The sequence below is a fragment of the Apodemus sylvaticus genome, chromosome 5, assembly GCF_947179515.1.
Source record: "Apodemus sylvaticus chromosome 5, mApoSyl1.1, whole genome shotgun sequence".
Taxonomy (NCBI): Eukaryota; Metazoa; Chordata; class Mammalia; order Rodentia; family Muridae; genus Apodemus; species Apodemus sylvaticus.
Window position 1 is genome coordinate 68282661 of NC_067476.1, and position 72089 is coordinate 68354749.

Here is a 72089-nt window from a genome sequence, read left to right on the forward strand (position 1 = left end):
CAGGTCAGTGTTCACTAATTCTGTTAGTGGATGGAGTTCATAACTACTTATTGCTGTAGTTTAAGTTCTTTTCCTGGGCTGAGAGTTTATCCAATCTACCCTGACATCATCTAAATTCCCAAATGAGAAAAGAAAGTGTGTTGTCATTCAACTATTAAATCAGACTGCAGATTTTGGTTGGGAGGGTGTATTTACAAAGTGGGCGGTTCAGTGGAAAGGTATAAATAGAGTGGCTGGAGACACACTCAGGGTTTTGGCGCCTAGAGCCACTTGGAGTCACCGCTTACCTCTGCTGGAATCTAGAGATTTTTAAACGTGTTCAGATCAGGTAAAATTTCCTTACTGGGGCACTCTATCTCACTCAGCAGAATCTAGCTTTAAATTCACCTCAATGTGTCATTTGTATATATTTTTAGTTAACTGATTATTTTCTTTTTGAGATAAGGACATAATTAACAGAGCTTCTGCTGCCTCAGCAACCCGAGGGACAGCTAACCATCAGACCAGTGTGTGTTGCTTATAACAAGTCTTTTTTTTTTTTTTTAAGATTAATTTATTTTATGTATGTGAGTACATTGTTCTTAGACACAACAAAGGAGAGTGCCAGATCCTATCAGGGATAATTGTGAGCTACCTAGTGTTTGCTAGTAATTGAACTCAGGAATTCTGGAAAACGGGCTCTTAACTGATGAACTATCTCTCCAGCCCACAAGGCATTTTTTGAATCTGTAGTTTCTCTGTGTATTTTTGAGACAGTCTCACTCTGAATATCAGGGTAACACTGAACTCCAGGAAATTCTGTGGGGCATTCCAGATATGAGTATTCAAATGTCTTGACTGTGCTGATCTTTTCTGGGGGTGCTAGGGGAATGCTTGTTTTTGTTTTTGTTTTTTGGTTTCTTTGAGACAGGGTTTCTCTGTGTAGCCCTGCTGTCCTGGAACTCACTCTGTAGACCGGGTTGGCCTCAAACTCAGAAATCTGCCTGCCTCTGCCTCCCAAGTGCTGAGATTACAGGCATGGAACCACCATGCCCGGCTCTTACACATAGTTTCAAATTCTTTTCTTTTTTGGTCTTCCATTCATTTTTGGAGAGGTTAGGCAGGGCAGTCTTGAAGTCTAGAAGTAACCTGCCATGACATAGAGCTACTAAGTTTCCTGACTTTAACATGGAAATTATAAACTCCATCTCAGTCCTGTCTTTGCAAATGTTTTACATACAGCTACAGACCTTGGCAATGGCTATTAAAGGTTTGCAGACTCAGTTTAGTGTTTTACCATCCTGTTCTGCTATGTAGCTTGAAGAGGACAAATTTGCAGCCCACTTAACCTCCTCTGTTGAAATGCCAGTGCATGTAATAACCAATCATTGAAGTCAATAATTAATGATGCCTATTACACAGATTCCCTCATTACAGACTGAGTCAGCTGGGAGGATACAGACTGTGGGAAGTTTGGGGAACTGGGTATATGCATCTCCAGTTGTCTCTCCAGGGCCTGGGGTGTTGAACAGTCTATCAAGATGTGTGTGGGCTTTCTCGTTGACCCCTTCTCTGTAGGGTGTATTTCTCTGAGCTATGGTTGGAGTTGGATGGGTGTATTTGGGAAAGAGCCCACTTTGAAGAGGTTTCTCACACCAGAGAGAAGTATGGCTTTAAAACTAATATCCAGTGATCAAAATGCTTAACCTGCAACCTCTACCATCACAGCAGTGATATTGGGAGGAGAAGTCTTTGTGTGGAAGATAGGCTTTCAAAGTTTTCTGAATGATGTCTTTGCTTTTATGCTTCCCAGGATCATCTTTCCTGAAAATCAGTCACAATGAGTGTTGACTCTGTGTCCACACTCTTTCAGTGGGCAAGACACACTCTACTAAAGGAAGAAGCTTTAGCCATTTCTTCTCTGGAGGAACTGCCCAGTCACCTACTTCCAGAGATGTTCAAGGGGGCCTTCACCAGCAGGCGTACAAAGGTCCTAAAGGCAATGGTGTCTGCCTGGCCCTTCCCATGTCTTCCTGTAGGAGCTCTGATAGATGACCCTCACCTGGAGACTTTGAAAGCACTGCTTGATGGGTTGGATGTCCTAGTAACCCAGAAGGTTTATTCCCGGTAAGCAAAACCCAGCTAGGGTAGAGGAAGGCTCTGTGTGTGTAGAGAAGGAACATCTGGGAACAGGGAGTATTTGGCCAAAGATGGACCAGAGGCTTCTGATAGCATCAGCCTAGAGGGTTGTAGAATCTTGGGCTTGGCCTCAGCCATCAGAGCAAATGATAGGATATATGGAGGACACAGCTCCTGAGGAATAACCTGTCCCTGTTTATCACACAAGTATAAGTGGAATGAGACTGGGATAAAATGGAATGGAATGAAGGGAGACAGATAGGGCTGTAGCTGATTCCTTTTTAACTGAACATGTGGCACAAGGATACTAGGCATAGGGAAAAAGGCATTTGGAAGAGATAGTTGAAGTGTGAGATGTGGACCAGGAATGGACCATGAGGTATGTCTGATCTTCTGAAAATTCTACCCATCTACAGTAGGTGCAAACTCAGAGTGCTTGATTTGAGAAGGAATGTGCACCACGACTTCTGGAACATATGGACTGGATCCCATGAAGATCACTACTCACCACAGATCTTGGCACAGAAAAAGCCAGTAGAGACCTGTCCTAACCTCAGAAGGAAAATACATTTTAAGGTGGTAACTGATTTTGAAGTCATGAAGGCCAGTTTTGATGAGTGGACCATATACTTGTTGCAGTGGGTCCAGCAGAGAAAAGCTTCCATTCATCTATGCTGCAGGAAACTGCACATTTGTGCCTCACCAGTCTCTACTGTCATAAATTTCTTTAAATTGGTTGATTTAAACTGTATCCTGGAGTTGAGGCTGAGTCAGTGGTGTCTCCTAGAAGACCGTCTTGAATTCCTGGAAGACCTTGTTCCTTACCTGGAGCAGATGAGTAATCTTCGCACCCTCATGTTAGAGGGAATTAAGAAGTCCTTCAGTTTTGTTGCTTGTGAAGACCGGGACGACAAGTGGCAAAGCATGTTGCTTTCTCTGCTCTCCAACTTCAACTGTCTCAAGAATCTCTATTTGAATGATATCTACCTTCTAGAAGACTCCCTTGACAAGTGGCTCAGGTAAGGGAGGATGAAGAGCATTCTGCAGACATAGAAATCACAACTCTTTTCCTTAGAAGTTAGTAAGTAAGACCTTGATGGTCTGACCACTGTAAACCTAGCAGTGTTAGAGATATACATAGCATATCTGAACAGATAAGTTCTGTACTCAGATATGTGTGACCATGTACCTGCATGCTTCTAATTGCTTACATGTGAAAGGTTAGTTTGAGTCAGTAAGGGGTTGAGTAGATGATGGAAAATATGTGACACTGGATTTGAAGATGAAAATGGACACAGTTGTGGTAGGGAACAGATCTAAGTTCTCTTAGGTACATCCATTCCCTAGAATGAATGAAACTGAAACCATTATAGATAGACTAGATTTGGAACAAGTGTTACCTGAGGTCCTTTCAAGCCCACCAATGCTCTTGAATACCATTTTGCAAAAATAATCTCTTGCTTTCTCCCTAGCTGCCTGACGAAGCCTTTGGAGACCTTGTCAATTGTGGACTGCCCTCGGCTCTTACAGTCAGACTTTGAGTACCTGCCCAATTGTCTGAATATTTGTAAGCTCAAGCATCTGAACCTGAATGCTCTCTTTCTATCTGATGTAGGCTATGAGCTTCCCGGGCTCATCCTTGAGAACATTACAAGTACCCTGCAAATTCTGGAACTGGAGCGGTGTGGAATGAATGACTCTCATTTCAAAGCCCTCTTGCCTGCCCTGAGCAAATGCTCCAAGCTCTTCAAAGTCAGCTTCTCTCATAATTACATCTCTCTGTTTGTCCTGAAGAGCCTTCTTTGTCACACAGCCAAGCTGAGCCAGTTGACCCAGGAGCTGTACCCTGCCCCTCTGGAATGCTATGATGGTTTCAAGATACTTAAAGACAGATTTAAGCAACTTTGTCCAGAGCTGATGGACATAATTAGGGCCCAAAGGCAGCCCAAGAAAGTCTCCTTTGCTACTCGTACCTGCTTGGAGTGTTTACATTCCTGTCATTATCATTATAACATAGAGTACACAGAATGCCTTTGTCAGTGTCTTTGTTAGTAAGTAGAATAAGGTCCTTCTGGTACGAATAATGGAGCACCATGTATGTGTATGTCATTGCTTGCAAATAATAAAGATGCTGAGCTTTTGGGATGCTAGCGCATCTCTATCAGCCCACAGCCCATTTGATTCCACGTTTTTAATCTGTTTCTTTCTCCATCTCCCTAATCACGTCACTCTTAAAATTGTGCAGGTCATGGCATCCTATAGGCAGGTATGTCATCAAGGAGACCCAGAGGACATGGCTTTACTTTGGAAAGAAATTGGTTTGCAGTGGGTTCAGATCCCAGGGACTGAGATTGATATGGAAAATAATGCAATGAGGTTGAAGGAGACTGGGGGAGTCAGAAAGACAATTATACATTTTTCAATGATTATTTAGTATCGGACAATTATAAGCTTGTAAATATTGTTCCCTGAAGTTTTAGTTAGTGAGAGTTTTCCTAGAATTGTAGCTGTAAAGGTACAGTTGGACCCTGGAACCTGGAGGAGTACTGAGAACCTGGAGTAGGGCCCAAAGGTCATGGTATTCTGAGAAGCTCTAAGAGAACCTGGAGTGCTAATCATGCAGGGTTGTTTCCTCAAAGTAGAAAAAAAAATTGCCACATTTCATCCAGAAAGCTGAGGGCTTTTTTTTGTTTGTTTGTTTTGTTTAGTTTTTTAAGGAACTGGTGACCTTTTTGCTATCTATGGAGACTGACCTCACCCACCTTGTTATCTGTTGAGATAGAATTCTTTGATCTTTTGCAATAAAGGCAGGCCTCACCCAAAATCCCCAGGAGGGTTATTCCAGACTCTTCCCCCACTTAGACCATTATCTATCCTTATGGGAAGTGTCTTGTGTACTTTATGGCCTGCGGACTTCTTAGCTTTCAGATCACACCTTTTAGCTCTAGAAGTTACAAGTGTGGTCACATGTACTTTGAAAAGTAGTTTTTATATAGCCACACCTTAAGCTTTATTATACTCCTGGAATTGTACTGATTGTTGCCTGGAAACCTTTTCCCAAGAATGATTAATTTAAGTATGCAAGTTAATGGTCAGTCACCTTAAAAATAATCATTCTTTTGTTTTGTGCTAAGTACAAATTTAATTCATTTACAAGGCTGAGCTTTTGCTTTCTTAAGTATGTTCAAGGTTAACCCTAAAGCAAGTAACTAAAAACAAGTAAAGTTTGTTAAAAATTACTTCTGAGATTTGCTAAATATGGCATTTAAAATGTTTAAAAGGCTTCTTTTGCTGCTTGGATTATACTTCCTGCCCCAATTTTACTGTGACTTCATCAACTGGACAATGGCATTAGCAAAATCAGAATTTTATCATTTATTTTATTACTAGAACTCCATTTTTCTTTTTTGTTTTTTCTTTTTTTTTTCTTTTTCTTTTTTTTTTTTTTTGTTGTTTTTTTGTTTTTTGGTGTTTGAGACAGTTTCTCTGTGTAGCCCTGGCTGTCCTGGAACTCACTCTGTAGACCAGGCTGGCCTTGAACTCAAATATCCACCTGCCTCTGTCTCCCAAGTGCTGGGATTAAAGGCATGCACCACCACAGCCTGGCTAGAACTACATTTTTTAAAACATTTTTTATATTTTTGTATGGTATAATGAAAAACTCTAAAAATTACTTGAACAGGCTTAAGGTGGAGTTACAAAGAAAACTGAGACTAAATTGAAAATTTCTTACAAGGTATTTCTGGATAATATGGCCAAAAACCGCCAACATGATCATATGCTTTTCTTTTCTTTTTTTTTTTTTTTTCTCCCAGGTTCCACTGTGTAGTCCGGACTATCATGACGCACTCTGTAGTCCTAGCTTGCTTTAGAGATCAGCCAGCCTGAGTACTGGCATTATGTGTGAACACTGCCCAGAGTGCTTTTAAATTCTTTTAATTATCTCTCTGGTAAAGGAAGGTTTTTTATTTCACCATGTTCTAAGTTAACTGTCTATCAGTCTGCTGTCTGTCTGTCTGTCTATGTGATGTATCTTGGTTTTTCAAGACAAGAGTTTTTCTGTGTAGTCATGGTTGGCCTGGAGCTCTGTACTCTAGTGGGCTGATCTCACAGAGATCCTTCTCTACCTCTGGAGGGCTGGGACTAAAGGATCAAAACGTGAATTTTGCTTGCATGAATGCCCCACATATATGCCTGGTATCTGTGGAAGGTAGAAGACATCAGACCTGGAGGTTTGTGCACTGCCTTGTGGGATTTGAGTATGGAACACAGGTCCAGTGAGAGCATTGTGTGTAGTCTTAACCACTGAGCCATCTCTCCAAGCCACACCCTTGCCCTTTTGACAAACTTTTTCAAGATCAAATTCTACATTAAATCTTTTGTGACCTTGAAGGCTCCTGGAAGTCTCATGAGACAGATAAAAGTTTAGGTGATGCAAACTTGGTCAGAGAAGAAGTGATTCTCATGGGGTGTGGCAGTTCTTTTCTTTATTCCCAGAACTTGGGTGGCTGGCCAATCTCTGTGAGCTCCACCCTGAGATCCTACTGAGCTGGTAAAGGGGAAACAGGATTTGAAAGTAAGCTTTAAATGGCTTTTCATTCCAATGCTCTGGACATAATGTTTTCAGTGTGCTTCTAATTTTAAATTCTCTACTCTAGGGGAAGCTCTACTGAAGCTGTTTACCTATTCACATTCCAGATAAGTGCAAACACCCTTTTAAATTATCTTGTATTTAGAGCCCAATCCAAAAAGTATGCATGAGAATGGACTATCTTCTGGTTGGCTGAAGCTGCAGAATCTAGATTGTGCAGGCTGACTTTATAGCACTGGGATCCCTTTCTATTTTTTTATTCATCTTTTTTTGTGACCAACCCTCATTGTGTTGCCTTGGGCATTAGCTGTGGATTTTTATCAAAAGAGTAAATTCCAAATGCAGCATTAGAGCCTCATCTGAGCTGCTGCCTGTGACCCCTCCCAGAGGTGCTTAATTCTGCCCCAGCTGTTCCTACTCTGCTCTCAGGAGCTGCTAGAGAAGGTGGATGGAGGAATGGTGGCTGAATGGAGGACACTGTCTTTTCACAACAGGGACATCTCCAGTGTACTGTGAGACTGTCTTTTGAGCAAACCCAATAAATAGTAATCCACCCAGCTCTATGTGGGTGGAAATGTAGTGCCAGGGCACTGTTGGTGTAAACCCCCCTCCCAAATAAAACACAAACCAGATAAGAGCTGATCTAATAATCTAATAATCTGATTCACAGCAGTGTCTTTATTCGAGCTATCATGGGATCCCCAGTTAAAAGCTGCCAAACAGGATGGTTTTGGTGGTGGGAGAGCCCGGAATATCTATGGGGCAAGGCTTTATAGCAATGGGGGGTGGGGGGGAGGATAAGTTTGCAAGCATCTATTTGGGAAGCTACTGTGGCTTTTAACATAATTGGCTGGTGTTGGGAGTAATATCATAAACTTAATTTCTGCTCCGGTTTGCATTGGTTATTGGACAGGGGTTGGGCTTGTAACCTGGGTGTGCAGGTTCGATGTGGGAATAACCTGGAGACGTTGGTCTTGTTGAGGGTGCAACCTGGAGACACTGGTCTTGTTGGAGATTAGCCTATAAACTGGACCTAGGCTCATGTTTTCTTGGTGCAGCATGGAAACTAATGCTAGGTACCAGCCTGTTAGTTTACCAGAGTTGGAACTTGGGTCACATTCTCTAAAATGGAGTCCTTCTCCTTCTCTTGTTACTAGAAAGACCAGTCATGGGACATCATGAAGCTTCATGAAAACAGTAATGGGGTTGTGGGGTTAGGTAGGGGTCCATTAGCTGGAGACAGAAGGGAGTCTTGGGTCCGAATTCTCCTCCTGCTGGCCAGGGTCTCCTTCAACTGTAAACAGATGTGTGGTGGATTCATGCTGTAACTCTGTAGCACAGGGACCCTTTCAGTGAGTCTCTAGTGACCCATGGCAGTATCTCTTGACTAGGACCCAATTTCCAGGCTAAAACTGGAGCTCCAGAGGTGGATCTGTTGTATAGAAAGCACGGAAGTTTAAGACAAACCTGTTTGTGTACCCTAGGACACATTTGAGATTGTGTATACAACTTCTGTCAGTAGGTGGACCAAACCTAACTTTAAAAGGTTGGGCAGTGGTAGGGCACACCTTTAATCCCAGCTCTTGGGAGGCAGAGGCAGGTGGATTTCTGAGTTCGAGTCCACCCTGGTCTACAGAGAGAGTTCCAGGACAGCCAGGGCTACACAGAGAAACCCTGTCTAAAAATAAAATAAAATAAAAAAAATTAAGAATAAAAAAAAAGGGTTAGTACTATCTGGTATGGAGAATTCTGTATTCTAGAAAGGATGTAGAGAAAAAGAATTATCTAGTCACTGTGGAAGAGTCATTGTCAGTCTCTAAGGTCTTTGGGGTTCTGTTTTATCTTTTCTACATATCCTGAACTGTGGGGTCTATAAGCACAATGAAGTTTCCAATCAATCCTCTGAATATTAGCTAATCTCTAACTTATCTGGGACACAAATATAGGTCCATTGTCTGACTCTAGAAAATTAGAAAAAGCATACCTTGGAAGAATTTCTTGCAATAATTTCTGTGTTGCCATCTGAAGTCTCATGCTTATTTGGGAAAGTCTCAATCCATCCTAAAAATTTATCTATAAATATTAGCAAATATGTGTATCTGAATTTTCTTTGGTTTGAGCTCCATGAAGTTCATTTCCTGATAGACTCCTGGTTTGTTGTTTCTGTATTGAGTACCGGGGTTCTTCTCATTGATACCCACATTAGTTATTTGGCAGGCCTTACAGTTTTTAACTATTTCAGCTGTTCTCGTATTGGCATCTCTAATTCTGATGTGGAACTGGTGGACTATGTCCTGCATTTTCTGCACTCCCAGGTGTGAAGAACGATGGATCTTTTTTAGTATGTGTAGACTCATTTACTCTGGTACAATTGATTTGTCGTCAGCTGTGCTCCATTACCTCTTATGACACTGAGACATGGTCAGGATTTTGTCCCAGATCACAACTTCTGTCTTGTCAGAGTGGATGGGGTCTCCTGGGTCTAGGACAATGAAGGACATTAGGGGTTCAGTTTCCAAGGCCACCCACCAGCCTATCTTGTTGCCCTCTGGGATGGAGTTTAGGGCTTCCTTCTGCCTTCAGAAGGCCCCTCTACCTATAAATAGCCCCACAGTTGTATGTGGTAGTAAAGGCACACAGCCATCAGTGTCTCTTGTCTGATTTTCAGCTCAGTAACTCCTTGGTCAGAGCTGTCAGTTTAGCTTTCTGGGCTCACATTGTTGTTAGAAAAGGCTCTGACCTTATGATCTTGGTGTTTGTGATGAGCACTGACCCAGCATACCTTTGTTCATCCTGAATGAGATTGTTGCCATTGAACCACATTACCTTTGCATCTATCAAGCAGTTATTTAGGTCCCATAGATGTGGGCCAAAATGTCCCAGCAGTCCTGCAGATGACTATCAATGAAGGTTAGGTCGTGCAACAGAGCAGCTGAAAAGTTATCCTGAAGGCATTCAAGAGGAGAGGCAGGTAATGAATGCTGCCATCTCCTGTAACCAGGAGGTCCTTGCTGCACTGATATAAACAGGACAGGAATCAGCTTCTTGTGATTGGTGACAGACGGGCCATTGCCTGATACCAGGGCTCAGCATCTGAGTATGCATTCCCTGGTTCTAGGGAGGTCACCTGTAGTTGGCAGAGTAAGGCCTTCTTAGTGGAGATTTAAGAGGTCCTGGGTTTTTCTTTTATTTCTGTTGCCACCTGGAAGTCATTTAAAAACTGATGAAGAGACTATCGACTGGTGGGTTCACCATGGGGCCAGGAACCAGCTTTCTGGCTTCTTGTGGTGAAAGGAACCTGTAGAATGTGGTAGACATAACCTGTTTCATGTTAAGATGTCTGTCAAAATCACTGTGTCAAAGTAACCTGATCAAAGTCATCTTGTAACAAGAAACACAAATACAAAATACAAAAACACAAATATAACCTTTCCTTTCTATCTGGAAGAAACAAGAAACAACCAAAAAGTGGTACTCATGCAAAAGACCTCTCCATGACACCCAGAACACAAGTCCACCCTTTTCTATGAGGCAAAAATGAGAAACAATCAGAAAGTGGTACACACATGCAAGAAAAGACCCAGATTGTTGTGTATCTCTCATCATCCCTGAGCACATACCAACCCCAGACAGAGACTCAGGATGTCTTCTGGCCGTATCATAACCATCATTCCCAGATATATCTATGCTTACCTGCAACACAGGGAAGCCCTATGAACTGAAGAGAAGCTGTGTTAGGATGATGGGGCCCATAGAGCTCAAGGTTTGCAAAGCAAGGGCTAGTTCTAAGTGTTTCCTAGTTGGTCGTTCTGTGCTCTCTTGTTCACATCATCTATCCAATGATAAGGTTTTGTGTTGTTTGCCAGATCAGAGAGAACTGTAGAGCTGAGGGCAGAAACAATCACGTTGATGGTGTGTTCTTTCTGCATAATGTGACAAGACTTGAGTTGCTAACTCCTCAGTAAGGAGCCTTCTGGTTTTGACATGATGTGTTCAGAATGATGTTAGGCCTAACAAGCATCTAAAACCTGTAGGTAAAAACCTTCTGTCATCTAGAACTTTCCTGAGATGAACTTTGCCCATCACAACCCGATGCTTAGAGAATCCCTTAGAATTCCTGGTAATCACTTTGTTGAACACTGTCAGAGTCAGACATGAGTTATCTGTCTCAGCATCGAAATGTCCATCAGGTCAAACACCTGGAACTGAATAGCATCATCTGACTTGCATCTGCTGATAAGTCATATGAAACACATATGAAAGAGAGCAGCACTTGATCTTCAATTCTGATATATTTTCATGAAAAATCATTTGCTACTAGAACCAGTAAAACTGAATGAGCTTAGGAAAGTTTAGAACTGAAACTGTGACTGAAAAAAAAATGAGAAAATCTTCAATATACTATAACCTTATGTCTATAACCAGAGTTTTGCAGAAAGAATCTTTAGAGCTTTAGCAACAAGAAGTCTTATCCAACAATTTGTGTAAAAGTTATACCAAAGACATATTCAAAGTCAAGATACTCATCACTTAGTAACATAATTATTAACAATTATGTTAGATTTGTATCCACAACATTTTTTGTACTTTCTTCAAGCCCTAAAGTATATATTCATGAACATAAAATATTCCATGCTTTTTCCATTTAGTCATTGCCAAGACAGGTACTTGTGTTAATCAAGCATAATGGATTTTACAAACATGTGTACCCACAGAAGAAAACTACTATCAGAGTCATGACACAGACTATTTCCTCTTCTCTGAAAGCATCTTTTTTTCCTTCTGTAGAGACAGAGTATCTACCTCTTAAAAAGTGGTATCTTAAAACTGGATTAGAGAGTTGGCTCTGGTGCTGAGTCAATAGATTTATGCACATAGTCTCTAAAATCTATTAATTATGAGAATATTCATTAATTATACAAGTATGTATATACACATACATACAAACACACACACATGTATGTATCAATGTCAGTTAACTACATAGGTTTCTTTGAAAAATCCAAATCTCCCAAAATCAATGAATAATACACTACATCATATTAAATTTTACATTGAATGAATGTCAATACACACAATCTGGCCACAATGGAAATTGTTAGTTAAATTTCTATAAAGAGAGAATATAATATGACATTTGTTAAAAGCTAGACATAGAAGCAATATGTTACTAATATTAGATGATAGGCTTTTTGATATATAGTTATTAATTAGTACATTATACAATGTTTTGTGATGGAGAATGAATTAAAAGAAAACATGTATAGTTATATCTGAAATTGATATAAAGTCACCTTTTCTTCTTCAACTTTTCAAGAGCCTCATTCACACCCTTGTTCTTCAGGCTGTAAATCAGAGGATTCAACCTTGGATTCACCAGGGTGTAGAATAAGGATGTCATTTTATCTTGATCCAGAGAGTAGGAAGAACTTGGATGGAAATACAAAAAGAGCTGAGTTCCCTGAAAAATTGCAACTGCAGTCAGGTGGGAGGCACATGTGGAGAAAGCTTTGGACCTTCCATCAGCAGAGCGGATCTTCAAGACTGATGAGATGATATAACAGTAAGAGACAAGAAGTCCAGAAATTGTGCTTAGTTCAATAAACCCAACAATTGTGAATGTAACTAACTCATTTGCCTCCGTATCTGAGCAAGATATTAATAGAAGAGGAGGAACATCACAAAAAAAGTGGTTGATCTCATTGGACCCACAGAAACACAAACTGAAGGCCAAGGTAGTATGTATCAAAGCATCTGCTGTTCCCACCAGGTAAACCCCAGCCATCAGGAGGAAGCACAGCTGGCTGGACATGTTCACTGTGTAGAGCAATGGGTTACTGATGGCGTGGTATATATCATAGGCCATCACTGCAAGCAGTAGACACTCGGAATCTACAAAGGCACAGAGGGTAAAGAACTGCAGTGCACATCCAACTGTGGAAATTGATTTATCCTCAGCTAAAAGATCCACCAGCATCTTGGGTCCAATTGCTGTGGAATAGCAGAGGTCACAGAAAGAGAGGTGGCTGAGGAAGAAGTACATGGGTGTGTGCAGCTGAGTGTCCACTCTGATTAAGATGATCGTCCCAAGATTGGCAAGAAGAATAATGAGATAAACAAGTAGGAATGTGGTAAAGAGGACCACTTTCATTTCAGGGTTATCAGTAATTCCTAACAAAATGAATTCATCCAGAGAGGAGCAATTTCCCCTGTACGTGTTTCTTAGATAAACTTTAAAAATTAACAGTCATATATTCAAAATACCTTTATTGTACGGAAAATTATTTTAGTTTTAATTTATTTTATCCTCAAAGACATATATAATTATATTTCAATCTTCAAATAAGATTGAATCATTTAATTTTAATAATCTCTCTCACATAACAATTAATAAACTCTGGTATCTAAAAACATTTTTCCAAATATCATCTATTCATTAGTCTTCCTGAATTTCCTTTCCTTAACAGGAATAATATTCACCATTATATCATCTTGTAATCTTAAGAATCATACATATTTACATCCTAAATTAGTGAGAATAAATGACAACATATTGAAGTTTCAAATACACTATAATTAATATTCAGATATATATAAAATTATTCCCCAAGCATCAAGATTCTATGAAAACTCAGAGTTTAAAAGTGAGACCTCTATTCCTAACCAAAAGAAAAGCTAATATTTTTCCACTGTTTCTCAAAAAAATTTCTGTTAATTAGTTTATGATAAGCGACAAATAATTCCTAAATACTTTTGTTTCAAGATATGTTTGTTGGCCATAATACTTGTATAATATTTGGAGGGGGTCATTTGAAACCAAAAGAAAAATCTTATAGTCATTCAATGGAAAAGGCTAAAAAATTATGTAATTAATATGAAGTCACACACATATATACATAGCTGAATATATTGTGTATTTCATATTAGAAACACTGAAAAAATATGAGGCTAAATGAAGTGTAATGAGATATATGTCCTTATGGTTATGTGCAATTATGTGAAGTTTTATGATTTTCCAAGTGTTTGCAATTTAGAAAACATGAAAATTAGAACATAGGCATGTGTCTTTATGGGAGAATTTGCCTATATAGAAAGAGTTGAAATTTAAAATTTATTATTTTAATAGAATATTTCCATAATCTTTATCTTAAGAAAGTTTTAGAAAAAGATAATCAAAAATGCTGATATAGAATACAAAGTCCTTGAAATCACACATATATGTACATACAAATTGAAATGATCTCAGCACTTGGGAGGCAGAGGCAGGCAGATTTCTGAGTTCAAGGCCAGCCTGGTCTACAGAATGAGTTCCAGGACAACCAGGGCTACAAACAGAAACCCTGCCTTGAAATAAACCAAAAAAAAAAAAAAAGAAATATCTTTTAATAATCCATTAAAATTATTAAAATATGGTTTAATATATACTAATAATAGATACTAATAAGATAGTCAATCTTCATTATTGAAGATAAAATAGTATTTTAATTAGATTTTAGACATACTGATCCAAGTAGGATACAAACGTTCATTAATCTTAAAACTATATAAATCTTTTCAGAAAACGTAAGTTTTAATCTTATATTTTGGATTAGGAATCTTAGGAGTTTACCTGAGAAGATTGATTTTCCTTAGCAGAAAGGGGAAGGCAGCATTTTACTACATCATGTCCCACTTGGGATTTATATCCCTGCAGCCCTTCCCCTTAGGATTTGTTGTTATAAAAACATGTTATTACTTTATTACTTTTTTTTCATGGCTTTTTGCTCTCCTGTGACTACATGACATTCCTCCTTAAAGATGGAACTATATTTTCTTACTATTATCATTAACTTGGTATGTCAAAATAAAAATTTGAAATTAAATTTATTTTGGAAAATATGTAAAACATGTTGTTGAAAGGCAAGCGCTAGCCTGAAACACACTGAGGTAGTCCTGTAGTGTTTATTTTTTAAGGTTTATTTATTTATTTTATTTTTATGTATATCAATACCCTGTAGCTGACATTAGACACACCAGAAGAGGGCATCAGATAAATCCTATTACAGATGATTGTGAGCCATCATGTGATTCCTGGGAATTGAACTCAGGACCTCTGGAGTGTCAGTCAGTGTTCTTAACCTCTGAGCCATCCCTTTAGCCATTCATGTAGTGTTTGTAAGGCTAGGAAGACTTTGGCTTTGTGAGAATACAAAACATAAACCTGGTTTGTGTTTGTGTGTATGTGTGTGTGTTTGTGTGTATGTATGTGTGTGTGTGTGTGTGTAATGAATATGCCACAACATAAATCAAATCACTGTAGCAGACAGTTCATTAACTAAGAAATTTTCCAGTTGAGACTGCTATCTTCAATGTCCATGTCTATGAGAAACTGAACTGAGTAATATGAGATTGATAGGTACCATTCCTGGAATGGGTCTGGGATGGATTGATAAGCTAGCTGATCATGAGACTGAGTGAGTCAGTAAGTAGCATGCTTCTGTGGTTGCTGCTACACTTTTTATTTGGGTTCCAGTTCTGAATTCCATTGATTATGGACCATGACCTTGAAGTACAAGGTGACAAAATCCCTTCACTCCTATCCATTGCTTCCTTCAGATAGAGTGCTTAAACACAACAACATAGAAAAAACTCAGACATAAGTTGGGAACTTCCTTATACTTAACTCAAAAGAAGTAGCTCTAAAAAGATATGTTAAGGATTCAGTAGGAAGTTGAAAGAGCTACTTAAGTCTTTTGTCATCAAGAGAAATGTGTGATAAATCCCATACACTCGACATGTAGCTGCAAGCATTGGTGTTTGGCCTATTGGATTTTGGCCTTGCTATGTTTGTTCATTTTTTCTTTCTTTTGTTTTTTAAATTTAATTTTTTATTATAAGTAAGTACACTGTAGCTGTCTTCAGACACTCCAGAAGAGGGAGTCAGGTCTCATTAGAGATGGTTGTGAGCCACCATGTGGTTGCTGGGATTTGAACTCTGGACCTTCTGAAGAGCAGTCAGTGCTCTTAACAGCTGAGCCATTTCTCCAGCCATTTTCTTTGTTTTCTTTCCTCTTTTCTTTTCCCTTCTCTTCTCTTCTCTTCTTCTCTTCTCTTCTCTTTTCTTTTTTCTTCTTATCCTTCCTTCCTTTTAGTCTTCTTTCTTTCCTTCTTTCTTTCATCCTCTCCTTCCTTTCTTCCTTCCCTCTCTCCCTACTTCTTTCTTTCTTTCTTTCTTCTTCTTTCTTTCTTTCTTTCTTTCTTTCTTTCTTTCTTTCTTTCTTTCTTTCTTTCTTTCTTTCTTCCTTCCTTTCTTCCTTTCTTCCTTTTTTGAATCATTCTTTGATATAGCTCCAATTGTTCTATTTTGGGCTAGAAATATTTCATCTTTGGCAATGTGTTGAAAATATGCAACTTGATTTTGCTGTGGATGATTATTTTCTACATAAGAATTCATAGTTAAGAATTTTAAACTCATAAAGTGGGCTGGAGAGATGGCTTAGTGGTCAAAAGCACTGACTCTGTTTCTGAAGGTCCTGAATTCAAATTCCAGCAACCACATGGTGGCTCACAAACATCCATAATGAGATCTGACGTCTTCTTCTGGTCTGTCTGAAGACAGTTACAATGTACTTATCGATAGAGTGAGCAGATGTCCTGAGTTAATTCCCCAACAACCACATGATGGCTCACAACCATGTGTGCAATCTACAGTGTACTCATATGCATACAATAAATAAATAAATATTTAAAGAAATCCCATAAAGTGCTGAACAATTAGTAAATATTGAGCTTTTTGATGTTTGCATGAATGAATTTTATATTGTGAGATTGTTACAAGACTATAGAAACAAATGATGTAAAGCTATCTTAATATTGATAGGTTGGCAAGGGTTTAGGGTTATTGTTCACAACTTGAATCGGAAAACAACCATATAGGATATAACCTCTTGGACATAATATACCATAGGAACAGTGAAACAAAAATAAAATTATAGATTTTTTTCTTTTTTTTTGGTTTTTCAAGACAGTTTCTCTGCCTGGCAACAGAATTAAAGATTACTGTCTCCCATTAACATAGGTTCTAACAATTTTTAATTAAATATTCGGAAATTTTAGTAAATTGTTCATTAAAGCTATCTTCATCTTGATCTAGGTGAACTTATTTATGTAAGACAAAAGTAGTTAAACAAATGGATGCCAAAAATGAGTTACATTAACAATTACAGAAGTGCCGGGAAGAGGTGGCACAGGCCTTTTATCCCAGCATTTTGGGGGTAGAGACAGGTGGATTTCTGAGTTCGAAGCCAGCCTGGTCTACAGAATGAGTTCCAGGGCAGCCATGGCTACACAGAGAAACCCTGACTCAAAAAACCAAAACCAAACAACCAAACGAAACTATAACAACAAAAACCAATTACAGAAGTTAGAAATAAAGTGTTTGTGTCTAGGAGTAACTCCAAATTCCATACCAACATTGACCTCAGTCAGACTGTGATAGTTTATTCAAGAAACACCTCAAGACTGATCAGTCAGAGCTCACAGATTGTGGAGTTGAAAACTATGACCCTGAACAGTGTTCAGGGCCAGTTTATATAGGGAAAATAAGATAATGAGGTCATAAACAGATACAGAGTGGACTGCCTAAGCAGATACAGCTTGGGCTGAGAATGTGGTCGGCCTTTCACCAAGTTTGGTTTTAGTACTTTAGACTTAATAGTTTAAATTAACCTCTATTTACCCTGGCTGAGTAAAGACCACAGTTGGATGAATTACAACACCACCACCAATAATAATAATAACAACAATAATAATGAGTCTCAGAACATAACAGGATATATAAGCAGACTCACCTCGCTCTGAGTCAAACTATTTTTCTGATTCTAGAGTCAAGCTGCCTTTTATGTTGGCAATATGGGATGATTGTCAGGCCTCAAGCAGAATGTATAATTTTATGCCACGTAAGTAATGCCAGGGAAGCAGGTCATAGAAGCAGTCTTCAACATAAATATCATCTCAATAAATACAAAGAAGTAAATCTACCGATGAACCAGACTGATTCCATCTTAAGATCAGAAGCCATTTTGTTACTTCAAAATGAGTTTTAGTTTACTGTGAAAGAAAAGTGTATATTTTCTAGAATTCAACTTGTGCCACATACTGACCTTCATCCTTTTCCCTAAAACATAACACCAAACATTCTACCAAGTAGTCTTAAACTTCTATCTGCTTATGCATTTCTTTTCCTTTCTTTTTTATTCTTTTAAATATATAGGACCTCTATCTATCTATCTATCTATCTATCTATCTATCTATCTATCTATTTATTATATATAAGTACACTGTAGCTGTCTTCAGACACTCCAGAAGATGGCATCAGATCTCATTACAGATGGTTGTGAGCTACCCTGTGGTTGCTAGGATTTGAACTCAGAACCTTTGGAAGAACAGTCAGTGCTCTTAAACACTGAGCCATCTCACCAGCTTTTTTTTTCTTCTGAATTTCTTCCTTTTTTTGATTTTTGTTTGTTTGTTTGTTTGTTTTTTCTTTTTTTTGTTTTTCGAGACAGGGTTTCTCTGTGTATCCCTGGCTATCCTGGAACTCATTCTGTAGAACAGGCTGGCCTCGAACTCTGAAATCTGCCTGCCTCTGCCTCCCAAGTGAGGGGATTAAAGGCGTGTCCTACCACCACCCTGCTGCTTCTGAATCTCAATTGCCATGTTTCTATGTCTCCAAAGTCACCCTTTAAAGGCCCATTATCAGCATATAGGGTTAAATTAATATCATCTTAATAGATGCAAATAAAACTAATAAAATTTGATGGTCATTTAGATAAATATTTTTGAAAGATTAATTATTGAAGGAATGATCATCAGCACAACAAAGATCATACTTTCAATGGGAACACTGGCTATAATCAGAACCCAGCAAAAAGCTGTGTGGTTTCCATGACAGTTCAGGGTCAGCACAGCAATGTTCTCTCCCCTTGAAACTATTTAAAAACAAACTCTTAAAATTTTAGTTACTGTATTAATTATAAATGATGAAGTGAAAATATGTTTGATTATTAAAAAGTGTGATGAAAAATGTTCTGCAATTAGATAGTGGGAGGAGATATAGATGAGCTTATGGATATTCTGAAAAACACATAAATACTGAAGTGTCATTGTTAAAGGATAGATACTATAGGGCAGGGTAGATAATGTTTGTATATCTTGCAAAAGGTAACTGACTGGCTATGGGTCCTGCGGCTCACAGGACAGTTGACAACCGCTTGTAACTTTGAATGTAAGAGATCCAATGCTCTCTTCTGCCCTCTGTTGGCATTAAATACTTCTGTAGGATATGTAAACTTATTCAGGGCGAAAAAAACACTCACATGCAGGAAATGAAAATAAAGAAATCTATTTTTTTTTTAAAGTAAAGTGTTTCTTCAAAGTCAGATAATAAAGCAAATAATTCAATGCTAATGAAGAAATGTACAAGAAAAGAGAGTTGGGATTGATTAAGTATGGCTGTTTAAAGTTTGAGTTTCTAGAGTTTGACTTTGGAGAGCAAAGTTTAGTCATCTAATATATCATAATGTGAGTGTAAGTATCTGTGTGTATGTTGTCATACACATATTAAAATTGAATAATTAACGAAAATAATAAACACTTCATACTACATCTTTGCTAAAGATAATGGTGGATTTACAGAGACCAATAAAGAAGAAAGTAACCACTCATGACAAATCCTGGGGGAAATGGTTTCAAAACCTTTAGTCCCAAATGACAATTGGAACAGTAAAACATCACCTTCACGGTGTTCAGGCAGCTAAGAACTACTCTCATAAGGTGAGTTCCTATATTTCTGTATCTTTAGAAACAGAGTAAAGCAAAACAATTTCAATTTATCTTTTTATAAACAGGTGTTTTCATGATGATGTTCTGCCTGCTCAACTTAAAATATTACTAGGCATAAAAATTATTAGGAGTAATGAATGAAAATAATTTTTAAGCAGATTCATGAGTCTCAAATATCTTTAGAGTAACAGAAACAACATTTGAACTATTTTAATTTAGTCTTCTTAGATAGGAAATCCCTACTTCTTCTTATTTTATACACATACATATATATTTAAGAGAATTAAATATGAAATAAAAATGGTTGGATTAAAGCGTCACAGATAATGCATGCCATGTCAGTGAATTATGAAATACATTCCATAGTATTTACATAGTCTAAAAAGGCAAAAGATCTAACATTTCCTTTCTACTGTCCATCTAAACACATGTATAAATAAGTATATGGATATGTTTCACATATGTATAAAATAAACATACTTGCAAGGTCAAAGCAGATGCATTTTCAAACATTTATTATACTTCCTTGAAATTGCTGGTTTTCATTGTGATGAAAACTTGACTACTGAAATCAAACTGCATGTGATAAATTCTTTAGATACTGCTTGTTTTTAGACATCTAACTCATCAATCACATTATCCATTGGTACCAAACCACTGCTACTGTTGGGTAAGGAGTCCTACTGTAAAATATAATAGATTCTAGAATCAAAGATCAAATAAGTTTTATTTTATGTCTCAGCTAATGGTAGAGCCAAGAAATGTACTAAGAAAATTGGCTACTTTTGAAACTATATAGATACATACAACAAAAACAGTCAAACGATTCTATATTTATTTGTGCATATACTGATGCATAATATATACATGCTATATAATGAAATTTTGCTCTCAATTTCTTAGTAAGGGTGTAAAAGTAGGTTGATGTAAGGTAACAGGTCTAGCTAGAGTAAGAAAAGAGAGGGAGAGAAGTGGTATAAGTTTATTTCAATTAAAGATATTTTAAAATATAATAAGACAAAATGAAAATGATTAACCACCTTATTTGCTAGCAATAAATGCTTGTGTTCTACATTTTATAATCAAATTAAATTTTTTTTTTTGGTTTTTTCAAGACAGGATTTCTCTGTGTAGCCCTGGCTGTCCTGGAACACACTCTGTAGACAAGGCTGGTCTCAAAGTCAGAAATCCACCTGCCTCTGCCTCTCAAGTGCTAGGATTAAAGGCATGTGCCAACACCACCTGGCAAATTTAGTTAATATAGTTATCACTCACTATTTATAAACTAATAAAATTATTTTAAGATCATGTGGTCTTTCAAGAATGAAATAAGTAAACTGATTTGAATAATTAATATCTTAAAGAATAAAAATAATACTTTCTAAAAGAACAACCTGAGTCTATTTATTTCTATTTATTTCATATTGTACAAAGGTCAAGTGAGAATGAGTATATCTAAATCTATCTAAATGTAGTAACTAACTTAAACCGTTATGTACATTAGAGACTATGTATAAAGTCCTAGACCCTAATGGTGGATAGTTTCAGTTTCTTGACTGTCTATCCCAGATATTGGTCAGTTTGATATTGAAAAATACGTTAAGAAAATCTTGCAGGAAAGAAACAGGACTCAGAAATTTTTATAGTATATATTAGATGAGAAATGAATTAATTAAATTCTTCCTCATAACTACACTGTTGATATCTAGCATTAAAATGAATTTTTTACTAATAATTTTTATTAATATTTTTATGTATAGAGTGGAAGAAAGCATGGATATAGGAAACTGTTCCTTGAATGAATTCATTTTTGTGGGAGTTACCAATAACCCAGAGATGAAAAGGACACTGTTTACCGTCTTTCTCCTCATCTATGTCATCAATTTTCTGGGGAATCTTGGTATGATCATTTTGATCATAGTAGATCCCCAGCTGCACACACCCATGTACTTTTTCCTGAGCCACCTATCTTTCTGTGATCTCTGCTATTCCACAGCAATTGGTCCCAAGATGCTGGTAGATATGTTTGGCAAGAACAAGTCAATTCCCTTCTGGGGCTGTGCTCTGCAGTTCTTCATTTCCTGTACTTTTGCAGATTCTGAGTGTGTGCTGATGGCCTTTGATAGATACCAGGCCATTAGCAACCCCTTGCTCTACACAGCAAACATGCCCAGCAGGAAATGTTCTATGCTCATGGCTGGAGTTTACCTGGTGGGAACATCAGATGCTTTGATACATTCAACTTTGGCATTCCGCTTGTGTTTCTGTGGGTCTAATGAGATCAACCACTTCTTCTGTGATCTACCTCCACTTTATCTTCTCTCCTGCTCAGATACTCAAGTAAATGAGTTAGCATTATTTACTATTTATGGTTTCCTTGAACTGAGCACCATCTCAGGAGTCCTTGTTTCTTACTGTTACATCATCTCATCAGTCTTAAAAATCCATTCAACTGAAGGGAGGTTCAAAGCTTTCTCTACCTGTACCTCTCACTTGACCACGGTGGCTATTTTTCAAGGAACTCTTCTCTTCACATATTTTCGACCAAGTTCTTATTCCCTTGACCAAGACAAAATGACATCTCTATTTTATACCCTTGTGATCCCTATGCTGAACCCTCTGATTTATAGCTTAAGGAACAAGGATGTGAAAGAGGCCTTGGAGAAAATTAGAAGAAAAAGATGGTTTTAAGTATTCATTCAGAATGCATACCACATTTCTTTATTCACATAAAAGTTTTAACTGTTCACTATGTTTTCCAGGCTGGATTTCAAATGGTGATGTCTTGCCTCAGTCTTCTGTACTTATTTATCTTTAATTGAATAAATTAAATATAATAGATTTATACAATTACTGATTTGTTTTCTCTTCTCATTTCAACAGCTTTTTCAAATGTCTCAGTAAGACATTATTTTCATCATCCAAACTAATGAACCCATATCAGTAAGCATAGCATAATAGAGCAAATTGGAGTTTAGCAAAGTGAAGGTAGGCTACAAAATTATGTTCTGGATTAAAATTATGAATATTTTATAGGTACCTTACTGTATTTTGTATTTTTCTTTCATAGTGAACCATCTTTCTTTTTTCTTTCTTTCTTTCTTTCTTTCTTTCTTTCTTTCTTTCTTTCTTTCTTTCTTTCTTTCTTTCTTTCTTTCTTTCTTTCTTTCTTGTTTTTTGTTTTGTTTGGTTCTTTTGTTGTTGTTTTTGAGACAGGGATTCTCTGTGTAGCCCTGGCTGTCCTGGAGCTTACTCTGTAGATCAGGCTAGCCTCGAACTCAGAAATCTACCTGCCTCTGCCTCCCAAGTGCTGAGATTAAAGGTGTATGACACCGGCTGTTTTATTTTTTTCAAGACAAGGTTTCTCTGTGTAGTCCTGGCAGTCCTGGAACTCATTCTGTAGACCAGGCTGGCCTTGAACTCAGAAATCTGCCTGCCTCTGCCTCCCGAGTGCTGGGATTACAGGCATGTGCCACCACGTCCCAGCTGTGAATCATCTTTCATCTTAGTCATAAGGGCAATCATCTAATGTAAATCATGGATAAAAACTATATGAGCAAGCAAATAGCTCTTAATCAGCTTCTAAACTGTCAGAGAACAAAATCTGTATGTAAATATGTTTCTTGAGTTAATATATAAGTCTGGCTTTCAAAAAACCAGCAATGTTGACAAGGATACCCTGTTGCATATCTAAATATATCCTCACCTGTACAGAACCGTGGAACTGGTTTGGCCTAGCTACCTTGGAAGGAATCAACTTTTCAAGTTAGAGTCCTTGACTTCTGAGGAACCATGTACCTTCCACTTCCTGAGAGATTGACATACTTCCTCAGGCAGTGGAACATTCAGGGTGTTTTATGTTTCTCTGTACATTACCTTGGAAGTCAAAGAAGCATAGAAGTTGGACAGGACAATCAGTTTTAGATGTTAATCTTGAGTACTATGTATAGCTTGCAAATATCACTGAATCCTGGCAATTATAACTGTAGTGATCCTGCAAATTTCCATTATATTATTTCTGATAAAGGTATAAAAAATGTCTAATTGCTCTCAATAACTTTGCCACAGTTTATATTATACTGTGAAGCCTCCAACTGTCCTGTTTTCATTTCTGTCCCTCATATCAAATGACCTAGACCAGACAAGTTAGTGCAGACACTAACATTAGAAGAAATGAACAATTTAAGGCAGAGTATCTGGAAACTGTCAAAGTCTTATGGGCTACTTACCTATTTCACTTTTAGATTTGCAGATGTTCGATGTAGCTTAAGAACCAAGAAAAGAGTCCTCATAAAGGGCATGGTGACATGGACTGTAATGGATGTCAAGTCTCTCAGTAGCTTCTCTTTCCTTCCCTGTTTACTTTGTCTGAGTTACAATATCCACTTGTTAAGTCATAAACAATCATCTTGCAAATGCTTTGTAACACAAATTTGTGTCAGATATTTTTTCAATGTGATTATGTAAATGTCCTTTGCTTAAGGACTGATTGTGCAGTTCACATTATAAACAACTGAAATGTGGAAAGAGAGAAAATATCAATTATATGCTAAAGTAATGAGTATGTCTATCTAAGTATACAAACAAATGATTCACACTTATAATACCTGCAGCAGTAAAATTAAAAGTGCTTGTTCATTCATAACTCCTGAACTGCTTAAAGATTCTTTTGAAATCAAACTATGTGAGACCTATAGAAGAAATTAATAATGACTTTCCCCACCAGGCAGTCGTGGCACAGGCCTTTAATCCCAGAACTTGGGAAGCAGAGGCAGGCACATTGTAAGATAAGAAAACCAAATGCAGTAACGTGACTAGCAATTCTGACTGAGTCAACTCAAAGCATGGAACACACACAGATCAGGGCAAAGCTCAATGCCTCCACAGTTACCCAATTTATCCTTCTGAGATTTTATGAAATTCCCAATCTCCAGGGATTCCTGTTTGGAATGTTCCTCATAATTTACTTGATTATCCTAATTGGAAATAGCTTCATTACTGTGATAACTAGAATTGATCCTGCACTACAGAAGCCCATGTATTTTTTCCTAGCAAATTTTTCTACTCTGGAAGTCTGTTATGTATCAGTCACTCTTCCTAGGATTCTTTTCAACATTGCTACTCAAGGCAGACACATTTCTGTCCTCAGCTGTGGCATGCCAACATACTTCTATCTTATGCTGGGAGTCACTGAGTGCTTTCTGCTGGCCGTGATGTCCTATGACCGCTATGTGGCCATCTGCAACCCTCTGCCCTATCCTCTGGTCATGAACCCAACAAAGTGGACTCAGCTGGCAGCAGGCTCCTGGCTTGGAGGCATTCCGGTCCAGATAGTACAAACCTGTCAGATATTCTCTCTACATTTTTGCAATTCTAACCAAATAGAGCACTTCTTCTGTGACTTACTGCCCATTCTCAAGCTGGCCTGTGGAGATACTTCAATGCATGAGCTAGCGGTCTATTTAGTGGCCATTCTGTTTGCTGTAGTCCCTTTTATAATGAGAAATGCCTCTTACAGCAAAATTATTGCCACCATTCTGAGGTTGCCAACAGCTACAGGACAGACGAAAGCATTCTCAACATGTTCTTCCCATTTGCTTGTGGTGTTTCTGTTTTTTGGATCAGCTTCTGTTACCTACTCAAGGCTAAAATCTACCCATTTTCCAGGAACTGACAAAGACTTCTCTCTATTCTACACCATTGTGACTCCTATGTTCAACTCCCTGATATACAGCTTCAGAAACAACGATGTGATTGGTGCCCTGAGAAAACTGTTATGTAGAAAACAATGGCAGCATGTGTGCTCTAAAGTCTAAAGTTCTCTATAAACTTCTAGTGACACAGGGGCTCTTCTCTTGCCTGTTATGGAATGCTACTTCTTATCTACTTGTAAGTGGTCATCTGTAGACCTATTTGCTAATCTCTGTTAACTACCATCTAGTGTATGCTTCCAGGTAGTGGTGTTCTCTGACTTCAGTAGATTTATCATTTAACTAGGGTGGAATTGAAAATGTTTTCTTTTTCCATTTTTCTTTTTATGATTCCTATCTAATCAGGCACTTCTCCTGTGAAATCCCACCTAATGCTAATCTTTGTTGTGTGAACATTTTTGTGAATATTTGGATAATATTTTTGGTTCTGTTTATTTGCCTTGGTTCCTTTTATGCTAATAATCTTTTCCTAGTGTATAATTGTCTCATAATCTTGAAATTTCCATCAGTCATATTAGGCTAAAGCAGCTTTCTGCTCATTGTGTTTTCTAGTTGTAATGTTATATGTTTTATGCTTTTATATACTTCTGTAATTTTCATAGCTATTTCCAAGTAAGAAGCATATCATATGACAATGAACATTTAGCTGTATTGATATATATCACTTTGTATTTCATTGTATTAACATTATAGAACTCTATTTAATTATAAGATATTTGATTTTATAGCAGTAATGATTTCCAAATAAGAATTAATTTGTATAGGTTAAGGCAAAGTTCTGTATTCACTATCAAATAAACAGCTATTCCATTTTAATACATATATTTTTGTGTAATGTTCACCTTCCAAAGTGCATGATTTCATAAATGAAAAAAACATTTAATTTGATTTACTACCCAAGGTGGTTAGAGTCTGTAGCTGCAAAGCAAAGGGTGGCTAGCAGAAGAACTGAGACTTCTTTTTTTTTTAAAGATTTATTTATTTATTATATGTAAATACACTTTATCTGTCTTCACACACACCAGAAGTTGGTACCAGATCCCATTCCAGATGGTTGTGAACCAACCTGTCGTTGTTGAGATTTGAATTCAGGACATCTGGAAGAGAAGTCAGTGCTCTTAACTGCTGAGCCATCTCTCCAGCCCTGAACTGAGAGTTCTAATTCCAAACTTCCTGAAGCAGGGATAATGCATACTGGGAATAATGTACTGAGCATTTGAGCAGATATTCTGATATACAATCACAAAGTAATTATCTTTTATAAACTTTTAAGTTAGTGATTTTGTTTGGTTTGTTTTGTTTCTGTTTTAGAATATAGATAAACTGATTAGTTTTTTTAAAGTACTCAGAAACAAAAGTCACATGGAAAATTGCAGCTTTCATCAAGGAATTCTTTCCAGAGTCTTGGATTGGACTTTGGGCATGTCAATGAGATGTTTTCTTAATTTCTGCTTGCTATGGGAGGCCCACAGCCTATGCGTAGTGTTATCCCTAGACAGGCAGACTTGGGCTTTACATAAGTAGTTGATCAAGACAGATGGAGTAAACCCTTGGGCAGTATTTCCTTTCTCTAGCTTCCTGCTTAAACCTCCATACTAACTTTCTTTATTGACAGAGTATTAGGTGAACTAATACTGTTACCCAGAAAACAAAAAAGAAATAAAGAAACACACAGACACACACACACACACACACAGAACCAAAACAAAACAAAACAAAACAAAACATCCTAAAACTTTTCCTCCTGCAAGTTGCTTTGGATCACAGTCAGTATGACATCAACAGAAAGCAAATGGAAAGTGTGAGCAATAGATATTAGTGGAAAAATAGCAACAAAAAGATACAGGTATATGCATTGTTTTGTTTAAAAATGGCTCTCCAAACAACTCAATTCATAAATATAGCCCAAGGTTTTCTTGTTTGCATTTGTAGTGTTGAGAATGTTACTGTTGGAGTCTGGGAGCTGCCACACACCATTAGTACAACAATCTCAGTTAAACACAATTGGTTTAATATATGCACACAGTAATACTGGTTGCCAAGACCACAAGAAGAAAACCTAATTGTGACACCAGTCTGTCCTCAGAGGAGACTTTCTATAGGAAAAACCATGGTTAAAAGTGTAAAGGTACACTGTGAAGTCATATAATTTTTTTTTGGCTAACTAGATAATGTATTATTAATAGATCACCTTTGCTGATTGACCCTGAGTGAGGTAAGAAGTGTGATGGACAGGTAGTAAACAGGGAAATTTCAGAAAATTGAGATGACAGGGTGATCCAACTGTAGCTATTTCACTTATTAGTAATTTTCTTTTAGTGTCAGCTATGGATAATTATTTCTGGGAAGTTGAGTCTGAGAAACTTAACTTAATTTTACTTCAGAGAAAAATGGAGGCTGAATACAAAGTGGCTACAGTTATGTTTAAAGGAGCAGGTCTCAACACTTACAAAGATCAACACATGCTAAGAATATATTGGGCTGGAGATATGGTTCAGAAGTTAAGAGCACTGGCTGCACTTCCAGAGGTCCTGAGTACAATTCCCAGCAACCACATCGTGGTTTACAACCATCAGTAATGAGATCTGATGCCCTCTTCTGGTATGTCTGAAGACAACTACTGTGTACTCATATACATAAAATAAATAAATAACTCTTTTCTTAATAATCACAACATTAAAAATAAAACAAATTTTGCAAAACACAAGGAATTTACCTTGGTTTCTATTTTACATGTTTAAATTCTTAAGTGGGAGGAAGCATAAAGTTTCTTCCAGTAGAATGTAGCATGGGGATGGAACTTATTCCCAGAGTAGAAACCACTTCCTACTTAAACATCACTGTGTGTTCTGACAGCACACCAATACTCTTCAAACTATTCCACCAAATAGAAACAGAATGAACACTACCCATGTCCTTCTACAGTATACTTACACTAAATAAATAAAACCTCCAAGAGGGGCCAGAGCAATAAGCTGTAATGAGATTTGTCACCCTCTTCTGGTGGGTCAGAAAACAGCTACAGTGCACTCACATATAATAAATACATAAATACATAAATACATAAATACATAAATAAATAAATCTTTAAGAAAAGCCAGGCAGTGGTGGAGCACACCTTTAATCCCAATACTCAGGAGGCAGAAGCAGGCAGATTTCTGAGTTTGAGGCCAGTCTGGACTACAGAGTGAGTTCCAGGACAGCCAGGGCTACACATAGAAACCCTTTCTCGAAAAAACCAAAAACCAAAAACCGAAAATAAAACAAAACAAAACAAAAATATGTATGATTGTTTTGTATGCATTAGCAAAAATAAATCTTTCTGTTTTAAACATTTGGAGCATATACAAGGCATAATTTTTTTAAGCACTGGAAATTTTAAACAAGTGTTATCACTACTTTATACATGAGAAGAGGAATCCAAGTAAAAGCAAATATTTTTCACTTTTGCTTGAATCATTCCTAGAGATGAAATTTATTAAATTCTGGAATGAGGAAAATACTTCCACTATGATGGACTTTCTCCTCCTGGGATTTTTAGATCTTCCCAACCTTCAAGGGTTTCTGTTTGGAATGTTCTCCATAATTTACCTGATTATCTTGAATGGAAACAGCTTCATAATTGTGATAACTAGAACTGATCCTGCACGGCAGAAGCCCATGTATTATTATTTTTCCTGGCAAATTTTTATTCTCTGGAAATCTGTTATGTATCAGTCACCCTTCCTAGGATTCTGTTCAACATTGCTACTCTAGGCAGACACATTTATGTCCTCAGCTGTGCCATGCAAACATACTTCTTTCTTATGCTTTGAGCCACTGAGTGTTTCCTGCTGGCGGTGATGTCCTATGACCGCTGTGTGGCCATCTGCAACCCTCTGCACTATCCTCTGGTCATGAACCCAACAAAATGCACTCAGCTGGCAGCAGGCTCCTGGCTTGGAGGCATCCCAGTCCAGATAGGACAAACCTGTCAAATATTCTCTCTACATTTCGGCAATTCTAACCAAATAGAGCACTTCTTCTGTGACTTACCGCCCATTCTCAAGCTGGCCTGTGGGGACACTTCAGTGCATGAGCTGTCTGTCTACCTAGTGGCTATGCTCTTTGTCGCTTTCCCTTTCACACTGATTCTTGCCTCTTATACCAAAATCATTGCCATCATTCTGAGGTTGCCAACCTTCACAGGATGGGCAAAACCTTCTCAATATGTTCTTCCCATTTACTTGTGGTGTTTTTTTGTTTTTTGGATCAGTAACTGTTACCTACCTGAGGCCAAAGTCCACCCATTTTCCAGGAACTGACAAACTGCTCTCTCTGTTCTACACCATTGTGACTCCTATGTTCAATCCACTGATATACAGTCTAAGGAACAAGGACATAATGGATGCACCGAGAATATTGTTACTTATGAAATAGTGCTTGGAGTGCTGCAACAAATGATGGAATTGCTTCTTATACAGTTCCTAAGTAGGTCAACTTTTATTCAGTTTTTGAAATATAATCCCTTTATGTTTCTCAAGACCTATTTTATTTTGAATAATAGCCTGAAATTTGTTGTTTTAAATGCACATATTAATCTGTCTGTATTCAATAAAATATAATAAAAGAAAATGCCATTTAATGTAAATTATATATGATGTAAATAACAGCTTTTATGGGAAAACTTTGAACAGAATTCAAAATTTTGAAACATGATATATTATTTATCTAAAGCTTAACAAATAATCATCCCAATGTTCTCTCACTCATCATTATACATACATAAAGGATGTATTTTAATATCAATGTGTTTTGAGTGAATTGCTATATCATTTGATAAAATAATTAACATTAATATACTGTTTCTCTGAGTCCTGATATCTATATCAGATATATATCACAGTATATATGTCACAGTATAAATAAAAATGAAAAAATATGTAAAGCTACTATTAAATTGTGTATCATGTAGCAATAACAATATGATAAAAAGCTGCTTTTGTGCAACCATCTGATTTTTGTCAGTGCAAAAAATCTTGATGATGTATTTATTACATATAATTTCTACCAGTTGTGTCCAAGTTTCTGACATTTGAACAGTCATGTTTTTTTACAAAGTTCATGCTACAGAATCTTATAATTAAGTACATAAAAATAAAAGAGTTTAAATGACAGTTAATGAAATTTTTCAATTGGTAAGACAGCTTTCTTTGCAATTATATAACTTTAGTTTTAATACCCATCGCCTGTGTTAAAATATGCATATGAGAATGATCTGCACTCTCATTACTGTAGGAGGGTTGCTTAACCTTGTTTGTGTCTAGACTAGATTCAATTAAAAGACTACTCTCCTAAAAATTTAGTGTGGAGGTCTATACAGAAGTTTACCTCATGTACTCCTATGGCATCTGTGAGAGCACAGACATGTACTTATATAGGTACACATTTGTACAGCACACATGTGTATGGATATATGCATGTGCATGTACACATGCATCACATACACTCATTCAACACATTCAAACACACACACATACACACACACATATTGTTAATGTTATGATTTTTTTTAGACCACATTTAAACTATCCTGTGGCACGTGTGGCCCTGACAGGTTTGAGCTTCTGGAATATACTTATTAATATTAGGAAAATATAATTTGACTAATAAATGACTCATTTTATCTGAAATACAGTGCTGTATACATCATCAACAAACTATTTATGACAGTTTGAGAAAAAGTGAAGCACATTGAAATTATTCAGACTGCCACTCAGGAATATTTTATAAACCAAGTCACGTTCCTTAAAACTCAAGTCCTTTTCATAGAATATGTGAGTAAAATAGTTACTTGTGAAATTGGATACTTGTACTGATGAATAAAACATAACTCAAGCATCCTAAGTAATTACCAGAATATTTAAAGTAGGAAGAAAGGAGGTATAGACTGCTAAGAGACAATTAGATATGAGAATGGAAAGTGAGACATAGGATTTATGTTTTCATTTTCATTGAGTAAACTGATTAAGCAGTAATCTCATATAATAAAAAAAATTCTTTGAAAAAACAGTAAAGTCACTCCTTACTCTGAAACCAGCAACAAATCTAATAATAATAATGAGGATATAAAATAATTGTGCATGATAGCCTCCAGAAAAATGTTCTTCTCTGATGACATCTATACTCTTGCTTGGGGAGACATGTACTTTCAACATGATTCTCACAGAAATTTGATCAAACAATGTATAATGGTAACCAACAGCTTTGACTTCAAACCTACATCTGTGAAAGCCCATTTTAAAGATAAAGAACTGTCAACAATTCAATACTAAGACTACAAATAACTAATACAATTGTGAGAAGGTCATGTGAAGATGTGCTTATGACATTAAGATGTCTTACCAATGCATGAAAACTGTTAAGCACTTTAGTCATTTAAGAAAACTATATTATAAATACATTGTGCTATTGGTTTTGGCCACTTGAATTGACTACCATCTAAAAGATATAAGACAGGCCAGCAGTGGCTGTTGGTGTTGTGGAGAGACAGTCTAACAACAAAGAGCATATATTATTCTTCTAGACACATGAGATTAAGATAGACCACTGTGTACTATAGCTGACAATTGCCTCTAATTACATACGCAGTAAGATCTTGTTGCTTCTAGCCTTTGTTAGTTGTGATACTCATGTTTAAATAACCACACACAAGCATATGTGCATACACATATAATAAGTGAGATGACTCTGCCTGGTTGCCAATTTGACTATATCTGGAATGAACTACAATCCAGAAATGAGGAACACACCTTTGATCCAGATCTTGAGGCTGGAAGACACAGGTTTCTCACCTGTGTGTTGACACAGAGATCTTGAGGATTAGCCATCAGGAAAAGACAAGGTAGTACATGCCTTTAATCCCAGTAGACTGAGACAAGAATATCTCTGAATTCAGTGTCAGCCTGAGACAAAGCAACATCAAGATCCAGGTGTGGTAGTACACACCTTTTATTTAGCCAAACTTTCTGCTGGAGGTCTGTATAAGGACAACGGAAAAAGCAAGACTCACTGTTCTTTGACTGCTTGCAGTTACTTGTCAGCACATTTGTTGGAACCTAATTTTTCTGGATGCCATTTATACAGAAGACCAGATGAAACAACTAGGCCCATGAACTGAGCAGCAACTAGATTATTTGGCTTCCCATTCACAGTTTCCCAGTGCTGCATTAGTTGGACTACAGACTATAGATCATTAAAATAAATGCCCTTAATATATAGATATATTCCATAAGTTCTGGGACTCTAGAGAACCCTAACACAATAACTTAAAAAATAACCACTATGGTTATGACCTAGCAGATAAAAATACATTCTGTGCAAGCTTCATGACTTGAGTTCCTAGAAACTGTATAAATGTGAAAGAAAATCACCTCCAAAAATTAAAATCTGACTTCCACATGCATGACACAAACATATAAAGAATAATATTCCCTTGACACGAGATAGATCTAACACAGTGCCAGGTAAGCAGACATAGCCAGAGGCTGACATCCCTTGGGTTTCAGCCTGTCAGGCTTTTGCCTGTATCTAGGGCTTGACCAGCTTTGCAGGCCATCTGTGTGCCAACCCTGTCAGGGGTCTTTTGACCTGCAGATTGATCAGCAATTGGAAAAAGTCCCCTCAGCAGCATCTGCCATCTTCACTCTCTGATGGAGCAGACTGGCAGCTCCAAGTCAACAGAGACAGCCAGAGTATAGCATTGCTTGGGTCAAGACACATCAGGGCTCCAAGGGCAACTAAGAGGAGGGTAGCACATCAGCAATCTGTGCCAGGGGAAACTCAGTCATCTAGCCATGCAGAAATAGCCTTACAGGTTCACAGGAGGTTCAAGCACCAGCCAGTGACTACAAGACCAACTAATTCCAGAGATAACCAGATAGCAAAAGGCAAACATAAGAAAGTTACTAACAGAAATCAAGGCAATATGGCAGCATCTGAACCCAATTCTCCAACAACAGCAAGTCCTGCATACACCAACACACCAGAAAAACAAGATCTGGATTTAAAATCACTGGTCATGATGTTGCTAGAGGAACACAAAAAGGACATAAATAAATCTCTTAAAGAAATCCAGGGGACATGAATAAGTTAGAAGCCCTTACAATGGAAACACAAAAATCGCATAAAGAAAATCAGGAGAATATAGGTCAAGAGATAGAGGCCAATAAAGAGTAAACACAAAAATCACTTAAAGAATTACCGGAAAACATAAACAAGTGACCGAACTGAGTAAAACCATCCAGGATCTAAAAATAGAATTAGAATCAACTAATAAATCTCAAATTGAGACAACTTTGGAGATAGAAAATCTTGGGAAGAAGTCAGGTGCCATAGATGCAAATATCAGCAACCGAGTACAAGAGAGAGAAGAAAGAATCTCAGATGACAAAGATACCATAGAAAACATTGAATCAACAGTCAAAGAAAATGCAAAAGGCAAAAAGCTTGTAATCCAAAAATATCCAGGAAACCCAGGACAATGAGAAGACCAAACCTAAGGATTATAGGTATAGATGAACTGAAGATTTACAATTTAAAAGGCCATCAAATATCTTTAAAAAAATTATGGAAGAAAATTTCCCTAACCTAAAGAGAGAGATGCCCATGATATACAAGAAACCTACAGAACTGCAAACAGACTGCACCAGAACAGAAATACTTCCAGTCACATAATAATCATAACCCCAAATGTACTAAACAAAGAAAGTATATTAAAGGCAGTAAGAGAAAAAGGCCAAGTAATATATAAAGGAAGACCTATCAGAATTGCACCAGACTTCTCACCAGAGACCATGAGAGCTAGAAGATCCTGGGCAGATCTCATGAAGACTCTCAGCATCTGCATGTCTCTTATCACATGTCAAAGGTCAGCCAAGACTACTATACCCAGCAAAACTCTCAATCACCATAGATGGAAAAACCAAGACATTCCATGACAAAACCAAATTTACACAATATCTTTCCACAAACCCAGCCCTACAAAGGATAATCGGTAGAAAACTCCAATGTAAGAAGGGAAACTCTAAAACCTTCATGCTATTGGTACAGAGACAGACAGGTTAATTGAAGACCTAGAAATAAACACATACACTTAGAGACATTTGATCTTTGACAGAGAAGCCAAAAATATACAATGAACAAAAGAAAGCATCTTTGGGCTGGAGAGATGGCTCAGTGATTAAGAGCACTCAGTGCTCTTTTTTTTTTTTTTTTTTTTTGAGACAGCGTTTCTCTGTATAGCCCTGGCTGTCCTAGAACTCACTTGGTAGACCAGGCTGGCCTCAAACTTAGAAATCTACCCGCCTCTGCCTCCCAGAATGCTGGGATTACCCCCACATGGCTAGCTCTGAGTGATCTTACAGAGATCCTGAGTTCAAATAACAGCAACCACATGGTGACTCACAACCATGTGTAAGGAGATTGAATGCCCTCCTCTGGTATGTCTGAAAACAGCTACAGTGTGCTTACATATAAAAAATAAATTAATCTTAAAAAAATAGGAAAGAAAGCATCTTCAATAAATGTAGCGGCCCACGGCCACATGCCACCAGAATACCTGGAAGAGAATTCTGGGGGTAAACTGGAAGGGGGCAAAAGAAAAATTGAGTCGAGGTGACAGTTGCCAGTCAAGACTGACTTTAATATTATTTTGCCAAGATATGTAGTTTTTAGTAAACAACCCTGTCCCCCAACATCAAGGAGCAGGCCTAGAACTCCTTGGCTCCAATTCTCAGCAGGTCGCCTGCTTCCAGTCTGGAGGGTCTTTGCTGGCCTCCAGGTGAGACTGCCCTGTCTTGGTCATTAAGGTGAAAGCACCTTATTGTTCCCAAGGAACAAGGACCAGAGATAACACCAGCAGAAGAGTGGGGGCTGCCAGCCAGCTCAATGCTGTGGGGGGAGGGACAAATAAAAGGTGCTGGTATAACTGGCAGAAAGTATGTAGAAAAAGAAAATAGATCCATATTTGTTACCTTGCACAAAGCTCAAGTCCAAGTGGATCAGGGACCTCAACATTAACCAGATACACAAATTCTAACAGAAGAGGAAGTGAGCAAGAGCATATAAGTCATTTGCACTGGGGGAAATATCTTAAACAGAACTTCAATGGCTCAGGCTATAAGATCAAGAATTGATAAATGGGACCTCATAAAACTGAAAAGTTTCTGCAAGGCAAAGGACACAGTCAATAGGAAAAATCCACAACCTACACATTGGGAAAAAAATCTTCATTAACCTCACATCAGATAGAGGGCTAATATCCAAAATATATGAAGAACTCAAGAAGCTAACCTCCAAAATTCTAAACAATACAACCCCCCCCCAAAAAAAGGGTTCTAATAGAGACATCTCAAATGGCAGAGAAGCACTTAAAGAAATGTTCAAAGTCCTTAGTGATCAGTTAAATGCAAGTGAAAATGACCTTGAAATCCTACCTTATACCATTCAAAATGGCTAAAATCAAAATCTTAGATGAAGTCTTATTCAGGGTTTCTATTCCTGCACAAACATCATGATCAAGAAATAAGTTGGGAAGGAAAGCTTACACTTCCATGCTGCTGTTCATCACTAAAGGGAGTTAGGACTGGAACTGAAGCAGGTCAGAAAGCAGAAGGAATGTTCCTTACTGACTTGCTTCCCCTGGCTTGCTCAGCCTACTATTTTATAGTGCCCAAGACTACCAGGCCAGGGATGGCACCACCCACAAGGGGCCCTACCCCCTTGATCACTAATTGAGAAAATGGCCCACAGCTGGATCTCATAGAGGCACTTCCCCAACTGAAGCTCCTTTCTCTGTGATTACTCAAGCCTGTGTCAAGCTGGCACACAAAACCAGCCAGCACAGATGGCAAAACATGTTGTCTAGAATATGTAGAGAAAGGAGAACTTCTCTATTGCTGGTGGGATTCCAAACTGGTACAATCACTCTGAAAACCAATCTGGAGGTTCCTCAGAATAGTAGAAATTGATCTACCTAAAGATATGGGTATACCCCTCTTAGGCACATAACCAAAAGATTACCCAATAAGCCAAAGGGGCACACACCTCACTTTGTTCACAAGGGTCTTATTTGTCATAGCCAGAAGCTGTAAAGAACCCTGATGTCCCACACCAGAAGAATGGATACAGAAATGTGGTTCATTTAAACAATGGAATACTCTTCAGGTATTAAGTACAAGGGCATTATAAGTTTTGCAGGTAAATGAATGCAAATAGAAAATATCAACCTGGGTGAGGTATCTCAGACCCAAAAGGACATGCATGGTATGTCCTCACTAATAAATGAATATTAGCCAAAAAAACCCATACAGAATGTCCAGAATACAATCCACAGAACTGATGAAGGTTAACAACTGAAGGGCCCAAGTGAGAATGTCTCATTCCCACTTGGAATGGAAAAGAAAGCAATCACAGGGGAAAGAGGGAGGTAGGAACCTGTGTTGGAGAGAGGAAGGGGAGGGAAAGTAGTGAATATGATCAGGTATTGGGGGTTGAAACAGGAGTGAAGCCATGAAAGTCAGCAGAAAGAATGGAAACAGGCAACTTCGGGAGGTGGGAGGTAGGGGGACTCTCTAATATATAACAGAGACCTGGATGGGAGGTAAGAAAAGCAAAGACTCTAAGGGTAGAACTTTAGATGAAATGCCCAACAGTGGAGAGAGGGAACTTGTAGAATCCACCTCCAGTAGAAGGACAGGGTATCAAGTGTAGGGATGGGGTTGCCATCTCACAGTCAAAAATTTGACCTACAATTGTTCCTGTCTAAAAGAACTGCAGGAATAAAACTGGAGAATAGACTGAGGGAAAGGAGGTTCAGTGACTGGGCCAAATTGGTATCCAATTCAAGGGGAGGCTCGAAGGCCTGACACTATTACTGATGCTATGGTGTGCTATAGATAGGAACCTAGCAAGGCTGTCGTCCATGAGGCCCAACAAGCAACTGAAAGAGTCAGATGTATATACTTACTCCTGGGACCCCTGTGGTTGAATTAGGAAAAGACTGGAAAAGCTGAGGAGGACAACCCATTAGAAGATCATCAGTCTCAGCTAACCTGGACCTATATGACCTGAATGAGAGAAGATGTGCCTAACGCTGTGGAGACTTGAGGCCTCAAGGAGTGGGGAGGTCTGATGGAGTGGTGAAGGAGATACCCTCTTGAAGGTGAGGGAGGAGAATGGGGTGAGAAATTTTCAGAGGGCAGAACTAGAGAGGGATAATGACTGGACTGTAAAAAGAAAACTAAAGAATAATTGTTAAAAAAAAAAAAAGAACAATTTACAAGAAGCTTACAGAATTTGAACTGGAAAAGATGCATCCATGACACCTAGTAATCAAAGCTCTAAACATACAGAATCAAAATAGCATATTAAAGACTGTTTGGAAAAGGACCAAGGAACATATACAGGTAGGCTTATTCAAATTACAACTTTTTAATGAAGACTCAAAGATACTGATGGGACTGAACATATGTGTTGCAGATTAGATGAGTTCAAGGATGCCCACCCTGACTACTATACTCAGCAAAACATTCAATTACAATAAATATTGTCAAGACAGAGTCAAATTGCAACTATATTTATTGTGAATCTAGCCTTATAGAAAGCACTAGGAGAAATATTCCATCTCAAGGAAGTTAACTACATGGAGGAAAACTCAGGAAGAATATAATCTCACACTAGCAAAACACAAAGAATGAACACACACATACACACACAAGCACACACACACACCTTACCATCATCAACAACAAAGTACCAGGAATTGTTAATTCCATTAATAATGGTCACTAAAATCTCACCATATTGTTAGACTCAATTTCTCGAGAGAAAGACACAGGCTATCAAAATTCTATAGATTCTGCATCTTTCTGCAGAAGAAGATAGACATTACCTCAGAAATAAGGGCCTGAAAATGATTTTCTAGGCAAGTGGACCCAAGTGTAGAGGGATTTTGACTTAGCAACATGGCAGCTCTGGCAAGGGATCACATCCAAAGATATGATCAGGACAGAATACACACACACTGATGGTATGCACCTTTAAGTTTTAACAATGAAGATAAGGTTGGTTTGTAGACAGAAGCAGCCATGTCGAAAGTGCCATCTAAGTATGAAAGGTAATGGTGTAGAAGACATTATCTTTTGTTTGTTTGTTTGGTTTTTGGTTTTTTTGGATTTGGTTTTTCGAGACAGGGTTTCTCTGTGTAGCTCTGGCTGTCCTGGAACTCACTCTGTAGACCAGACTGGCCTTGAACTCAGAAATCCGCCTGCCTCTGCCTTCCAAAGTGCTGGGATTACATGCATGCTCCACCACTGCCTTGCTCAGAAGACATTATCAAAATCACTAAAAACATTATCATCTCTGGGTACTATCATAAATCAATTAGTAATTTATTTTGATGTAGTTTTGAGTAATGATTTCTGGGTATATATGTATATAAAAGTATGCCATAAGTATGTTCTGGATAGATATGGAAATTTACAATCTTTCCCACTTACCCTAGAGTTGAAAATAGAAAATGAAATAAATATGAATAAAATGAATGGCTTTTCTTATTGAAAAATATTTATTATTTATTATTATTAATTATTTGATAATTGTACATATGAATAAAACATATATTGATGATTTTCTCTTCCTGATGACAGTGATAATCCCATTAAAACAGAAAACAAACAGAAACATATGTGTAGAAGTAGAAAAAGGGAAACACCTTATATTGTTTTTTATCTAGTTTTATAAAACATATCATAGTTATATTGGAAACATACAGTTTTATTGAAATGGTTGAAATGCCATCCAATGAAGTTAACAGTAAAGGAATACTCTGCTTCCCTGTCACAAAATTAAACACAGTAAAAGCAAATCAAAGGGACTGCCTTGTACAGAACTATTTTTATATTGTGACAATGGAACTTTTTCAGCAGAATATCTAATAAGCAGGTGTAGTCCACTTAATATATTGTTCAGGAAAACAATCTGACTGAAGGGTTTTGCCATTGCATAGCTCTAGACTGAGTTAAATAGGTAAGGAAACGTGTTTAAATCCCTTGTGTACTGCAATAAAGACGCAAGAACTCTGTGGATTACTTTAAATGATCTTGAAATAACAGTTTAGGTCTGTTCCCTTTTACTAAAATTATCTGTACAGTTAGAGTTTCACTTAAAGTATGTTTACATTTCCATGCTAAAGTTTTTAACTATTATTTTTATTAATTTTTCATTTATTTTATTTTGATTATTTATGTATTTCTGCTCTGCTGCATGTAGACTTGCATACCAGAAGAGGGCATCAGATTCTTTTGTTTTTAATACTGTCTGACTTTTTTTTAAAATATTTTTATTTTCTATATTCTTTGTTTACATTCCAAATGATTTCCCCTTTCCTGGACCCCCCTCCCCATATGTCCCATAAACCTTTTTCTCTCCATCTCTTCTCCAATCAGCTCCCTCCTTTTTTTTTTTTTTTTTCTGTCCTTATATTCCCCTCCAATGCTAGATCAATCCTTTCCAGGATCAGGACCTTCTCCATACTTCTTAATGGGAATCATTTGTTATGCGATTTGTGCCTTGGGTATTCAGGGATTCTGGGCTAATTAATATCCACTTATCAGAGATTACATTCCATGTATATTCTTTTGTGACAGGTTTACCTTACTTAGGATGATATTTTCCAGATCAAACCACTTGCCTAAAAATTTTGTGAATTCATTGTTTCTAATTGCTAAGTAGTATTCCATTGTGTAAATATACCACATTTTCTGTATCCATTCCTCCTTTGAGGGGCATCTGGGTTCTTTCCAGCTTCTGGCTATTATAAATAAGGCTGCTATGAACATAATGGAGCATGTGTCTTTATTGCATGCCGGGGAATCCTTTGGGTATATGGCCAGGAGAGGTATAGCAGGGTCCTCTGGAAGTGTCATGTCCAGTTTTCTGAGGAACCACCAGACTGATTTCAAAAGTGGTTGTACCATCTTACAGCCCCACCAGCAGTGGAGGAGTGTTCCTCTTTCTCCACATCCTGGCCAACACCTGCTGTCTCCTGAGTTTTTGACCTTAGCCATTCTGACTGTTGTAAGGTGAAATCTCAGGGTTGTTTTGATTTGCATTTCCCTAATGACTAATGATGTTGAGCACTTCTTAAGGTGCCTCTCGGCCATCCAAATTTCTTCAGGTGAAAATTCTTTGTTTAGATCTGTACCCCATTTTTAATAGGATTATTTGCTTCCCTGGGGTCTAACTTCTTGAGTTCTTTGTATATATTGGATATTAGCCCTCTATCAGATGTATAGATGGTTGTGAACCACCTTGTGGGTATTAGCAATACCACTCAAGTCATATCAAAGAGTAGTCAGTGCTCTCAACTGCTGAGCCATCTTCCTAGACACTTTCATATTACATTTTTATAAAGTTAATTCTAACTTTTAAATGTAATGTTAAGTTCTATCACTACATTAACACTGAATTTGAAAATTTGTTAACACATTGAGAATAAGACAATGAGGTTTTGCTGATATTTTTAAGTTCCACAGCTGCCCAATTGTCATACACAGTCAGGGAAAATGTATCTATCACTAACAGAGGTGAACTGGTTGATAAATGAGTAGGTAGAGGGATAAGTAGTAGATAAATGTAGGTTGAGTAGAGTTTGTGATAACTTTTGAATGTAGGGGTGTTTTGATTTGTTTTTATTGAAATACTTGCAAAGGTTTGTAAATGTTGGGAAATTTTATACTGAAGTTAGAGTTGAAAGAAATATAAGACAAAGGAGTTTAAAGGGAAGTTATAGTTCGAGAGATGACCAAGGCAGTTCAGTCAGTCAATGGGGTGGAGGGAAGGGAGGGGCCATGGAGGGGGTGAGGATTAAAAAGATAAAGACAATTAAACAATGCTATAGCAGGACCCTAGCCAGTTCTGAGGCTGAAGCAGGTTTACTTTTTCCCAAACTGCTTTTACACCATTTTTAATGGCAGGTAGATTATAAGGTGAATTCTCAGTTAAAGAACAAACAGGGAACTAAAATCACTGATTCTAGGGCTTATCAGGATAACCAAGATTTCTAAGCCTACTTCCCTGTCCTGATCCAAAGTCAAATTCTTGGCTGAGGCCTACTTCTTTGTTCAAGCCCAAATTCAGATTCCTGCCTAAGCTTACTTCTGTGTCCTAGCCTAATGTCAAATTCCTGACAAGTTTCTCTCCATATGGAGGTATATAAAAAGTAAGAAAATGAATGAGAATTTGGTATCATTTGCAAGCAGAAAACCCACTAAAATGCATGTTACTGAAGAATTAAAGAATTGAGCTAGTTGAAAGCACAAATGAGGGGAAATATGAGCTCTGGTGTACAAAGCTTTGCCATAATACACAATTGTTCTAAATAGAATCGTGTACCCTTAGGTACAATTCCCTGACCATCTGTGCAGATTACTAAGGATAGGCTTCTGACCCTTGACCACAGAAAAAGTGTAATATTATTTATTTCACTGTAGGTTTCTTCTTTAAGGACAAAAACTTTAAGCTTCACATTAAAATTATGAAATTTGTTTTCATAGTCTGTATATTAAAATAAAATCACTTCCATATTATAATTTTTATATATACTTGGTGGGCAGCTGTACTAAAATAGTATAACCTATCAGATCTAAAAGTGCAATAATATTTAAATACCAATATATGACATTCCTGACTCACTTGAACACATTTTGAATATTTAGTCATTCATTTTTTACTAATTTATGAATGTAATCTTAAGCAAGTAATTATAAACATAAAATATAGAGCATAGAGAAAAGTTAATTATAGGAACAAACCATTGTTAAACTGAAAACTAACTCAAATTTTACATTTAGAATATTGAGAATAAAGCTAAAAATGGCATTCATAATAGTCCAAAATAATCAAAAGTGTTTTGGCAAATTGATGAAGCCTGCTAGTTTAGCTGTTACTCCTTTGTTTCATGCATATCAGCCATCCCATATAGCTGACAAAAAAAAAAACCAAAAAACAAAAAACAAAAAACAAAAAAACGAAACAGCTTGATTTTAGCCACAGAAAAAAGTTTGGCTCAGGGAATGGTCAGGCTAACCATTTATCCTATTTCATAGAATCATATTCTGAGAATTATTATTATTACTACTATTACTGCTATTATTATTATTATTGGAAATTCGTCAATCATGGCCTTCACTCAGATTCAGTCTAGAAAGAGAGAGGGTAGTTTGAGGTCCCTAGACTATTAAATAACCTTGGAAAAAAGGATGACCACACTTTGTATCTGCTTAGGGGATTATTTAGTTTTCTTTTGTTTTTTCTCTATATAAACAGATTCTGGACAAGGCTCCAAGTTATAGCTTTCGGTTCCTCAGTCTGAACTATGTCCCTGATCGTTCACTTTGGTGCATTTATTCAATAAGCCAGCCCTGGTTAACTGAGACTGTACTCTCAATACCCTTATCTTTCAGTTATTGACAGTGAATGCCACCAAGTTGCCCCCTCTCTGAGGAGGTCAGTTCTTCTGTTCCTGTGCAGTTGTATTCCTGATTTGTTGTTGCTTCTGGTTTTGATCTAGACATTTCGACTAGAAGAGTATCTGGACACAACAATGTTCTTGAGTCAGGAGACTTCTGCTCTTGGGGAATGGGGTACAGGCTACACTTTTGGACTTGGGCTTAGCTGGGACTCTGGTCTGAGAACCCCAATGCACAGCACTGTGCCTATCTTTGAAACCCATTTTGAGTGGGATATCTGAATCCCTTTGGTGGAATAGCTGTATATTTTTGGTGGGACATCTTGGTTTTCAATCCTCCCCCAACTCCCTCAATTCTAATGTTTGTCCTGTTGATAGTCCTGTTGGTATTAATATCAACAGGATGTCATGTTTGATGTTCTGATTGTTCATGCCAGTCAGTTTATATCCATAGTTTCATTTATTTGCTTGATTGTTGCTCTGTGTTTCACATTCCAAGTGGAAATGGTTAAAACTTCATCTGCTGGCCATTTACCCCTTGACTTAATTTTAACTCATTTCAAGAATTTTCAGGAAAAAAAAATGGCTGAACTGGGAGTCTGAGTGGTTTGTGTGGGAATTCCCGAACACCAACACAAATGAATATGTAAATAAATAAATAAATAAAAACTGCAAAATGTCACTGCTTATTCTGACTGGAAAAAATAGATTTAACATTGAGGGAATATATTTGCTGTGGTTTCTTTCTTTTTTTTTTTTTTGTCATTCTTTCAGAAATTTTAGGAATTTCTGATCTGTGGTACCTGTAGCCTCCTATATATAACATAAGAAAAACCAAATAAAATAATGGGACTTGCACTACCGAGGGAATCAGTTTCAATCATGGAACACACAGAGAGCAGGGCAGAAGAAAAGGCCTCTATAGTGGCAAAATTCATCCTTCTGGGATTTTCTGAACTTCCCAACCTCCAGGGGCTTAGGTTGGAAAACTCTGTATAATTTACTTAATTACCATAAATTAGAATCAGCTTCACTACTATCTTTATGAATATTGATCCTGCACTACAGAATATTTTTATGCCCATGTATATTTTTATGCTAAGCTTTTCTTCTCTGGAAATCTATTTTGTATCAGTCACTCCTCCCAGGATTCTGTGCAACATTGGTAGTCACACTAGAAATGTATCCAACGTAGCCTGTGCCACACAAACCTGCTTCTTACTTCTTGAGGGAACCATTGAAAGTTTCCTTCTGGTTGTGATGGCCTATAACCATTCTGATGCACTCTGCATCCCTTAGTCATGAACCCAGTAGAGTCCACACAGCATGCATCACGCTCCTGGCTCAGTGTTTGGACAAACTTATCAGATTTTCTCTCTACATTTCTGCAATTCTATCCAAATCCACCCTTTCTTCCATGACATAACACCAACTCTCAAGCTGGCCTCTGGAGACATTTCCCTTAATGGGCTGTCTGTCTATGATCATGATCCTCTTTGTGGCAGGCCATTGTATGTTGATACTTGCTTCTTATAGCAAAATCATTACCACCATCCTGAAGTGGCCAAGAGCTGCATGACAGGCAAAAGCTTTTTCAATATGTTCTTTAATTTGAGTGTGTTGTTTGTGGGCTTTTAGATCAGTCACTATTACTTATTTGAGGCTAAAGTCCACCAATTCTCCAGGAACTAACAAACTATTTTCTCTGCTCTATACCATTGTGATCTGCATGTTCAACTCTTTTTTTTTTTTTGATATTTTCATTATTTACATTTCAAATGTTGTCCCCTTTCCTGGTTTCACCTCCAAAAATACCCTATCCCACTCCTACTCCCCCTGCTCACCAACCTATCCATTCTTGCTTCCCTGTCCTGGCATTTAACTATAACTGGGGCCTTGAGCTCAGAACCAAGGGCTCTCCTCTCTTTGATGTCCAACAAAGCCATCTTCTGCTACATATGCAGCTGGAGCCATGGGTCCCTCTGGTTGGTCTTTTAGTCCCTGGGAACTCTGGGTACTGGTTGGTTCTTCCTATGGGGCTGCGAGCTCTTTTTTTTTTTTTTTTTTTTTTTTTTTTTTAATGTCTCTATAACCTTGAAATTGTACTTTGCTAGTTGAAAATTTTTAAATTGTTAATTTTTTTATTGATATATTTTTATTTACATTTCAAATGACTTCCCCTTTTCTGGACCCCCGAAAGTCCCATCAGCCCAATTCCCTCCCCTGTTTTCCCACCCAACCCTTCCCACTTAACTCTTCTGGTTTTGCCCTGTACTGCTTCACTGAGTCTTTCCAGAACAAAGGGCCATTCCTCCATTCTTCTTGTACCTCATATGATGTGTGGATTATGTTTTGGGTATTCCAGTTTTCTAGGAAAACACCCACTTATTAGTGAGTGCATACCATGGTTCATCTTTTGAGTCTGGGTTACCTCACTTAGTATGATGTTCTACAGCTCCATCCATTAGCCTAAAAATTTCATGAATTCATTGTTTCTAATGGCCGAATAGTCCTCCATTGTGTAGATATACCACATTTTTTGCATCCACACTTCTGTTGAGGGACATGTGGGTTATTTCCAGCTTCTGGCAATTATAAATAGGGCTGCTATGAACATAGTGGAACATGCATCCTTATTACATGCTGGGGAATCTTTTGGGTATATGCCCAGGAGTGGTATAGCAGGATCTTCTGGAAGTGAGGTGCCCAGTTTTCTGAGGAACCGCCAGACTGATTTCCAGAGTGGTTGTACCAATTTGCAACCCCACCAGCAGTGGAGGAGTGTTCATCTTTCTCCACATCCTCACCAACATCTGCTGTCTCCTGAATTTTTAATCTTAGCCATTCTGACTGGTGTAAGGTGAAATCTGAGGGTTGTTTTGATTTGCATTTCCCTAATGACTAATGAAGTTGAGCATTTTTTAAGATGCTTCTCTGCCATCTGAAGTTCTTCAGGTGAGAATTCTTTAACTCTATACTCCATTTTTTAATAGGGTTATTTGGTTTTCTGGAGTCTAACTTCTTGAGTTCTTTATATATATTGGATATTAGCCCTCTATCTGATGTAGGGTTGGTGAAGATCTTTTCCCAATTTGTTGATTGCCGATTTGCCCTTTTGATGGTGTCCTTTGCCTTACAGAGACTTTGTAATTTTATGAGGTCCCATTTGTCAATTCTTGTTCTTAGCGCATAAGCTATTGGTGTTCTGTTCAGGAACTTTCCCCCTGTACCGATGTCCTCAAGGGTCTTCCCCAGTTTCTTTTCTATTAGCTTCAGAGTGTCTGGCTTTATGAGGAGGTCCTTGATCCATTTGGAGTTGAGCTTAGTACAAGGAGACAAGGATAGATCAATTCCCATTCTTCTGCATGCTGACCTCCAGTTGACCCAGCACCATTTGTTGAAAAGGCTATCTTTTATCCATTGGATGTTTTCTGCCCCTTTGTCGAGGATCAAGTGGCCAATGGTGTGTGGATTCATTTCTGGATCTTCAATCCTGTTCCATTGATCTGCCTGCCTGTCACTGTACCAACACCATGCAGTTTTTAACACTATTGCTCTGTAGTATTTCTTGACGCCAGGGATACTGATACCCCCAGAATTTCTTTTATTGTTGAGAATAATTTTAGCTATCCTGGGTTTTTGTTATTCCAGATGGTCTTTTAGTCCCTGAGTACTCTGGGTACTGGTTGGTTCATATTGTTGTTCTTCCTATGGGGCTGAGATCTCTAAATATACAGACTTTGTAGCACTGATTGTTGCACTGAGAATTGTTACATAAGAAATAGCCGAGTGGTGGTGGCTCATGCCTGTAATCCCAGCACTCTGGGAGGCAGAGGCAGTCGGATTTCCGAGTTCGAGGCCAGCCTGGTCTACAGAGTGAGTTCCAAGACAGCCAGGGCTATACAGGGAAACCATGTCTCAAAAAAAACAAAAAAACAAAAAGAAACAAAAAAACAAAAACAAAAACAAAAAAACCAAAAAACAAATAACCAAAAAACCCAAAAACAACAACAACAACAACAACAACAAAAAAAACCAAAAGCCCCAGGCGGTAGTGGCACACACCTGTAATCCTAGCATTCTGGGAGGCAAAGGCAGGCAGATTTCTGAGTTAGAGGCCAGACTGGTCTACAGAGTGAGTTCTAGGACAGCCAGAGCTATACAGAGAAACCCTGTCTTGAAAAAAACAAATCCAAAAAACAAAAGAAATTATGGCATACTCATGTGTATTAATATCTAAAATACTTTCTTTAACTACCTGTAGTGCAAGGAAACTTTTATCCTGGTGTCACAGAGTGCTACTTTTTTGCTACTGCCATTGAGCCTTTTGTAGGCCTCTATGCTAATGCCTAATCTATGCATCCATCTAGTGGTGGGCTTTTAAATAGTACAATCCTTCTTTACATAGGGAAGATTTGCAGACGTTCTCTTTGTCATTTTAATGTTCCTACAAATTCAGTCACTTCTTTGGCTTTGCCCCTATCCCTGATTCACTTGCTATGTGTGATAATCTTTGTGAAGGAGATGGTGGTCTTTCTTGGTGCTTTGTTATTACCCCTGTTCCATTTATATTAATAATTTTCTACCAAAGTAAAACCATGTCTACAATCTTAAAATTGTCATCAACTATATATTGGCATGAAAATTAAAAACATGCTGTTTCTGTTCATTGCATCTTGCAGGTGTGGTTTTAGGAATGTGACTCTGATAATTATCCTCAAGTAAGAAGAATATCATATCAACACTGAGGAAGTAATAATATAAAGAATTTTGCAAAATTTATCATGGCAGATTGGCAAACAGAATTTTTTTATTTGTCACAGTAACATTTCAAGACTCTTCTTGTTTAAGAATGTAACTTTTGTTTTCTAAATGGTAAATATTTCCTAATAAAATTGTATTTATATGTGTTGAAGGATGGTATTGTATGCACTATCAAATAACTAGAAATTCAATATTCATACATACACCTTTGCATAATATTCACTTCCAAATTGCATTGGGTTTTGGGGGGTTCTTTTGTTTTGTTTTGTTTTGTTTGTTTGTTTTTGGTTTTTCGAGACATGGTTTCTATGTGTAGTCCTGGCCGTTCTGGAACTCATTCTGAAGACCAAGCTGGCCTCGAACTAAGAAATCTGCCTGCCTCTGCCTCCCAACTACTGGGATTAAAGGTGTGCTACACCACCACCTGGCCGCATTGGTTTTTAAAGAAAACATTTAATTAGGCTTACTAGTCCAATGGGTTAAAAGTACATGATTGCAAAGTTCCCCGAAGAGCTAAAAGTTCTAACATCAAATCACAAGCATTAGTCAAAAATGCTTACTGTGAACAGGTTGAGTTATCTAGCAGAGATGAGTAACCTTTTTTTTTTTTTTTATGAATATAGTTATGCGGGCTGGAGAGATGCTCTTCCCAAGGTCCTGAGTTCAAATCCCAGCAACCACATGGTATCCCAGAACCATCCTTAATGAGATCTGACATCCTCTTCTGGAGTGTCTGAAGACAGCTACAATGTACTCACATACCATACATAAATAAATCTTTTTCAATAAAAAAATGATATAAGTATGTTTCTCAGTTTTTGCCAACTTGCTATAAAGTAGTGTCTGTCCTATGGCAAGTGTAAATTGATTGAGGTTGGACACAGGAAATGTCTTTGGGCCATTTTCTTAATTTCTGAATGCTTTAGGATACTCTATCATTCTCTCAGTAGTGTTGCCTTTCCGTGGTATGTGTGTGTGTGTGTGTGTGTGTGTGTGTGCGCGCGCGTGTGTGTGCTGCTTCCTTTGACTGAACAAATCAGAGTAGTTAAATCAGTTAGCAAGAATCATGGCCTTTATCACATCAACAGAAAGCAAATGTAGACTAATTGGCAGCTATTAGATGAAAGACATGCTCAAAAACACATAGAACTGTACCTGGTTTGGATTAGAAATGACTCTCCAAAGAACTCAGTTTAAACATAAGATCCTCAGGTTTCGTTATTGATTTGTTTTTATAATATAGAGAATAATACCTAGAACCTCTCACATACTAAAGAAGAGTTTATGTTATTTAATTACATGCATAAGGACTTAAAAATATTATTTAGATGTATGTAGTTCTATTACTCGTGACTGTGTGTATTAAGTACAATATATGTTTGATTATACATGAAGTTTTATGTATGATAAATGTTGCTATTAAATAAATTAAATGTTATTAAGATGTTAATATGAGATATCATCTTCTGGAATCCATATTCTACTTCATAACTCATTCCCTTAAGTCACACAAGTAACAGAGATCCCATGAAAGACCCTGCACTATGCCCTAACCTTATACCTACCAACTTCCCTTAAAGATCCTGCCCTATGCCTCACCCTATACCTACCAACTTTCCTTAAAGACTCTGCACTATGCCCTATCCCTATACCTAGCAACTCCCCTTAAAGCACAGCCAGGAGCTATAAACTGCAACCCATCCCATGGGGTTCATATTCTGTCCCACACCTTCCTGCTAATTTGGAGGCTATGCTGGGATCACTGGCCACAGTCCAAGCCTCATCTAGGGAATTTTCTTTAAAGATATCTATCATCTTTTAAAGGTTGTATTTAAGGTCATTTTACTGCACTTCATTTGTGTTAGGTTATTCAAGGCTTGCTGTAGTGGGTTAGCTTTGCTCTGAATGTGCAATGTTGGCCAGGATCTTATTGTTTGTGTTTCTTACACTAGCCTTTAGGCATGTGGTTTTCCCTTGATATTGCTCGTGTAGCAGGTATCTAGAAGGAAGGCCTAATTTGATGTTCCCCTGTCCTCCTTCAGCAACACTCCTGTGGTAGCCTTAGAATAAAAGTACTTAGTGTAGCAGAACCTAGATCATCTTGTTCATTGGAACTCACACTTGGTCAGTGGCCAGACAATGGAGTTCAGGAGAGAAGCTGCAGCTGTCTCTGGGCAGCTGGCCATGCTCCTGCAAATAGACCCATTCTATCACCCTGCATAAAGCTCATGTCCAAGTGGTCTAAGACCTCAATAAAATTCCAGACATATTAAACCTGAGAGATGAGAAACTGTGGACTAACATTGAATGGATTGGAGAAAATTTCCTGAACAGAACACCAGTAGCACCGGCAGTTAGATCAATAAATAAATGGGGCCTTGAGACATGAAAAGCCACTGTAATCAAAGGGGCAAAAGAGCAGCATACAGAAGTAGAAAAATGCTCGCCAATCCCACATCTAACAGAGGATATGTATACAAAATATATAAAAAGTGAAAGAAACTGGACAACAAAAAAAACACGCCAGTTTAAAAATGGGGTACAGAGGAAGGTGAGATGGCTCAGTAGTTAAGAGCACTGACTGCTCTTCCAAAGGTCCTGAGTTCAAATCCCAGTAACCACATGGTGACTTAACAACCATCTGTAATGAGCTCTGACTCCCTCTTCTTGTTTGTCTGAAGATAGCTACAGTGTAATATATAATAATAAATAAATCTTTAAAAAGCTAAGATAAAAATGGGATACAATTATTATAAGAGAATTCTCAATAGAGGAATCTTGAATGCCTGAAAGAAGCAGTTAAATAAGTGTTCAACAGCCAGGCAGTGGTGGAACACACTTTTAATCCCAGCACTTGGGAGGTAGAGGCAGGCAAATTTCTGAGTTTGAGGGCAGCCAGGGGTACACAGAAAAAGCCTGTCTTGAACAGCAATATATATATATATTTCATGGGAGATATAAATATATATATTTCATGGGAAATATAAATATATTAAATCAGTGATTAAGACTAAACTTTAAATAAAAGCATGTATTTAATTATCTTATAAATGCATCACAGGTATATTTAAAATGCATAAAAATGGATGTAGCAATGAGGATATAATCATCAATATGTATTGTGTCTATGTCAGTATCAATTATCTTCTCTTTCTTTATTCCCCTGACAGATGGGTCTATTTATGGGTCTAGACAGGAGCAAGTATAAAACACGAACACTTCTTTCTGGACACACACACTGTGGCCAATTTCTGATACCCCTTTCAATGTTCATTTTTCTTAATAATCACAAAACAGAAAATAAAACCAAAATGTACAAAAGGAGTAGTTAACTTCAGTTTCATTTTACTTTTCTCACTTAACATATATATTCTTTTGCTTAACTTCTTGAATGGAAAGAGAACGAATTTTCTTGAATCAGACAATAGCATTGGGAAGGACAATTTCCCCAGAGTGGGTATCATTTCCTACTTAAACACCACTGTGTTTGGCAGTACATAAAACACTTGAAAGTGTTTTGCCTGAGCAGATTTAAAAAAAAAATTTAAGCCTTAAAACCTAAAGTTACTTACTATTTTCGTTCCCAAATCAATAAAGGTAAGATGTATATTTAGCTCACACTACATTTGACTTATGTTTAATATATATTGAACTTGTCTCTTCTTTTAAATACCAGTATGAGATGGAATTGAAAAAGAAAATTAGAGCAAATCTTGTTATCTTATATTTTTATCACAAATATTGTTTATTTTTTACTCTTCTGACATTTATGACATAGATCAAAGAACAAGATGCAGAATATGATTTTGTATAAAAGGCCAATGTATTAAAGAAAAATAATAATATGGACACAACATTATATTGTAGCTTGTATTAACTTGTTAATATATTTATTCAATTATAGGTATTATTATGTTTTATCAAGCTGTAATTTTAGATATTCACATATTAATCTGCTTTATAGGAATAAGTTGGAGATAATAGCCATTAAAATTTCTTACATTTTAAGATGATAATAAATGTATGTCATTAAACATGTCTGCCTTGTATTACAGTCAAAAGTGTCCCTAAAAGTTAAGGAGTAAATCTTGTGATTATAAAAACATTATACAACTATTAGCATGTACAGACATGTGTGTGCATGTGTCTTCTGTGATATTTACAAAGAGAAAAACCTTTTTGAATTCATGTGACTATACAAAACTTTCAACATTTATCTACTCTTTTTATGAATTTGGTCAGAGAAATATAAGCCCTGTGTACTCTCCATGTTACATGTATCAGTTAAGAAGAGAGTAACCGTAGGATCATGCATTCAAAGATGACAGCTAAATAAGCATAAAGTGCTTGAATAAAACAAAAGTGCCTTTATTTCAAAAAATGCTAGTTGATTTCCTTGTTAGAGTATTAATTACGTTTTCTAAATGTTATCCATAGTCAGAAACAGTAGAAACCAGGGCAAACATCCAGAAACACCATATTTTATAGGCAGAAAAAAAATCTCAAGGTATAGTTTTGTCCCAGAATGCTTGCCTTGTGTGTGTCAGTCCTGGACTGGAACTGCCGTGTCACAGAAAAAACTACACAGTTCCCATTTGAATATTTCAATATAGTTCCAATATCATCTTACTCTGTAACATTAAATGTCCAAATTGCAGAATGTGAATAAAATTGAGGATGGTTTTACAAATGAAAAATTGAGATGCTTCCTTTCCAAACTTGAAAACAAAACAAAATTAAGAGAAGATTTTGTACAGTTAGAGGAATAAAATTCAGGCTATTGCTACTTTCCACTTAGTAGTTTGGAAGTATGATTAGACCTTGATTTAGAAATCAATTACACTATTGCTTTTATATTAGTACTTTTCAAACTTCTGAAATGATAATTGTGAGGGCAATAATTATCTACCAAAATACAACAAGGATAACACTTATGAACAGGTATGAAATAATTTAAGCAAATGATTTTCTTTTCTATTTCAATCATTGTCTTTATAATAAGTTCTAGATTTAATTCAGTAGATGAAAAACTTAACCATTCTGTTATTTATTTTTAAGAAAAAATAACCTTGTACTTCAGTTTTTTTGCCTGGGAGCCATAGTTTTTCAATGGCAGGATTTTTTAATTTTCTATTCTATATATATATATATATATATATATAATGAATATGAAATATACTATTTATATATTATAAATGTATATGTGTATATATATACAATTTTTGCAATATAACATTAAATTATCATTGAAGTGTCCATATTTTTTACTGAAAGAATTTTATATTTTACTGAGTAGTACTTATTTTAATATTTAATGTGAAAACCTGAAAATCGAAAACAAATACTTGTTAACATTTGATTAATATAAAATGTGATTTCCATTTCACAGCAGTGTTTTGAATGTGAACCCTTGAACACAAACCATGCATAATTTTAAAACCATATTTAGAAGTGAGAGCCCTCTAATGATCTAATTTGTCCCTTTGTCTTTAGGTAAATAACAATGTGACAATTGGACAATAAATACTGAAAATAATGCCATAAACAAAAAAATTCTGTGAAAGTGGAAAATTATAATTCTTATATTCTCAATACTGACTACAAGCCACACACATTATGTAGAAAATTAAAACGGCTATCAAATGAAGGTAAATACATTGGTGAGAGGAGAGAGTATAAATATGTGGAAATGGGTAGATAAGTAAAATGTTTGCATAGTAAAGTGAAAATTTCAGTAAAAAAGATGAGTATTTTCATACCTTTTTAGGAAATTCTTTCAAGGATTCTCCATTTTTGAACAACTCATTTTGAAAATCTGGAAAAACTCAGTAAAATATAAATTTCACTGAGCAATAAATAGAGAACAATGAAAGATACACAATGATGTGATTATGTCAATTCCCACAGTAATGTATGCAATCAAGTTGACTGGGCTGATGGTAATATTTACAAAAGTTCAGGATGAGATGTGGTAACTCTGCTTTCCTGTAGTAGACATATACACTATATTTCCTCCATAAAAATGATGATCTGATAGTTTCAAATCAATCTTGAGTTTAATCTAAATGTCATATGAACATGAAAATGTAATTGAAATTATTGGTCCCCATTTCCACAAAATAATGAGTAACATCCAATGTAATGTGGCAGCCTGCATTTAAATAATTTCATAGAAAAAGGACATATGAACCCAATAAAAATGAGAAACTACATTTGTATATTAAAATGAACAACATGAAATTATTTTAAATATGTTTAAGAATATTTACCCAGGTATTAAAACCAATCTTAAATTAATGACAATGGAACACAAATATACCTAGAAGCCTTCAATCTGAGAAGCAAATTAATTATTAGAAAATACAAACAGAAATTGCCTATTTTCCTTACAAGAAGAAAATAAATATGGCACGGTCTATCACCAAACCCCCTAAAACCCATAACATTTAGTATATTAGAAAATATATAGGACTATTTTGTATGCTGTTCAACATCAACAACAACAAAAAAACCAAGCTTTAAAAAAATATTGAAGCATGTAGAAGACATATAATTTTTGTTCATGGACACTGAAAAAATTGCAAGAGTGTCACCATTACTTTATGCATGATAAAATGAATCCAAAGGCAAGAAAATTCTTGTCACTTTTCTTTGAATCATCCCTACAGATGAAATTCACAGAAATCAGGGCAGAGGACAATGCCTCCACTGTGACAGAATTTCTCCTCCTGGGATTTTCTGACCTTCCCAACTTACAAGGGATTCTGTTTGTGATGTTCTCCATAATTTACTTAATCATCGTGATTGGCAATAGTTTCATAATTGTAATAACTAGAATTGATCCTGCACTACAAAAGCCCATGTATTTTTTCCTGGCAAATTTTTCTACTCTGGAAATCTGTTATGTATCAGTCACTCTTCCTAGGATTCTGTTCAACATTGCTACTCAAGACAGAAACATTTCTGTCCTCAGCTGTGCCACACAGATGTGTTTCTTCCTTATGCTGGGAGCCACTGAGTGTTTCCTGCTGGCGGTGATGTCCTATGACCGCTATGTGGCCATCTGCAACCCTCTGCACTATCCTCTGGTCATGAACCCAACAAAGTGCACTCAGCTGGCAGCAGGCTCCTGGCTTGGAGGCATCCCAGTCCAGATAGGACAAACCTGTCAGATATTCTCTCTACATTTCTGCAGTTCTAACCAAATAGAGCACTTCTTCTGTGACTTACCGCCCATTCTCAAGCTGGCCTGTGGGGACACTTCAATGCATGAGCTGTCTGTCTACCTAGTGGCTATGCTCTTTGTCGCTTTCCCTTTCACACTGATTCTTGCCTCTTATAGCAAAATCATTGCCACCATCCTGAGGTTGCCAACTGCCACAGGACGGGCAAAAGCCTTCTCAACATGTTCTTCCCACTTAGTTGTGGTGTTTCTGTTTTTTGGATCAGCAACTGTTACCTACCTGAGGCCAAAGTCCACCCATTCTCCAGGAACTGACAAACTGCTCTCTCTGTTCTACACCATTGTGACTCCCATGTTTAATCCACTGATATACAGCCTTCGGAACAAGGAGGTGATTGCTGCACTGAGAAAGATGTTACTTATAAAGTAATGCCTGAAGCTCTGGAACTAAAGATAGATAGCTTCTTATACATTGACTGAACAAATCGGTCAGATTTCATTCATTTGATTGAAATATAATCAGTTTATGCTACTAAAATGTCTCCATTATTTTGAATGATAACCTGAAATTTATTCTGCTTTGAAATAATCTACACATATTAATATGTCTCTATTCAATAAGATATAATAAAAAGAGAGTATTTTAATATGATATAATACAATATAAACCACAGTTTTTATAGGAAAACTTTGAGGACATTTCTAATTATTGAAATTTGTGTTGTAAATGCACAGGTAAATATTTAATATTTTAACATAAATGTCAATATATGGTGGTATTCTTTCATTCAACATTATATAAAATTAATTATTAATAAAATTATTAATAAAAATTAATATCAATATGCTTTGCTGAATTGTTAAATGACTTCATACGATTAATATTAATATACTGTTTTTCACAGTTCTGGCATCTTCTGTATTTGTCACAACATAAATAAATGTGACACAAATATTTCAACCTAATATTAATCATTATAGTGCTCAGCCATAACACTATGTTAAAATCTGCTTATTTTCTTCACATGCTTAATATCAATGTACAAGGGTCTTTATAATATATTTATTACATTTAACTTCTATCAGTTGTGTCTTCAACTGGCATAGTTTTCAATGAATCTCTTATTACACAAGCTTCCAATTTGATTATATATACATATAAATATATACATATATATACATGTATATATATATGTATGTATATATATATATACACACACACATAAATAAACGTGGCCATTGATAAGATGGTTCAGTGGGCAAGACAGTTTTCTCTGTAATCATATATCCTAAGTTTAACTACCCATCATCTATGTTAAAATATTGGCATGACCACACATTTGACTTTTGTCTCAGTACTGTGAGGAAGAGATAGGTGTGTGGCCTTGTGTGTGGCCTGTCTTATTTCAATTAAATGGAGAATACTCTCATTAAAAATTTAATGTGTGGAGGACAGCTACAGAAGGACAACTGATATGCTTTTCTGACTTCTGTGAAAGTACATGCTTCCACATGCACACATTGTACATACCACATGTACATACATACATAAGAAAATGTACACATAGGGCTAGAGAGATGGCTCATTGGTTATGAGCACTGACTATTCTTCCTAATTTCTAGAGTTCAAATCCCAGCAACCACCTGGTGGCTTACAACCAATGGTAATGAGATCTGATGCCCTCTTCTGATGTGTATGAAGACAGCTACAGTGTACTTCTTAATAATAAATAAATCTTTGGGTCCGAGCTAGAGTGTCTGGAACAAGCAGAGGTCCTGAGTTCAATACTTGACAACCACATGATGGCTCACAACCATCTGTCTAGCTACAATGTACTCATGTACATAAAATGAATAAATAAATCTTTAAAAAAATATATGGAAATGAAATTTTTGCTTTTTGAAATTATTTTTTGAAACAATGTATTGAATGTTTGTATTAATTTTTATTTAAAAGTTTGGTGGGTTATCCACTAAAATAATCACCACCTGTTTGGTTTGGTTTTGTTTTCCATAGTTGTTTTATTGTTGTGGTTTGTTGTTGTTCTTGTAAGATATTGCTTACTGGTGATATTTTACTTGAGGTTGTAGATCTATTTAAATTCATGTCTGATGGCATATAGATTTAACTTTTGTAAGTAGTGTGTACTGAGATAATTAGGCATTTCTTCGACATTTAATAATGTAGAGTAAAACAAGTTTTAAAAGTATGACCTTACGATTCTCTGGATTTCTTCTTTTTTTGTTCTTGTGCACATTTTTATTTCTTTTCTTTTCTTTTTCTTTTTCTTTCCTTTTTTTTTTTTTTTTTTTTTTTTTTGGATTTTGGTTTTTTCGAGACAGGGTTTCTCTGTCTAACCCTGGCTGTTCTAGACCTCACTCTGTAGACCAGGCTGGCCTCAAACTCAGAAATCTGCCTGCCTCTGCCTCCCAGAGTGCTGGGATTGCAGGCGTGTTCCACCACTGCCCAGCCATATATATATATTTCTAATCCTATTAATGTGGAGATTTTCTCTCATTGTTAATTTGAATACGTTTTGCCAATCAAATTTCTGAAAGAACTAACTCCTTCTTTATTGATTTTTTGTATTATATTATTTCTTGTGCCTACTTTGTTTTCTTCCCTGAGTTTGATTGTTTCTTGCTATCTACTCCTTTTGGGCGTGATATCTTCTTTTAATATAAGAGTTTTAGGTGAGATATTAAGTTGCTGGCATCAGATCTCTCCAGTTTTTCTTATGTAGGCACTCAGTGCTATGGACTTACCTCTTAGTATGGTCCTTATTGTGTCACATACATGTACATACACTATGTACTTATTTTTATTAAATGCTAGAAAAACTTTAATTATCTTTTTTAAAGCAATTTATTTATTTATTTATTTATTTAAAATCCAGGCATTGCCTCTTCTTATGGTACCTCCTCTCACAGTTCTTCATCCCATTTCTCCTCTCCCCTGCCCCCAAAGAATTACTATTCTGTAATGGTAGATCTGCTCAATCTAAGAGTGCAGACTGTATTCATATTGAGTTGTGTTTCTTTGCCAGGACTAATTTGGGTTAGAGATTCACCACAACAAAGGAGTGCCAAGTATATTGATTTGAACTCAACTAACCTGGGATAAATAAATGTTCACTACCTCTCAATCCCTGAATAGGACTTGGGCAGCTATACATAGGCTGAAGCAGGGTGGATTGGAAGCTCACTGGATCTGAAGGGGTTACCAAGAATGGCAGAGAGGCTCCCTCCCCTAAACCCTCAGACAGAGAGCTAAGGCCAGGGGAAGCACCTCAGCCTGGAGCTACACTGTATAAGAACTGCAGGGAGGGACAGGAGACCCTGGAGCACAACTGCCTGTGAGATAGTTTTGGGGCAGACACAGTGAACTAATAGGGCATCTATCTCGAAAAGAGCCTTCAGATGTTTACTTCCCTGCATCCTTCACCCCCACTGTGCTTCCCCAACCCCCAGGGTATAGCACAGATAGACTGGTCTCTAGACTCCTTGCTGTGGCTTACCTGAGATCAGCAGAGGGACACAGAAGACAAGGGTCTTTCTAAACTCATCCCATTCCTGTGAATAAAGAATCAGGAGACAATGGCACAAAAGGCCCGGACCAGGTAATTCATTGATATAATAATGAGAGATATTTAATCTTTTGATACTTAAAGCTGAGAAACACAATAAATATCTTTTGGGAATTTTTTTTTCAATACATTTTTTATTTACATTTCAAATGATTCCCCTTTTCTAGACCCCCACTCCCAAAAGTCCCATCAGCGTACCTCCCTCCCCCTGTTTTCCCACCCAACCCTTCCCACTTCCCTGTTCTGGTTTGCTCTATACTGCTTCACTGAGTCTTTCCAGAACAAGGGGCCACTCATCCTTTCTTCTTGCACCTCATTTGATGGGTGGATTCTGTTTTTGGTATTCCAGTTTTCTAGGTTAATATCCACTTATTAGTGAGTGCATACCATGATTCATCTTTTGAGTCTGGGTTACCTCACTTATTATGATGTTCTCCATCTCCATTCATTTTCCATAAGAATTTCATGAATTCATTGTTTCTAATGGCTGAATAGTCCTCCATTGAGTATATATACCACATTTTTTGCATCCACTCTTCTGTTGAGGGATATTTGGGTTCTTTCCAGCTTCTAGCAATTATAAATAGGGCTGCTATGAACATAGTGGAACAGGTATCCTTATTACATGCTGGGGAATCTTCTGGGTATATGCCCAGGAGTGGTATAGCAGGATCTTCTGGAAGTGAGGTGCCCAGTTTTCAGAGGAACTGCCAGACTGATTTCCAGAGTGGTTGTACCAATTTGCAACCCCACCAGCAATGGAGGAGTGTTCCTCTTTCTCCACTTCCTTGCCAACATCTGCTGTCTCCTGAATTTTTAATCTTAGCCATTCTGACTGGTGTAAGGTGAAATCTCAGGGTTGTTTTGATTTGCATTTCCCTAATGACTAATGAAGTTGTTCATTTTTAAGATGCTTCTCCGCCATCCGAAGTTCTTCAGATGAAAATTCTTTGTTTAACTCTGTACTCCATTTTTAATAGGGTTATTTGGTTTTCTGGAGTCTGACTTCTTGAGTTCTTTATATATATTGGATATTAGCCCTCTATCTGATGTAGGGTTGGTGAAGATCTTTCTCAATTTGTTGGTTGAAGACACACTAGAAAAACAAATTCAACAATTCACAGATCAGACTGAATAGTAAGGAGATAGTGATAAAATTTGAACGCAAAATCTAGAAGATAATTTATGAAAGCGAGCAAATCAAAATAAGGTAGATGTTGCAATATAAAACCTCCCATGCTCATGGATCGGTAGAATCAATATAGTTAAAATGGTCATTTTGCCAAAAGCAATATACAGATTCAATGCAATACCCATCAAAATCCCAACTCAATTCTTCACAGAGTTAGAAAGAGCAATTATCAAATTCATCTGGAACAACAAAAAACCCAGGATAGCTAAAACTATTCTCAGCAACAAAAGAAAATCTGGGGGAATCAGTATCCCTGACCTCAAGCAATACTACAGAGCAATAGTGTTAAAAACTGCATAGTATTGGTACAGTGACAGGCAGGAGGATCAATGGAACAGGATTGAAGATCCAGAAATGAACCCACACACCTATGGCCACCTGATCCTCGACAAAGAGGCTGAAAACATCCAATGGAAAAAAGATAGCCTTTTCAACAAATGGTGCTGGTTCAACTGGAGGTCAGCATGCAGAAGAATGCGAATTGATTTATCCTTGTCTCCTTGTACTAAGTTCAAATCCAAATGGATCAAGGACCTCCACATAAAGCCAGACACTCTGATGCTAATAGAAAAGAAAGTGGGGAAGACCCTTGAGGACATCGGTACAGGGAGAAAGTTTCTGAACAGAACACCAATAGCATATGCTCTAAGAGCAAGAATTGACAAATGGGACCTCATAAGGTTACAGAGTTTCTGTAAGGCAAAGGACACCATCAAGAGGACAGATAGGCAACCAACAAATTGGGAAAAGATCTTCACCAATCCTACATCAGATAGAGGGCTAATATCCAATATATACAAAGAACTCAAGAAGTTAGACTCCAGAAAACCAAACAACCCTATTAAAAAATGGGGTACAGAGTTAAACAAAGAATTCTCACCTGAAGAACTTCGGATGGCAGAGAAGCATCTTAAAAAATGCTCAACTTCATTAGTCATTAGGGAAATGCAAATCAAAACAACCCTAAGATTTCATCTTACACCAGTCAGAATGGCTAAGATTAAAAATTCAAGAGACAGCAGGTGTTGGAGAGGGTGTGGAGAAAGAGGAACACTCCTCCACTGCTGGTGGGGTTGCAAATTGGTACAACCACTCCGGAAATCAGTCTGGCGGTTCCTCCGAAAACTGGGCACCTCACTTTCAGAAGATCCTGCTATACCACTCCTGGGCATATACCCAGAGGATTCCCCACCATGTAATAAGGATACATGCTCTACTATGTTCATAGCAGCCCTATTTATAATTGCCAGATGCTGGAAAGAGCCCAGGTATCCCTCAACAGAAGAGTGGATGCAAAAAATGTGGTATATCTACACAATGGAGTACTATTCAGCCATTAGAAACAATGAATTCATGAAATTCTTAGGCAAATGGATGGAGCTAGAGAACATCATACTAAGTGAGGTAACCCAGACTCAAAAGGTGAATCATGGTATGCACTCACTAATAAGTGGTTATTAACCTAGAAAACTGGAATACCCAAAACATAATCCACACATCAAATGAGATACAAGAAGAAAGGAGGCGTGGTCCCTGGTTCTGGAAAGACTCAGTGAAACAGTATTCGGCAAAACCAGAACGTGGAACTGGGAAGGGGTGGGAGGGAGGACAGGGGAAGAGAAGGGGGCTTACGGGACTTTCGGGAGTGGGGGGGGCTAGAAAAGGGGAAATCATTTGAAATGTAAATAAATTATATCGAATAAAAAAATTATAAAAAAAAAAGAATTACAACATAAAGAGAAGCTATATTTATGGAAGCAGGGCTTAAAAAAGAAGATACAAGAAATAGTAGAGCAGCATGAACAACAGAAAGAGAAATTTAAGGCTTGGAAACATGGCTTAGAGGAAACACTAGAAAGGTCGGCACAGAAAATCATAAAACAGAATAAGAAGCAGAAAATTGAAAATGAATTTTGAGAGAGAAGGAGGGGGCAGGGAGAGAGGACAGCTGAGGAGGAGGTGGAAGGAAGGCAGAACATAAGGTCGTGGCCTGGAGAAACTTCAAGTGATAAGGGGTTTCCCAGATGGGGAGGATGGTTGTGTAGTGGTAGTCCACAAGTCAAAGATAACATCAGTAGTATCTGTCTTACATCCTCTTTCTGACTAAGGCCATGGATTTTTTTAACCACCCCTTTGCATTTGAGATCGATGATCAAATGGAAAGAATATTATTATCTAAGACTGTAAAGCATCCTCCCTGCTGGAAGAATAGCAAGACTAGGCCTCTTCTGTGAGACTACTTCTGTCAGATAGGATAGGGAATTCCACAGGGCCGTGATGGACTTTTTCATCTCCTATATATCTGTATCTATCGTTATCTGTATGACATTATTTAACTGAGTACCGTATACTAGAAGCTCGAGCCAGCCCTATGGGGTTCTCTCCAACTAGGAGAGAACCTAGTAACACAGTGGAAATGGCCACCATTTTAACCTGATTGTTTGGAGGTGCTAGCTGGTTGAAGACATTCTTCCCAGAGTAATAAGTCACTGAGGTCAAGCAGTACTAGACCATAAATATCCTTAGTCCTACTTTCATAAATGTATGTATGGAGTGAGCCTTGAGACACAAACACAACAAGCAGTCTCTGGAACCAGCATGTATCCTGCAACAGTAGGACTTACAGTGCAGTTGTAGAGGTAGGAATACTTTATGGGTACCTTATTTTCAATGTAGAATCCCCAACCAGTAACCAGCAATTCTATGTTAAGTCAAGGGAGAAAGTAGTTAAGAAGTGGCAGTCCAATCTACTTTTATGCCAGCCACTGTGAACTTGATGACAAGGTTGTTGTGCCCAGATAGTAAGAGTGCTACTGGCTGGTATATCAAGGCAACCAAGCAGGATCTGGAGCTCTGGAGTCCCTGTTTCAATGGATTGACAGGATGTGAGGCAACATTTGGTCATTCTTGTGGTGGTTCACATGAAATTCTCCTCCACTGGGAACTCAACTTTTGGATTATTTCTCTCCGTGGCAGGCTTAATGTGGAAATGGGGTATCCACATCTGGCCCACCTTAACTGCTAAAGGTATGGTCAGGCTCACGGTATGAGGTTCTTTCCAGCACGGTTCTAGAGTTTTGTGCTTATATCTCTTAATCTAGACTTTTTAACTTGGTTTAAAGCAATGGGGTTTAGGGGGAAGAGCATACACATACCTGGTTGTGGTTATATTTAGCTAAGATATACTGGAGGATAGGAAGCAAGGGAGGTAGCCTCCATATAGGATCTCAAAACAATGGAGTGGCGTGGGGAACTTAAAATGTAGGGGGTGTTCCTAGCTCTATATAAGGCATAAGGAAGGAGAGCTATCCAGTCACAGCCAGTTTCAGGGGTTAATTTGTTCAAGGTCTCCTTCGGGGTCCAATTCATTCTCTCTACTTGCTCTGAACTCTAGTGTCTATATGTACAATGTAATTTCCAAGTGGTCTCCAGAACCTTTGTTAGAGATTGAGTTACCTGAGAGATAAGTGCTGCTCAATTGTCAGACTCAAGCAGTGTAGGCAAACCATACCTGGGTATGTCTTCCAGATGCTTCTTTGTTACTACTTTGGCAGTATCTTTCTTTGTAGGGTAGGCTTCTATCTATCCTGAAAACTTATCAATGAAAATTAGCAAACATTATATCTATATGTTCCTGGGTTTATTGCTGTATAATCTGTTTCTCAATTAGCCCCTGGCTATTGACCACTGATACTGGTTCCTAGAGTGGTCCCTTAATTGGGGCCTAAGGAATTCACGGCAAGGCAGGTGGCAAAGTCTGAGATTATCTGATGACCCAAGTCTCCTAAGTCAAATATTTTGTACCTTGCCCCTCACAACAATTTCTTCAGTTTTCGATGACCAGATGCAAAGTTTGATGAATCTGATGGATGAGTTGTTTTGCAAACTCCTTAGGTAGAATAGTGCAGCCTTCAGAGGTCAGCAATCATGTGTCTCTTCTGTAAACTCCTTGGCATTTCACCTGATACCATATGTCCTCACCATTATATTCAGAGTTGGTGGGAGAGGTGTGTGGGGGGGTCCCTAGGTTCAGCTTTAATAACAAGCCTGTTCCCTCTGGCTATTTCTGATGTCCCTTTCTGATGCCCAGGGCAATGAATTATGGTCACTTTCAGAGGAAGGCATAATGTCTCTAAGAAAAGCAAGTATTCCTTCCTTATTTTTATGGTTTTTCCTTCAATAGTCAATAATCCCATCTGTTGTCAGTGTAAATGTTAGCTATGGCACCTCTGCCTGTCTTAAAAGCCTGGGTTATAGCCTTTTGTTGAGCTTCCTGGGCTGAAGTTCCTGTTGGCAAAACAAATGTCAAAATAAGAGAGTCCAAGTTTGTTACTGTCATCCCTGCCTCCATTTTGGATGAATCTACTTCCATCTGGGAAGTGTTCAACATCTAGCCATGGTATGTCAGTCAAGTCCACCATGGTACTCTGCATGTGCCCCAGAACTATAGAGCAAACATGCTGCACATCTGAGGATGGGTCAGGTAGTAGGTTGTCTAGGTTTAGGTTAGATGATGAAATATATATAATGTGAGGGGGATTTAAAAATAGAGCTTGAAAGTGTACCAGTCTGGCATCGGACATTCTTAGGCTGGGTGGATTCTTGAGGGTCTCCTCAATACCATAGGGGATGGTGTTAACTACTTCCTGTCCCATGATTATTTTGTCAACATCCTTGACTAGCAGGGCTGACAGCAATAATCCAGAGACATGTTAGCCATCCTTGGGGCCACTTTGTCCAACATCTTAGATTAATAAGCCATAGGTCAGCCAGGTGGTAGCACAGGCTTGTAATCCCTGCACTCTGGAAGGCACAGGCAGTTGGATTTCTTAGTTAGTAGCCAGCCTGGTCTACAGAGTGAGTTCCAGGACAGCCAGAGCTATACAGAGAAACCCTGTCTAGAAAAAAACAAATTAAAAAAAAAAAAAAAACAAAGGTGGGGTGGAGCCATAGGTCTTTTCTGTTGTCTCAAAATTTGGGTGAGCAGACCCTTTCCTATCTTCTTTCTCAGCTCGTTGTACGGGTGGAAAAGTTTGTGAATGTCCAGGAGGACCAAGGCTGGCGCCTCCAGGAAGGCATTTTTTTCTTTTCTTTTTTTTTTTTTTAGATTTATTTATCATATGTAAACACACTGTAGTTGTCTTCAGACATTCCAGAAGAGGGTACTAGATCTCATTATGGATGGTTGTGAGCCATCATGTGATTGCTGGGATTTGAACTCAGGACCTCTGGAAGAGCAGCCCATGCTCTTAACCAGTGAGCCATTTCTCCTGACCCAGTAAAATTTTTCTCACGGGATATTCTTTTTTTTTAATTCTCTGGGCACAACAACTAAAACCTAATCTATTAAACCTTTTTAAACCTTAGTCCTCCAGCAGCGAATCCCGGCAGATTTCCCATGATATCCGGGAAGCTCTCGCAGCTATATCTTGCCCTTGTGCTTCTATCCCTGTACGTAAATCCCCTAACTCTGTCCGCCTTCTTCTCTTCTTCCATCCAACCCATAAGTCCCACTTAGAGACTTAAAAGTAATGTCTATCTCAGAGGTCCATTCTATTTTGTCTTCTTGGGCTCTGTGTGGTCTCATATAATGGTTTGGCTATCTCAGTAAACCCTGGCAAACAAAAATCAACAAGACCTGGCAAATCCCAGAAATTCCTGTATTTGCCTTTGGGTTAATAGGACTGGGATGTTAAGGATGCCTTGCTTCCTGGGTGTCCAACAGCATTAGTTGGTTGCCCCCCCCCCAATACACACACAATTCATATGCAACCCAGATAGGTATCTCAAGTTGATAATGCTGGGTCTTCTTAGCTTGGCAACTCTGTAGCCAAGTTGACTCAGCTCCTATAGCTCTCCTGTGGCTTCCTGACATTGTTGGGGGACCACAATACATAAACATGCATTTTTCTCATTTGTTGGTAGGCCTGCTGGTGCTCACCCAAGTCCTGATTTAGTGCCTCATCAAAGGTGGTTACTGAGTTCTTGAATCCTTGAGACAGGCATGTCCTGGGAATCCTGGGATACATGAGCTTTGTCTTACTTTATCTCCAGCCATTCCAGAAGCATTATTAGAGCGTGGGGGTTGAAGCCTGAGTATTTTTCTAGTAACTGACCTGCCTAGGCTTGCCTGGATTTGCTCAGCTCTTTGACCTAGTCTCCTGGATGTGCTGGGAGTCAGACCAACCTTTTCAAATACAGGTGTGCATGTAGGTCTTCAGGTTGGGTAGGTAGAGCACATAAGTATAGGTGCACAAGGTCAGGAGCTTTACATAAGATAGAATTGGAGATACAACTATTTTTGAAGTACCTGACTTGGGTTGTGGAACGGAATCCCAGGTCCAAACTCATTTTAGTACTTAGAGCGTGTATGTGTGTGTTGTATGTGTAAAACAGTGCATGCAGTGCTTATGGAAGTGATGAGGTTATCTGGTACCTTGGAACTGGAGTTACAGAGGGTTGCAAGCCCCTGCAAAGTTACTGGTTTCCCACCAGAACAAGTATTTTTGAACCTAACAGGTGTCCATCCACCCCTGCTCTGATCAGATTTTAATATTTGTCCAGAACCTAATTGGTGGCCCTGAAACCATATATTCAGTTGACAGTACAGATGAAGTTGGATAGAGGAATATTTATATTATCCATGTATAAATTATCCACATTTTAAAAAGTCCAACAATGTGTGGCATATGAATAGTTTTTAAGAAATGGGATAAATGTGTATTGTAACCTAAAATAGTAACATTACTAAAGTTTTTCCATATGTATGTTTAATAATCAGAATCCATTCACAATATTTAATCATGGGAACATTACACTATGTTTTGGGTCTGCACACAAACCACAACATTCTTGCTACTACATGCTTATGGAAGTCAGAGTTCAACATTGACAGTCAGCCATCCCCATTCCATTATTATTCAACATTGTCAACCTTACCCCTTAGTATCCTTTGCCCACTGAGAAATCTTGCCCCACATTTTTTTTAAATCAACAAAGAAAAAGACCAAAAGGTTTGATGCATGCTTGATACCTGATTATATAGATGCAAAGGAACACAATGTTTGTGGGTGTTTTCCTTCATGTATGTCAGTGTACCACATGACTGCAGAAGCAGAAGCAAGCAGAACACAGGGCAACCCCGGTATTGGAATGACAGATATGAGCTTCCATCTGAGCGCTGGTACTGAATCTGGGTCTTCTACAAGAGCTACCAGTACTCTTTTAGCAGGGGGGGGGGGGAGGTTAGGGGGAGGTTTGTCCAAAAGAGGGTTTCTCTGTGTAGCCCTGGCTGTCCTGGAACTCACTCAGTAGACCAGGCTGGCCTTGAACTCAGAAATCAACCTGCCTCAGCCTTGCAAGTGCTGGGGTTAAAGGCAAGTACGACCATTGCCCTTGCCTGGCTGGCAATTCTTTTATAGAGGACAGAGACTACTGGTGTCCTTAATGTGCAAGAAGCTGATCAGAGAGTAGGAGCTCTTAAAAACATGGTCTCACAGTCAGGTGGTCTACAAGTTGGCCTGGAGGTTATCTGTCAGCAACCTCATTGGATCTGTAAGTGGAGGAGTATTCAATACAGTTCAAGGTCAACCTAAGCTACAATGCATCACTAGGGGGAAAAAAGGATTTAAAAAGATGGCTGAGGCTCCACTCCTTTGTTCTTCATTGTTTTCTTCTGCTTCAGCTATCTTTGCTACCCAGACTACTCCTACTAGCCTGTATTGCAATCTGGTACTCCTTCACCAAAACTCCCTTCTTCAAGATTTGGCTTTGCATACAATGCTACTTTGAAAACTTTATACATGACCCAGCCATGAGGCAGATGCTGTTATGGGGGAATGTCAGAATAGCTTCATCGCATATTGAGAGGTCATGTGAAACAAGAGGTTAAACACAGTACCTCTCAATTACTGTGTACAGTCAAAGAACTGTTCTGACTTAGATCTTGAGGTTCAACTGACTGAAAAGTCCATCATAGAGAATATCAGGTTTTCAAGATCTGACCATAATTTCAGAGATAGGAGAAAGCCAGTTAAGAGTCAGTCCTGACAGGAGTTTGGATCATTTTTTTTTTTTATCACTTTGAGAAATGTCATCCTCTGGATGAGAGACCAGTCCCTGGCAATTTCTTAGTACCCAAAAATATATTCAACTTGTTACTCCTGACACAAACAATATATGACCTCCCCATCTTCATAGACATAACGTTCACCACAGTCATAACAGGCATTGGAACCAAAGCTGACTGAATCAGGTTGCCTTACAGTCAAGAGTTCATTCATGAGTTCAATACCAAGCTCAGAAAACATCTCTACATCAACATAATTCATCTCATTATAGATCTCTACTGGAGCAGGGTACTTTTCTGTGGTCAGCTCACTCAGATCTATAGTACTGAGCAGAAAGCCCACCAGGACACCCATGGAGATGTCATTGTCATACAAATTGATGCTAGTGAGCTCAGAGCATTGGATCAGGGCAGGCTGAAGAATACTGAGGTGAGAGTCTTTCATTCCACAGTCTTCTAATTCCAGAGTCTCCAGATTATATGCAACATTCTCTAAGAAATCTCTTAGAGGCACTACATTCAAGTCAGTTAAAGTGGCACCTCTCAAGCACAGATGTTTAAGTTGGCTGTAGTTCAAATGCTGGGGAAATGAATCCAAATCTGTCTGAGAGAGGCCACACAGGGTGATGTTGAGGGACACCAACTGGGCCTCCAGATACCTAGGTAGAGATCACATGGCTGGGGTCAGAGTGACCATGGCATGGCATGCAGTTTGGCCTGTTGGCTTACTCAAGTTACACCATTTTGACATTAGAGTATCACTGTCATGGGATTCTGGCTCATTTCATGACTGATTCTCCCAGTCTTCTCTGACAAGCAGAGACCCAGAGTTACTCTTTAGGCTAATAGGGACCATGGAAGAGGGAAGTTGGCACCCATGACAGTGTATATCAGGATGTCTTCTGAGAAATCATTGACTCCCTGACATAACTTTCTTCACCTCTTCAGTCTTTACATCTCACCCTCACACAACCCCAGTCTTTGCATTCCCTGAACAACTTACCCCAGTCCTGGTCTCCAAAGAGCCTTATACTGTTTAGGAATTAGGGGAAGGGGAGAGCCTGTTCTCTCAAATCTAACTGAAACAGAATTCACCTGGGAAACTGTACAGATCTGAGCCCTTCCTGTGTAGTGGCTTTTCCATTCCTTCCAATTAGATCAGATAGGATTGCTAGGCAGGGAAACTCATTAAATCTGACTCACAATACTGGTCTTTCTACCGTGGCAGCTCTCTCCATACAATCTATTCTACTTCATTGCTCAGCTTTGTGAGTGGTCATGTGAACCCTTGTGTCATTTAACATGAAACATGATCATGCTTATATGTTCACTGTTAAATGAGCATTTGCCTGCAGAGAGTAGTGTGCCCACTACTCTCTAATATGAAAGAGAGGTTTGCTCTGGTAAAAGCAACAGCTCTTCATCCTTTCTTACCTGAAAAACTCTCTCATGCTGTCTCCAACAAAATAGACATCATCAATAGTGAGATGCTTGAGGCACTTGAGTTTGGGGAACAGAGAAAAGATCTTGGTGACGTTCTGCCTCTCCTCTCGTATGAAAGTCCTTGTTCCAAAGCTGCGTGCTAGTGTGAGTTTCTCAAGATTTCTCATCTTGCTAATGCAAGATACATATTTTGTCAGTTTGGACAGTTTCCCCACTGTATTCAGTTCCAACTCCTTGATGAACTCTAGCTGTAACAATTTTAATACATCCCTGACCTTGGACACTTTTACATCTCCGATCTCTAACTTCTCACAGCACAGATGCAGGAAATCTTTTCTCTCCTTTGTCCACTGCAACAACTCTGTTTGGTGTTTATCTTCATGCAGAGAAGACATAAAGGAAAGGTCACTGAACACCTTCAAACGCTGCTTCCTTGGGTACCTAGATTGGCCCTCTAATACCTGCTCCATATGCACAGTTTCTACTCTGTGGGCTCTACCCTCTCTTCCATCCTGCATATCTGTGCCATCATGGTGTCTCAAGTCAACCAGTTGAAGCCTGCACATCCTGTGGATAAAACAAGTTATGTATCAGAAGGGAAATTATTGAGACCCAACACTATTTTCATCATCTCTGGTGCTATTTCTTCCTTGTTCTGCTGTCTTCTATGGCTTCAAGGAATGGGTCTCTAGTACAGTCTCTAGTTACCAAGCACTTTGTTGCCTGAGCTGCATCTGAAGACCTGTCCTATTCCCTTCCATTCAGTTTTCTTAGAATTCTGTCAGCTCTTATTTCTTTTTGTTTGTAGTTTTTCAGGACATAATTTTGCTGTGTATCCCTGGCTCTGTAACTCTATAGACTAGGCTGGCCTCAAACTCATAGATTCACCTGCCTCTGCCTCCCAAGTACTGGGATTATAGGTGACTGCCCTGCATATCAGATCCTCTAGCTGTTAACTGGTGGAAACACAGAGATAGGGTCATTCTTCTGTGGATAAATCTGCACAAACCTGTATTTCATATTTAACTTACTACAAGGACTCACAAGCTTTCCAGGCACCTATAGCCCTCTAAGACACCAGCCAAAGCCTCTGATCCAACTTTCACCTTATTCTCCTAGGCACAGCTATTTCTTTTCCTGGTATTCAGCTTACCTCGGGCGATACTTCCGTTTCAGCCATGTATCTACTCCAGCTAGTATAGCCTGGAAGATCTGAAAGTTGGGTTTATAACTCAGCAACCCAACATGCAAGAAAGGGTAGGGCCAGTATTCCACCAGGATCTTAATCATCTTTGCTTTTCTTTGAGTGCCGGCCTCCTTTAACAGAGGTATGAAGAATTCCTTTGGTAGGTACTCTGCAGCAGATGTGGTCAATGCTTCATTCCTCACCAGGCTCTGTGAAGCCAGCTTTTCAAGTTTGGGTGGGGTAGAGAAGACCATTCTGATGGCTCTTTTGGGAAATGATCCTGCGGGAAAATTTAGGAGAATATATTTTCAGAGTCTCTCTTATGAGGCTTTTAACCCCTCATAGTAAGCATCTGTCACATTGTATCCTTGTTGTAGACTTGAATTTTTCCTATTTCAATCACTGTTTATTGTTGTCAAAATCAAGCTCCCCATACAGACAACATGTGCAGCCTCTATCAATCAATCATTTTCACCATTGTCCCATCCAGTTCCAACCGTTACTATTCTGAATCCCACATTCCTTTGGAAGGTGGATCGAGGGGGAACAAAAACAGTTATTAATCATATTCAAATGCTGTTGCAATTCAGCACTCGGGGTCCCACAGTCCTCTACCCCTGTGCAGTATACAGCTATGGACCCCAGAGCTCTGGAATAAAAGAAATCCTCATGTTATTGCATCAATACCATATCTTGCACAGGATATGTTTGTCGCCTTCTGAGGCATGGGGTGCTGGGGCACCCTCGGTTTTGGGGGGTGTCTTACAGATCCCCCTGGCTCTGCCTCCTTTTATGCTGGGACTAAAAGGAGTTCACTTAAGCCATATCCTGCTTAGTTTTTATTTTCAAAGTTTTAGAGCCAGGTATAGAGAATCTAATTCATACTACATTGGAGCACAGATGTACTAGACACATGTAAGGGGTCCTATCTGTCTTTTAGCAGCTTTTTTGTTTCTTTCTGTCACCTCTCTAGTACCTTACTAGAAAAACAATTGTTTGCTGTGTTTCGAGACAGGGTTTCTCTGTGTAGCCCTAGCTGTCCTGGAACTCACTGTATAGACCAGGATGGCCTTGAACTCAGAAATCTGCCTGTCTCTGCTTCCCAAGTGCTGGGATTAAAGGAGTGTGCCACCACTGCCTGGCTTTTTCTTCTTGATTGTTTGTTCATTCTATTGATGCAAGGTTTTGCTATGTAGCCCAAAGCTGGCTATGTAGTCCAGGCTGGACTCGAACTCACTCTAAGATCCTATAATTGAACACAATATGATGCCTTTTGCTTAGCCTGTTGTCTTTATTCAAACATTTGCCTTTCAATTACTGAATGGATGTTGAGCTTGTCAGCAAGAGCTTACAGTTCCAGGTTAGAGAAATGGCTCAGTGCACTGACTTCTCTTCCAAAGGTCCTAAGTTCAAATCCCAGCCACAGCATGGTGGCTCAAAACCACCTGTCACAAGATCTGACTCCCTCTTCTGGAGTGTCTGAAGACAGGTACAGTGTACTCATATATAATAAATAAACCTTAAAAAACAAAAGAGAGCTTACAGTTTCAACATTAGAGCCAGAGGCAGGATTGCATGTAGTCTATCTTTACTTTGAGCTTCAGGTCAAGTTTAAGAGCTTATGTTTATTTGAGTTCGGAACTTGTCGACTGACCAGGCTGAAGCAATTACATTCCTATAGTCAAGAGTCCCCAGAATCACTGTGTCTTACAGACCTAACAAAACAATCTCCACGCCTGTTTTTAAGATACCATTAAAAATAATTTCAGGTAGCTGGTGGTGGTGGCACACACATTTAATCACAGCCTCTGAGAAGGAGTGGTAGGTGAACCTAAGTTTGAAATTAGCCCAGTCTACAGAGTGAGTTCCAGGACAATCGGGGCCGTACAGAAACTGTCTCAAAAAAAAAAAAAAA

At 38.0% G+C, this 72089-nt stretch overlaps 6 protein-coding genes and 1 pseudogene across 6 annotated transcripts; 5 read left to right on the plus strand and 2 right to left on the minus strand.

The window, feature by feature from the left end:
• Positions 1 to 1819: 1819 nt before the first annotated feature.
• On the plus strand, positions 1820 to 4170 carry LOC127685555 (oogenesin-3-like). Its single transcript, XM_052182858.1, has 3 exons — positions 1820 to 2106; positions 2535 to 3137; positions 3591 to 4170. The coding sequence occupies exons 1-3, from the start codon at positions 1820 to 1822 to the stop codon at positions 4168 to 4170; spliced, it is 1470 nt and encodes a 489-aa protein (XP_052038818.1).
• A 7829-nt stretch (positions 4171 to 11999) lies between these two features.
• On the minus strand, positions 12000 to 18406 carry LOC127684817 (olfactory receptor 5W2-like). Its single transcript, XM_052181640.1, has 2 exons — positions 18373 to 18406; positions 12000 to 12940 (listed from the first exon to the last, which is right to left on the minus strand). Exons 1-2 carry the CDS (start codon positions 18404 to 18406, stop codon positions 12000 to 12002), a joined length of 975 nt encoding a protein of 324 aa, XP_052037600.1.
• Positions 18407 to 21304: 2898 nt separating this feature from the next.
• LOC127685571 (olfactory receptor 5W2-like) lies at positions 21305 to 22222 on the plus strand. The gene has a single exon (XM_052182878.1). It carries the CDS (start codon positions 21305 to 21307, stop codon positions 22220 to 22222), a length of 918 nt encoding a protein of 305 aa, XP_052038838.1.
• Positions 22223 to 24375: 2153 nt separating this feature from the next.
• LOC127684818 (olfactory receptor 10AG1-like) lies at positions 24376 to 25347 on the plus strand. Its single transcript, XM_052181642.1, has one exon. The coding sequence runs from the start codon at positions 24376 to 24378 to the stop codon at positions 25345 to 25347; it is 972 nt and encodes a 323-aa protein (XP_052037602.1).
• A 3354-nt stretch (positions 25348 to 28701) lies between these two features.
• LOC127685574 (olfactory receptor 10AG1-like) lies at positions 28702 to 29661 on the plus strand (annotated as a pseudogene).
• Positions 29662 to 54174: 24513 nt separating this feature from the next.
• On the plus strand, positions 54175 to 55128 carry LOC127685575 (olfactory receptor 10AG1-like). Its single transcript, XM_052182881.1, has one exon. It carries the CDS (start codon positions 54184 to 54186, stop codon positions 55126 to 55128), a length of 945 nt encoding a protein of 314 aa, XP_052038841.1. The 5' UTR covers positions 54175 to 54183.
• Positions 55129 to 67633: 12505 nt separating this feature from the next.
• LOC127684819 (preferentially expressed antigen in melanoma-like protein 7) lies at positions 67634 to 70428 on the minus strand. Its single transcript, XM_052181643.1, has 3 exons — positions 70142 to 70428; positions 68980 to 69555; positions 67634 to 68204 (listed from the first exon to the last, which is right to left on the minus strand). Exons 1-3 carry the CDS (start codon positions 70426 to 70428, stop codon positions 67634 to 67636), a joined length of 1434 nt encoding a protein of 477 aa, XP_052037603.1.
• Between the last annotated feature and the right edge of the window lie 1661 nt (positions 70429 to 72089).

What these genes read in the sequence shown, in the direction of transcription:
- LOC127685555 (XM_052182858.1), top strand. Translation starts at nt 1,820, where the DNA reads ATGAGTGTTGACTCTGTGTCCACACTCTTTCAGTGGGCAAGACACACT. An exon ending in ACCCAGAAGGTTTATTCCCG is followed by an intron (nt 2,107 to 2,534) that starts GTAAGCAAAACC and finishes ACCCATCTACAG; the next exon opens with TAGGTGCAAACTCAGAGTGC. An exon ending in TCCCTTGACAAGTGGCTCAG is followed by an intron (nt 3,138 to 3,590) that starts GTAAGGGAGGAT and finishes CTTTCTCCCTAG; the next exon opens with CTGCCTGACGAAGCCTTTGG.
- LOC127684817 (XM_052181640.1), bottom strand. Translation starts at nt 18,406, where the DNA reads ATGGCAATTGAGATTCAGAAGCAGCAGGGTGGTG. An exon ending in TCAGAAGCAGCAGGGTGGTG is followed by an intron (nt 12,941 to 18,372) that starts GTAGGACACGCC and finishes TAATTTTTAAAG; the next exon opens with TTTATCTAAGAAACACGTAC.
- LOC127685571 (XM_052182878.1), top strand. Translation starts at nt 21,305, where the DNA reads ATGGATATAGGAAACTGTTCCTTGAATGAATTCATTTTTGTGGGAGTT.
- LOC127684818 (XM_052181642.1), top strand. Translation starts at nt 24,376, where the DNA reads ATGGAACACACACAGATCAGGGCAAAGCTCAATGCCTCCACAGTTACC.
- LOC127685575 (XM_052182881.1), top strand. Translation starts at nt 54,184, where the DNA reads ATGAAATTCACAGAAATCAGGGCAGAGGACAATGCCTCCACTGTGACA.
- LOC127684819 (XM_052181643.1), bottom strand. Translation starts at nt 70,428, where the DNA reads ATGGTCTTCTCTACCCCACCCAAACTTGAAAAGCTGGCTTCACAGAGC. An exon ending in AAACGGAAGTATCGCCCGAG is followed by an intron (nt 69,556 to 70,141) that starts GTAAGCTGAATA and finishes TTTTATCCACAG; the next exon opens with GATGTGCAGGCTTCAACTGG. An exon ending in AGCATGAGAGAGTTTTTCAG is followed by an intron (nt 68,205 to 68,979) that starts GTAAGAAAGGAT and finishes ATCTCTACCTAG; the next exon opens with GTATCTGGAGGCCCAGTTGG.